This window comes from Lactuca sativa, chromosome 2 (assembly GCF_002870075.4).
Source record: "Lactuca sativa cultivar Salinas chromosome 2, Lsat_Salinas_v11, whole genome shotgun sequence".
NCBI classification, from domain to species: domain Eukaryota; kingdom Viridiplantae; phylum Streptophyta; class Magnoliopsida; order Asterales; family Asteraceae; genus Lactuca; species Lactuca sativa.
The window spans coordinates 194,526,524-194,598,612 of record NC_056624.2 but is presented as its reverse complement, the minus strand read 5'-3'; the positions used below and the strand labels follow the sequence as shown (position 1 = coordinate 194,598,612).

At 34.8% G+C, this 72,089-nt stretch overlaps 2 protein-coding genes across 2 annotated transcripts; one reads left to right on the top strand and one right to left on the bottom strand.

Moving 5' to 3' along the window:
* Positions 1-7,017: 7,017 nt before the first annotated feature.
* Positions 7,018-9,622, bottom strand: LOC111899860 (elongation factor 1-alpha). The gene is made up of 3 exons (XM_023895734.2): positions 9,465-9,622; positions 8,227-8,689; positions 7,018-8,139 (listed from the first exon to the last, which is right to left on the bottom strand). The coding sequence occupies exons 2-3, from the start codon at positions 8,686-8,688 to the stop codon at positions 7,252-7,254; spliced, it is 1,350 nt and encodes a 449-aa protein (XP_023751502.1). The 5' UTR covers position 8,689; positions 9,465-9,622; the 3' UTR covers positions 7,018-7,251.
* A 25,744-nt stretch (positions 9,623-35,366) lies between these two features.
* Positions 35,367-38,211, top strand: LOC111899861 (uncharacterized). The gene is made up of 5 exons (XM_023895735.3): positions 35,367-35,713; positions 36,090-36,145; positions 36,238-37,410; positions 37,505-37,872; positions 37,950-38,211. The coding sequence occupies exons 1-5, from the start codon at positions 35,535-35,537 to the stop codon at positions 38,088-38,090; spliced, it is 1,917 nt and encodes a 638-aa protein (XP_023751503.1). The 5' UTR covers positions 35,367-35,534; the 3' UTR covers positions 38,091-38,211.
* The last annotated feature ends 33,878 nt before the right edge of the window (positions 38,212-72,089 follow it).

The window sequence follows — 72,089 nt, the reverse complement described above, 5'->3', positions numbered from 1 at the left end:
GGCGAGTTCTATGAAGATGGTCTTAGACTCGGTGAGTTAGATGAACAACTCGGCGAGTCCTATGAAGATTGCCTGTAGCTCGCCAAGTTGTTCTTCAAACTCGGTGAGTCATATGAACTTTCACTGAATAGGAAGGGTTTAAGTGTTAAAGGTCCAACCCTTCGTATCTGCACGCAGAATTAGCTGTGTAACGTAGTCCCAAAACCCCAAATCCTCTTACGGGATGTTCTGGTGAGGATTGGAAGCGAGTGGGAGATCTACTCGTGGCACTCGGCGAGTTGCTCTCGGACTCGGCGAGTCGGGTCACGAGTCGGTTCCATAGTCTCGAGTAGTGAGTCAGGGGTGACTCAGTGAGTGGAAAGAGAGACTTGGCGAGTAGGACCGGGTTAGTTGGAGAAGGACTCGGCGAGTCCAGTCAACTAGGAGTTGACCTTGGACCAGGGATGGGCCATTCAATTGACCTAAGGGTATTTATGAGTGGCTAATCTATGTGTATGGGTTTGTAGCCGGAGGATTACCGGTGCAGCAGTCAGGCGTCTAGTAGTCGGACTTTCGGTAGCTACTCTTCGAGGTGAGTTTCCTTCTAGCAGTAACGGGTCTAAGGCACCAAGGCTGGCCCGATTAGATGATATGCTAGTGTCAGAGTGTGGGCAGAGCCCGTATCTCATGGTCGAGTTTGATTATGATATATGTCAGTATGATAGATTTGTCTATACTCGTTGTCTGTGTGATACTTGTATGTCATGGATTAGCAGCTGAGTGTGGGCGAGGCCCGTATCTCTCTGATAGTGGATTGTGGGCGAGGCCCGTATCTCTCAGATAGCGGAGTGTGCGCGAGGCCTGTATCTCCCAGCTAGCGGAGTGTAGGCGAGGCCCGTATCTTCATGAGTGTGGGCGAGGCTCGTATCTCCTAGCTGTTCATTGTATGTTTGTATGGTATGAGGTATTATGGGGGAACTCACTAAGCCTCGTGCTTACAGTTTTCAGTTTTGGTTTCAGGTACCTATTCTTCGAAGGGGAAGGATCTGGCGCGGTAGCCGCCCATCACACACATGCCTCGTATTCCACACTATGAGATCTTCCTGGGGATTTGTACTCTGACATTATTATGTTTATGAAAAATTTTTCCAGACATGTGATATCTTTTATGAAATGTTATGATCGGCGACGCTTTTATTTCTAAATGCTTTACTAAGTATATGTTTTAAAAATGAAATTTTTGGCTTGTATTTTTCGGATGTTACATTTGCAAGAGTGAATTTCATTTCTATGATTGTATCTGCTGAAGTCATGGGGTAAAAACCTAACTTTGGTTTAGAGTAGAGGATCTTACAACTATGTGTTGATTTTGTGGTTTTAGAATATGTTGATTTGATTATTTATCATGCTAGCTTGTTAAAAAAAAACCTTATATGTTAATGATAGTTATTTTTCTGTTAATTACCAAGTTAATTGAGATTGTATGAATATCTTTCTTGATTGCTTGAATCTTATATGTTAACGATCGTTATTTTTTTGTTAATTACTAAGTTAATTGTGATTGTATGAATATCTTTCTTGATTGCTTGAATCTTATAGTTTTGTGACCATCAAGATTGTAAGACTAGTGTTTTGAACAAAACCTAGGAATAATAAGAAAAATAAGTAAATTGATGTATGAGTTAAATATGACGAGCAACCATATATGAAATTAATTTAATCAACAAATTGAATTAATCACCATTATAAGTCTTGCATGATTCGAACTTAATACTAGTGAACTTATTAGTTTAATCAATTGATCACTATTTGAATTAACTTGTTTGCTAAAGGATTAGTTTAGTGAACATTAATCTAATCACATTATAAATCGGTAATTGATGACATATTAATCCATTTCAGATTCCACGAAATCAACCATAAGAGTATGTGAATCGTATATAAATGGAAGTCTCTTTTATATTAATTCTTGATTCAAATCGTCTTGTGTTCCTTAATTTGTTGTCAACTGATTCCTTGTTAAGTGTTTGATTATTTATTTAAGTTTCTAGTCTTGTAAAACTAGAGAAATACCCCCCTTTTAATCATTTTTTAAATTAGTTAACATTAGCAGTAATTTTAATTATCATTATTGTTCCATGTGTTCTATACCCTACTTACCTGCGCTAAACTGTTATTTGATTAGGTACACTGCCTATCGTGTGTTAGTTTTTGTCTAGATTAGTAGGATTAAAACTAGTATATATTTCACGTATCATAGATTCATAAAGTTAGCAACTTTATGGATTCAAATGGTCTTTTGAGTCTTATATCATTCAGATATGGGATTTGGTGGACTAATAGAGCTTACATGAGAACTTGAAGCCATATTTGCACTTTGACCTAAAATGGTGAAAGGAAATGCATGGTGCATGCAATTCTATAAAGCAAGCATTTTTATGGACCATTAGGCTCCCTTTAAGCCTCTATAGGAGTCGAAATTGAGGGATGGACTAATTAAGATCATTGGAATGTTAGTTTTGCTTCAGACCGTCCTCATGACGTGAAACATAAGGTCTCACGATGTGAGCATGAGTCGTCATCCCCGTTGAGTCGTCTGAATCAGAAGTGGGTCCCATAATCCGAACGGACACGTCTCACGACGTGACCAAGGACTGGTCACGACGTGAGACGCTGTTTTGGGCTTTGGGGCCTTAATGGGCCACTAGTTTTCTGACTTTAGGCCTTATTGTGCTTGGGCCCATTTGGAGCTTTGGATGCTACTTAGGTTTTGGGCCTTCTTGGAAGTAGGCCCATGATGGGTTTTGGGCCCAATTAGGAAGTTGGGTCATATTGGGCTTTTTGTGCTAGTGGATTGGGCCTTGGATTGTTGGCCAAGTGAGGAAAGCGTAAAATGGACTTTTACCGTGAGGGTTAGACATCGGACCAGGGTTCCAGTCATGGATTGTAGACGAATCATTAACTGGATCAGCACTCTGAGATTTTATCTGAGATATTCAACAGCTTAAGGTGAGTTTCCTTACTGTGTTTGGTGGGTCGAAGGCACCAATATCGGCCCATGGTTTATTATGATTAAAATGCTAGTTATATGTGTTACCTTGCATGTATGTTTACTGATATTTATCGAGCGGGGCCTGATGATTATATTGTATGTTATTTATCTTTGTGATTCTTGCATGTGTTTATGTGTTTGTATGTATACCGGGCGTGGTCGATGACTGGCATATCTATTCCGAGTGGGGCCCGATGACGAGTGGGACCCACTATATGTTTAATATGTATGGTATTTGGTATTTTGGGGAACTCACTAAACCTTGTGTTTACGGTTTTGAGTTTATGTTTTAGGTACTTCTGGTTCGAAGGGGAAGAGCTCAGGACGACTGCATTGCACACACCACATTGTTCCGCATTTTACATGACTCTGATGTTTTTGGATGTTATTTGATATACTATGTTTTCACTATGGTTTATAATATTGTTATGAATAATGGTTATATAATATAAAAATCGAAATTTTTGGTGACGAGATTGGGGATAGGATAGTGGGAGTGGTTTTTTGGTGGTGATGATATGGCTAGTTACGGAGAGTTTGGTCGGTGTCTCGAGTGTCCGGTAACAGTATGCGGAAGGGAGGTGCTGAGAGGGGGATACGACACCATGATTGATCGATTGTAGGGTATGGAGTGTGGGCCTATAAGGGTATATTTTGTGGTGGGATGGGTTTCATTTTCAAGAATAATTGTATAATAAATATAAAAGTAAGGATAGATATGTCTTTTCACCATTGTTTAACGGCAAAATAGACGAAAAGTTAATTTAGGGACTAGGTGGGTAACAAATTTAAGTTTTGAGGATTGTCTGTGTTAAAAAAAACTTTTTATGGACAAAACGTGAAAATAACCCTTAACCACAGTGACCATCCGTTTAATTTACTCCCTCCGCCTTAAGAAGAGAGTCCTTCCCTATGTTAAGATTATGAGCCTTTTCAACCAGAAAAACCTTTTAGGAAAATGACTCTTGAGGGTAATTAACTTTTAAGTTTATACTCATTTGGTCCATTTTTTTTGTATTCAATATACCATCGAACTTGTTATTTGTGTTCACCATAACCCTTTTGACCGGCTTTTGACCTGTGATAAACGGTCAAAGGGTTATGGTGAACACAAACAACAAGTTCGATGGTATATTGAGCACAAAAAAAAGGAAATGGACCAAATGAGAACAAATGCAACAGTTGGTTACCCTCCTGATTCATTTTCCCTTTACTCATTTATAGCAAATCACACGTCATCTCCTACTGATATTAATGATTTTATGAGATTCATTCTTGCTTCTCTTCAAAACATAACCCACGAAAGAACATTATTCATACATGTACAACTTTGTAATGCACTTGAATACTTATTAGGGGAATCTTGACTAAGCAGGCGCATTTCATGACTACATTTACATTACTAATCAAATGATTTATCGTATCATGGATTCTAGACAAGTCTACAAACGAGTGGAATCACAAGTGTTGTGAATTTTGAGTTTACTTAGCTTTAAGATCGAATTCATGGGATAAGATACAACATCAATATGTACAATATCATGTTGCTTTTGTAGACACATCACCATAATATACCTTGAGGTAAACGTTTATGCTGATAAATATACCTCTCATACACAGTCATTTCCTTTTGCAAAGAGGTGTTGACAGCTAACCACAGTAAGCATAACATAGACCATGTTTTAACAAGGTTATCCCTTTGAAACGCTCTTCATATACGTTATAGCCAAAGAAGGTTGCAGTCTTTGATAATTTTGCAACTTTAATTTCATTTAACTTTTCGGGGAAAATGACTCAGGAAGGTAACCAACTGTTGAGTTCGTTCTCATTTGGTCCCTTTCCTTTTTTTGTACTCAATATACCATCGAACTTGTTGTTTGTGTTCACCATAACCCTTTGACCGGCTATCACAGGTCAAAAGTCGGTCAAAAGGGTTATGAAGAACGCAAACAACAAGTCCTATGGTATATTGAATACAAAAAAGGGACCAAATGAGTACAAACGCAAAAGTTAATTACCCTCAAGAGTCATTTTTCCAAATCTTTTAGACTTGAAAAGATGTCTATTAAACGGGACCTTAATATAATAATAATTATTATCATTATGAGAAATTAAATATCCTTCTACATTTATTTTCACATTCCTACCCAGGTGACAAGAGTATTTATAAAAAAAATTAGGTTAACTTTACATAAAATTTGGTGTTTCTCTCGTTAATGACATGCCAACTGCTTTATTAAATAACTAAGCCCCAACTTTTGATACATAGTGGTGGTGCCCTCCCTCTTTAAGGTCGAGGGTTCAAGTCCCGTCGTTGACATAGGTGAAATAGGTGTTGTTAGCTTAGAAGTAGATTAGATTTATTGATTCAAAAAAAAATTACATACTTTGATACTACCTATAATAAATGCTATAATAGATACATAGTTGATACTACCTATTATAAATTTTGATTAACTAGTTTGATTAAAAATTTGACAAATGACAAAACAAGTATGTCATTTTCAAATATTTTGTATTAAGTAACTGCAAAGGTACACAAGATAAGTTTGTATGTTTTGCTTCAAATTAAATTTTAATATAAATAGATCAAATGAATATAAATTTTCAATCTTGTGTAGTTAAAAAAGTATCAAAAATATATCATTTGATTATAACAAAATATATATCACATAATATAAATCGATTTGTCCATTTATTTTAAGTTAATTGAATCGTTAGTGTACCTAAGATTTTCATTTATCAAACAAATTGTTAAGTAAATCATAAAAACCTTAACATAAAACCTTATATCATAAAAACCTTAACATAAAATATTGAAATTCTTCGACAACTGAACTTGACATATACAATAAAAAATAAAGTGCATGACCAAGTTTATCACATGTCTTTGTTAAGTGTACGTCGTTTGTACTTAGTATCAATGAGATGGTGATTAGTTACTTTAATATCTCACATTCAAAGTATCATCTTGGGGTTGCAACCCCACATGCATATTGTATACAATACAAGTGTTTAAATGTCAAATTAACCAATAGAGATTAATAGCTTACGGTCTTAAATAAATTACAAGTGCAAATTTCCACAGGAGAATTCATACTTAAAAACCCCAAAAAAATATCAAAAACCACTAATCAACACAAACAATGGGTTGATTGGAAATCTTAGCCTTCGATGATGAACTTATCTTGGGTGATACTGCCCTCTACTCAAGTCAAACCCACTTATGCGTGTGTACTCGAACCAATACCATTGCACATCACCCAAAATATCACCTCTCCTTTGTAATGGTGAGTAAGTCGACTTACACAGCTATTTAGAAAACATGCCCGAGAACCTAATTGACTGTCAAATCTGTTTTCCAATTTGGTTTCGACCAACCTTTCCGTCCTTGGCTAAAAAATTATGGTTTAAAGTGGATATCTCCTATATATCATATTAAAACATCACAATTATCAAATACTTAGGATGTTTTCTCAACATAAGCACTTTTGCCAACATAAATTTTGCACATACATTGTAGCAACAAATTTTGAAACCAAAAATATACAAGATATAATAGCAAAAAAAACACATTCATTATTATTTTCTTAATGACGTAATTAGCTTCATATTGCTGATATTCTTAATTTTATATTTATGTTTTATGTATTCATATAGCTTCAGAAAATGCTTCCCACTTTCCTTCTTGTTGGTTTTTTTAATGGATTTGCGAATCACTTTTAACAGCTGGATACCATCACCGTCCTTCCACTCAACAATTCTCATCTATATCCACTTTCGACTGATCCTCTTAGAGGGTGTTTTGTCTCTTGCTACAAAAAATTTGAGCTTCGTAGTTGTAGGAGAGCTGCATTGTAAATCCCTTTCCTTCCCCATATACAATCACATCTTTTTTCCTTGATGAAATTTTTGTAAGGCAACAGATTCGAAACAGAATATCAAACCGTTTCAAATGAATAAACAAGAATAAAATTTCCAGGAGATGATAAAATGTTGAAAATAGATTTAAATGTTTTTAAAAACCAACTCATGCCATAGACCACTATAGATTTAAACCACAACAAAAGTCTTCAAACCTGGGAAAGTTTCCAACATAACGAAACTTCCCAGATCCAATACCAAAAACTCTTCAACAAAATATAAGATTGTCCAAAACTAGTAATCCAAACAGACAGAAAATAAAAAGACTCGATCACCAAAACACAACACCTATCATATCACTTGACACCCTTCTTGGCTGCGGCCTTGGTCACCTTAGCTCCAGTCGGGTCCTTCTTGTCAACACTCTTGATCACACCAACAGCAACAGTCTGACGCATGTCCCTCACAGCAAACCTTCCAAGAGGTGGGTACTCTGCGAAAGTCTCCACCACCATAGGCTTGGTCGGCATCATCTTAACCATACCTGCATCACCATTCTTCAAAAACTTGGGCTCCTTCTCAAGCTCCTTTCCTGATCGTCTGTCAATCTTGGTCAACAGCTCTTGGAACTTAACAGCAATGTGAGAAGTGTGGCAATCCAACACTGGAGCATAACCATTTCCGATCTGACCAGGGTGGTTCATGATGATAACCTGGGAAGTGAAACTGGCAGCACCCTTAGCAGGATCATCCTTGGAGTTTGAGGCAACATACCCACGCTTGATATCCTTCACAGCAACATTCTTAACATTGAACCCAACATTGTCACCAGGAAGAGCTTCGGTCAAAGCTTCATGATGCATCTCAACAGACTTGACTTCAGTGGTCAACCCTGTTGGTCCGAAGGTCACAACCATACCAGGCTTGATGATACCTGTCTCAACACGTCCCACTGGCACAGTTCCAATACCACCGATCTTGTAAACATCCTGAAGTGGTAGACGGAGTGGCTTGTCTGTGGGTCTCTTTGGCTCGTTGATCTGGTCAAGAGCTTCAAGAAGGGTTGGTCCCTTGTACCAGTCAAGGTTGGTTGACCTCTCAATCATGTTGTCACCTTCGAATCCAGAGATTGGAACGAATGGGATTTTGTCTGGGTTGTATCCGACCTTCTTCAAGTATGAAGACACTTCCTTCACGATTTCCTCGTACCTACCCTTGGAGTATTTAGGGGTGGTAGCATCCATCTACAAAAATACCATCATACCAGTAAGCATCATAGATAAAAATATATTGAATAACAAAACAACCAAGAATAATTATTAATTCATTACCTTGTTACAACAGCAGATCATTTGCTTCACACCAAGAGTGAAAGCGAGAAGAGCGTGCTCACGGGTCTGCCCATCCTTGGAAATACCAGCTTCGAAACCTCCAGTGGTGGAGTCAATGATGAGAACGGCACAATCGGCCTGGGAAGTACCAGTAATCATGTTCTTGATGAAATCACGATGTCCGGGGGCATCGATGACTGTGCAGTAGTACTTGGTGGTTTCAAACTTCCAGAGGGCAATATCGATGGTAATACCACGTTCACGCTCGGCCTTAAGTTTGTCGAGCACCCATGCGTATTTGAAAGAACGTTTGTTCATCTCAGCAGCTTCCTTCTCGAACCTCTCGATCACACGCTTGTCGATTCCTCCAAGCTTGTAGATCAAGTGACCAGTGGTTGTTGACTTGCCGGAGTCGACATGTCCGATGACGACAATGCTGATATGAATCTTTTCCTTACCCATCCTGATACAACAAATCAAACTGTTAATTGAAACTCACAACGAAATTAGAAATTCAAAAGAAGCAGATAGCAGAAAGAACACACAAGGAAAACAGCAAATCGATGTGACTAAACCAAAAAACGTTTCTAACTAGTAAAGGTTAATGGGTAACTTTGTATGTGTTTCATCAGACAACAAAATCGAAGAGTTGAGACAATAAACGTTTATAAAAATGAATTGGAACAATAACAGCATATACTTACTTATGTTGACGATAAATAAAACGATTTACTCAAAAAACAGAAATAAGAAGATCGAAATACGATTTCAACTTCATCGGTTAGAAAGTAGAGTAAAATTTGATGTTTAGCTGCTTTGAACTTCACAGATCTGTTACAATTCTTTTCAAATCGAGTAGCTCAAGACCATGATAAGATAAAACATGGAAAATAAAATAATTCTACGAGGATTCATCAATAGATTACAAAATCCATCGGTAATTAAAAGATCCTAAAGGATTTATTAATAAATACAAGTAGTTTTGTTGTAAAATCAAAACCAGTTGTGTTAACTCAATCGAAAACTCAAACTTAAATACAAGATCCAAGCGAATCAATCAACAAAGAGTTTGTTTCGTATACACATAATTAAGAGCAAAAACATGTAAAGAAAAAAGGCTCATCGGACAACAAACCAGGTCTAATTGATCAGAATCAAAACAGATCTAAATAAACAAAGAAGCATACAGACGATATCTACTAGATTTAAGGGAAAGAAAACGGAAGAATCGGTCTGACCTTAATGAATTATCTGCAGACTAGCTCTCTCAATAGATGGAGGAAAATGAAGAATGGAAGGAGTGTGCTGCAAAGAGAGTTTTTATAAGTGGAGTAAAGAAGGTATGAGATTAGGGTTTTTTTAGAGCCGTTGGATGAAGTGATCTGACGGTTGTGCGGGTGAGGGTTTGGGATCAGCCGTGGATTCCATATTGTGATGCCCTAGCCAGCCTCCATCTCTTTTTGGTTTACTATTATTAGATTTAGGTATAGAGGAGTTATTTAATTACGATATTATCCTTGTCAAGTCTCATTAATAACAATTCATGCCCTCAAACCTCAGTCGTATTTTTGTGTTTTGGGCCAATAAGAGGTTCCATTCTTGCCACATTGATCCATGAAAAAAGTCTCCTGTATATATAAAAATAATAATAATTGAGACTTATGACTTATAATTATTAGATATATCGACATTGACATGTTAAAGGTTCAAACTGAACCATTAGGAATTAATTTAGGAGAAAATTCATCAAATGACCATAAGGAATAGTGTTTGTAGCAAATGACCATAAAAAACATAATTTTATTAAATGACCACAACTTCTATAAAGAGGGACTCTGCAAAGTCTTTACACTTTGAGAATGGAAAATTGCTTTGAGGAATCACACATGTGAGGAAAAAGACGGAAAAAAATGTTTTTACACAATTCCGCAAAGAGGGGCTTGCAGAAATGAGTACGCCTTTGCGGAACGCATGTACACCTTTGAGGAGGAAATCATCAAGTTTGCAAGGACGTTGGTGGAACAAAATCAAAGAAGTGAAATGGATAGGGACATTGATGAATGTATGGATAAATTGGCAAAAATAGGATGGGGAGAAGAAGATGAAAGACACAAGACCGCTCTCTTGCTATTTGTTGAAAGTGTCGATGTTAGGAAAAAAGTTTGGTTACAACTTACGCCTACTATTTGTGACTCGTGGGTGAGGAGTGCAGGAATGAAGTTTGGCTACCTTCGGTGACCTTTTAAATGTTACGTTTGATGATTTTTACTAATTATTTGTTGCATGACTTTTGGATGTTAGGTTTGATGACTTTTTGTATGACTTTTGTTATGTTACGTTTGATGGCATCTATATGTATAACTTTTGTTATTGGATCATTTTTTGTGCATGACTTTTGTTATTGGATAAAAAAAAATTGTTGTTATTTATTTTACATTTGACATGTTATATGTAATTGTTTTTTATATGTCAATTATGATTGCTAATGTTGAGCTTTAGCTTTTCTTGTACTCGTGTTTGTATTGTTCGAGGTTAAATCGGACAAGGCTAAACAAAAGATTGTAGAATAAGAGATAACAATTCGAGTGGGTATGTGTATACGCAAGATTTGATACACAAATGTCCTATACAATGTTACGATATGATGCATCTTACGCAATAAACATTTGTATTATTATGCAATTACTTTACGCAAAGAAGTTGGTTGCAAGCTAGTAGGATAATAAGCATTGAAGAGAATATGACTATTTTTTACATACTATGGGACATAATAAACATTTTTCGAGCGGTTAAAGGAATATTTCATCACTCCACACAAATCATTTATCAATATTTTACGAGGTCCTAACTGCAATGACGTGTTTTGCAATAGAAATTAGAGTACCAACAACTCCTAATCCAACAAGACATGTCTCAAAACAACCTAGACGGTTTAAAGCCATATTTTTTAGAGCAATGTGTGTATTAAATAGAACTCTTGTACATGTAGTTGTGTTCGTTGATCAACAAACACGATATAAGGGAAGAGAAAATGGTGAACGTCATCAAAATATATCAGGAATTTGATATTTTAATATGATATTCACCTTTGTATGGGTATAGCACATGATTCAAGCATTTTGAAAGAAGTTGTATTCAATCCGACTTTCAGATTTTCATTCCCTCCACCAGGTTTATGATTTTTATATAAGTTTTATTATCCATATTATTTATATAATAAATGTCATTCACATACAAATAAATATTACCTTTGTGACGCTGAATATACCAACACTCGCGGGTTAATGGCGCTCGCGGGCTCACGCACAATTTAGAAATGTTATTAAGCGTGCTTAAGGTTTATTGAAGGTGAGATTCTCAATCTTATAACAAATGGCTCCTTATCATTTTTCCGATACAAACAAACATAGTAATTGTTTGTGTCGCGGTCCATAATTTTATACGGAGATACAATATCCAAGATGAATTATTTGCAAATTTTGAAGAGAATGTTATGGTTAATCCTGGTGTGCAAGGTGAAGGAATTGAGGCGAAAACACACAAAGCATAGAATGAGGTTCAGAAGTTGTCGAATACATAGCTACTTTGCGTGAGCAAATTGCTAATCAACTGCTTTCACTTGGTTCACTTTAGAGTTGTATTTGTGCACAATATAAAGTTTGAAAAGCGCAAATTAGTATGTTATTTTCAATTTTAGTATGCTTCTATTTGGATTTTAATTGATTTATGTTTAATTAATTTGTATGAGAATTAGTATCTGGATTTTTAAATGGTTATCGTGTAATTTTGATTTTGTATGACAATTTGAATGTTTTTATAATTATTCACCAACTTCATCCATCACAGTATAGAACAAAATGGTGATATGGTATTTTTTCAGCATTCAACACAGTCAGTCAGATATACAATCAAACAACATAATTTCTTTCTCGATCATAAAATTTTCTCAGACCGCATTTTCCCATACAACAATTATCAAACGGAACCTAACCATTAAAGATAAAAAGTTGTAGAAAACATGGTTACCAAGACAGAAGGAAAGATAATCAATGGCGATTTGAAGCTTACGAAGGAAATTGGTAGTGTATAATGCACTTTAGAATTTGCTTGTTTTTTTTAAGAGAAACACTTAGTGATTATTTATGTTTAACATTTGATCTTTTGCAATTGTCTACTTTTAAAAGATTTTACTAAAAAAGCATAAGATGTTTTAAATAAGCAATCACAAACACTCCTAATTTGATATTTATAAGTCATACATGATCTAAAAAAATCTATCATTTGTTAGTACTTATGCTATTTGATCTAATGGAACTTTTCAAATTTACTTATGGCTTCATGGAGTTCTTCAAGCTTATTTTCATGGTTTAAGTTAGTTAGTAAATCATTAGAACTCAATGAATTTTGTAGATATTAATTTATTGGGTAAATATCACAAACGACACTAAGGTCCCGTTTGATAGTTGCTGACTTAGAAAAATATGTCTAGGTATGAAATCATGACTGAGTAAAAACCATGTTGTTTGATTGCATATCTGAATGAATATGTTGATTGATGGAAAATGACCATTTTACCTTACTACTTCATGTAAAAATATTTTTAGAAATTTATAAATACCAAAATCATAAGTAGATTTAATTAGAACACTATATATATATATATATATATATATATATATATATATATATATATATATATATATAGGGTTAGGTTTATTTGAGACCACCTATATTTTGTGAGACCGTGAGACGCATTTTTTTTATTTATTTATTTATTTATTTATTTATTTATTTATTTATTTATTTATTTATTAAATTTTTTTAGTTAATTCAAGTTCCGAAAATAATATTTAAAAAAAGAATTTTTAGATTTTTCCATTTATTTTGCATTTTAAAATTATTTTTAAGAATATGTACAGTGTAATATTCTATTAGAATATTTCATGTATTTTTCAAAAAAAAAAAAATAGAATTTATTTTTATTTATTTTTATTTTTTATTTTATTTTTTTTAGTTAATTAAAGTTCCGAAAATAATATTTAAAAAAAGAATTTTTAGATTTTTCCATTTATTCTGCATTTTAAAATTATTTTTTAAAATATGTCAGTGTAATATTTTATTAGAATATTTCACGTATTTTTCAAAAAAATAGAATTTATTTATTATATATTATTTATTATTTATTATTTATTTTAGTTAATTCAAGTTCCGAAAATAATATTTAAAAAAAGAATTTTTAAATTTTTCTATTTATTCTGCATTTTAAAATTATATTTTATAATATGTCAGTGTAATATTCTATCAGAATATTTCACGTATTTTTCAAAAAAAACGGATTTTTTTTTATTTTTTTTAGTTAATTCAAGTTTCGAAAATAATATTTAAAAAAAAATTTTTGGATTTTTCCATTTATTTTGCATTTTAAAATTATTTTTAGATTTGCTCTTACGGTCTTATAAAATTAGAATGGTCTCAAATGAACCTGAACATATAAATATATATATATATATATATATATATATATATATATATATATATATATATATATATATATATATATATATATATATATGACGTGAAAAAAAAAAAAAAGTTGTTAAAAGCATCTTTAAATCCATATTATTATATACAATCCAATGTAACCTTATATGATGATTAAATTAAGGGAAAATGACTATTGAGGGTAATTAACTTTTGCGTTTGTACTCATTTGGTCCCTTTTTTTTGTATTCAATATACCATCGAACTTGTTGTTGGTGTTTACCATAGCCCTTTTGATCGGCTTTTGATCTGTGATAGCCGGTCAAAGGGTTATGGTGAACACAAACAACAAGTTCGATGGTATATTGAGTACAAAAAAAAGGGACCAAATGAGAACAAACGCAACAGTTGGTTACCCTCCTTATTCATTTTCCCTTTATTTATTTACAACAAATCTCACATCATCTCCTATTGATATTAATGACTTTATGAGATTTATTCTTGCTTATCTTCAAAACATAACCTACCAAAGGACATTATTCACACATGTACAACTTTATAATGCACTTGAATATTTATTAGGGAAATCTTGACTAAGCAGACGCATTTCATGACTACATTACATTTCCAATCAAATGATTTATCGTATCATGGGTTCTATACAAGTCTACAAACGAGTGGATTCACAAGTGCTGTGATTTTTTAGTTTACTTAACTTTAAGATCGAACTCATGGGATAAGATACAACATCAATATGTATAATATTATGGTGATGTGTTTACAAAAACAGCATGATATTGTACATATTGATGATGTATCTTATCCAATGAGTTCGATCTTAAATCTAAGTAAACTCAAAAATCACAGCACTTGTGATTCCACTCGTTTGTAGACTTGTCTAGAATCCATGATACGATAAATCATTTGATTGCAAATGTAAATGTAGTCATGAAATGCGTCTGCTTAGTCAAGATTCCTCTAATAAATATTCAAGTGCATTACAAAGTTGTACATGCATGAATAATGTCCTTTCGTGAGTTATGTTTTGAAAAGAAGCAATAATGAATCTCATAGTCATTAATTTCAGTAAGAGATGACGTGTGATTTGCTGTAAATGAGTAAAAAGAAAATGAATCAGGAGGGTAACCAACTGTTGCGTTTGTTCTCATTTGGTCCCTTTTTTTGTACTCAATATACCATCGAACTTGTTGTTTGTGTTCACCATAACCCTTTGACCGGCTATCACAGGTCAAAAGCCGGTCAAAAGGGCTATGGTAAACACCAACAACAAGTTCGATGGTATATTGAATACAAAAAAAAAAAAAAAAAAACCAAATGAGTAAAAACGCAAAAGTTAATTACCCTCAAGAGTCATTTTCCTTTAAATTAAACAGCAAATTTATAAAGAAAACAACAGACATGGTATTGTTGTGAAATTGATACCTTCTCCATTGTAGAATATGTCCAACCAATTGCTCCCCTCCACCAATGTTTAGAATCCAATACTTTTATATCTAATTATTTAAACTGAGCATAGTTAGTAAACCCCTTATCAATAATAATGTAAACTAACATATTTTATAATAATGTAAACTATCATATTTTATAATATTCAAAAGATCGTATTTAAATTAATAGAAATATTTGTCAACGAGCAGTAAAATCATTGTCTCTATAATTAAACAATTCGATTTTTTACAAAAGTTAAATTAAATATCAAAATGTTGACAACGTAAACATCTTTCATAACAAAACAATTCGTTTAAATTTTAAAATATTAAAAAAAAAAAAAAAAAAAAAAAAAAAAAACCCTAAAAGTGGGAAAGCCTACACAAAAAGCAAGAAATTGAGCTATAAAGTTGGATATACGAGTAAACAATGGGAACATATATAACTATGGGTTTGTTTTCGATTAATTTAAGGGATGGTATAATAGTATATTATTATAGGCGTTTACCTAAAATCCTAAATTACAAGAAAATATAACGATTTTTTTTTTTTAAACAAGTGAAAATCCAACGGTCATTCTCAGAGTCTTCATTGCCCCCGCATGTTTCAACAACAAATATATACAATTAACCTTATAAATTATAAGGCAACATTTAATTAATTGACACCCGTTTAAATGATTAACAATCATCCATTGTGAATGAAGGACCTAATGGGTATAAGTACAATAGGATTTTTGTATCAAGTGGGGCTGTGTGTAAACAAGAGCTCTAACATGTATAAAAACATACAATATGTATCTTATATTTTATATTCCCAATTAAAATGCAATATAAATACACAATGTATCTTATATTTAATATTCCTAACTACTAATATAAAATAAATATTTACCATTTTAAAACAAATAATTGGAAATAATAACTTGGATGAGATGGTTTTAGCACTTAGATTAGATTGACTATAATTGATCGACTAGGTAATTAAACGATTATAAAATATATGACTTTGTGATTGGTGGGAAAAAAAACATGGTTTTATATAAGCTAGATATAATTGTTGTTGTTGCATGCTTCGTAATAAAAAGTATATTATCAATATTTATTTCATAAATATAATACTAGTTGTATATGTATATATGTGATTCGTAAGGCATTATCTTGATATTTATGGATATATGCGATAGGCAATCAATACATGAACAAAATCATTTAGAGAGAAATTTCATAACAGCAATGGTTCTAGATCAAGAAGAGAGCATGTGGTCTTGGATCATAAGAGAATAAACATTGTAAAATTTGTCTCGATTCCTCTTGATTAATTTAAGAATTATGAAGCGGTGAGTTGAATAAGTTATTCTGAAGTCGAAAGTGATACATTAGTTTTCAGTGCACACATATCAAATCAAATAATTTCGAGTCTAATTTTATCTATTTGTATTTATGTGGTCATGTGAGTTTATATATATATATATATATATATATATATATATATATATATATATATATATATATATATTACTAGGATTGTTATGTTGTGTGCTTTTATATGATAATGATGGAGCATTCTGATGCTATTTTACTTGCTTAGAGTTGTTATTAGTTGTAGAGGTTAACTATATATCGGGTTGAAGGTGGGATGTTTTTGTATGGTCTGAATTGTGTTATAAGAGGTCGTGTTTTGTGGAAAATGGTTGTGCGGTGTGAAGAGAGTTGTGATTTCTAATAAGGGTCGAGCTCTGTGAAAATAGTATTTGCTTTGCGATGAGGATTGTGCTTTGCGAAAATGGTTTGTGTTTTGTGAGAATGTTTTGTGCTTTATAATGAGGGTTGTAGTTTGTGAAATGAGTTTTGCTTTGTTTTGAGGGTTTTGTTCGATCCGATTAGGATAAAGAGGTAATGGGGTTGCAAAGATTACTTGGGTGGGATTGCGAGGCACATATCACACATTGTATTGTTTATGTTGCTACAAGGGTTATCAGTCAATCTTGTGTTTTATTCATTACTCTATAAATTGATATTGACGAAACCATAAATAAACTCCGTAAAAATGATTCTATATAGTTGATGTTTGTTAAGTCTTTTACATTTTGTTTTCGTTTTTTTAAGTAATGAAATGAAAGGAGATGTCTTCTTAAGTTTCATCCAAATATACTTATTTTTCATGAAATATTTCCTTCTATGTTTGGGCAACCGGAAGAAAAAGGAAGAGAAGATACAATTTCCTTCTTTCCATTATTTCCTTCATTTCCTTCATTAAAAACCTCGATAACAAACTTTTTAAGTTTCATCCAAATATACTTATTTTTCATGAAATATTTCCTTCTATTTTTGGGCAACCGGAAGAAAAAGGAAGAGAAGATACAATTTCCTTCTTTCCATTATTTCCTTCATTTCCTTCATTAAAAACCTCAATAACAAATTTTTTCTTGAAAAAAAAAACTCAAGAACATGAAATTAGTTTGTTTATGTGATGTTATATTACATCAAAAATGGTATTGAAAATTTTATTTTTTATTGTAGATACTCTCGGTAGGGCATCAAGGTGATTTGCAAGTTGCAACTTCATATCTCACATGTCAAAAATAAAATACATATGGTTTATTGTATGCTAGAAAATGTGGATTTAGTAATTTACATTTTGAAATGATTATACAATAAATACATAAATCAATCGTAGTGAAAACAAGTTATAAAATATAGTATTTTGTTGTATTTATGTTGACTAAATTGTGATAAAATTAGTGTTTTAAATATTTTGTAGATTATGACTATTTAAGAAAGTAATATAGTACAAATGATTTGAAAAAGTTATTCTCTGAAAAAAAAAAAAAGATTCTATATTTAAATAATAAAAGAGGATTTTTTTTTGTTCCAGAAAATACAACTTAGTTTTCATTTCTCTTATTCTAAAATAAGTTTATCACATTCTCACCTTTTATTTTTCATATAAAACTTTTATTGTCTTAATATATAAAAGTTTTATTAATCATCTATATTCACTCACCTTTTATTATTAGTTTTCATTCATCTCTTATCCTGAAAGAAGTTTATCACATTCATAGGGTTTGTTTTTTCATATAAAACTTTGATATACAAACGTTTTATTAATCATTTATATTCGCTCATCTTTTATTATGATTACCATTACTTTTATAACTACATACATTCACACATGACATTACTTTACTATCTTTTCTAATAAATAAGAGTTTTTTTTTTTTTTTTTTTTTTTTTTTTTTTTTTTTTTTTTTTGTCACTTGTCATATTCTCATTTAATTTGTCAAATGTCATTTTGTGGTTATTTTGAATTAAATTTATTTCCATATGTACTTTTCTGTTTTATTAAATTCCACATAATATTTTAAGGGAGTTGATTCGTACACAATAATTTTTCTCCGTACACAACAATTGGTGCTTTAAAATGTTGTACTGTACAACTATATAATGCATGAATTGTTGTGTACGACAAAAAACTGTTGTGTACGAATCATTTCCCATATTTTAATATAATAACTATAATAAATATAGCAATAAATGAATATTAATTTAATTAATAAACTTATCTTTTAATTTCAAAATTACTACAATTAAAGTTCATTAGTTTATTTTTTTTATTTAAATTACCTGTTTAAATTTAAAAGATAAAAAACATTTTCATTATAGCAATTCATTATTTTTCTTATTTTCTTATAAATTCAAAGTTCTCAAATATTTTGACCTTTATATTTAATTTTTTTCTTTTTTTAAATTAACATTGCATGAGTCTAGTAATCATATATATCCGAGTAGATAATTGACTTTACAAGAGCCTTGATAAGTACTAAAATACAAAATTTAGACTCCTAGCAACATATATTCTTATATATAAAATTAGTTAGATTAATTTATACTTTACATGATTGAATTTTTAAAGATAAACTAAGGAACACGTCAAGTTTAACACAAGATATTGTCATGACATAATTAATCAATCAATTGGAGTATGTTTGACGAAGGTATTAAAAAGTTAAATTAAATAGAAGTGGATATAGATCGAGTATAATCCATGTTCCATCAACGAAAATGAATTAATAACATGTATAATATACAAACAAAATAATGTCGAAGAAGAATAGATATACCGTAAGTAGGAAGTGTGATAATGCCCTTGAAGATCTCTTCCATGGTGCTTGGGCTCCTTGATCTTGTACTCATTTCATACGTAGTAATCGAGAAATGTTGTCAGGTCTAAATCCCAAAAAAAGGATCGATAAAGAGAAATTAGAGATGGACGGGTGATTGTAATTGTTCCACCATTAATGGATTTGGAGGTCTGATGGAAAGGGATGAGAATCATGGGATAATTTTTTAATCGATTGATGTTAGGCAAAATTGGGAAAGTGTGATCATATTTGATCGCCATCATCTGGTGATAGAAATTTGAGAAAGATGTAAGAGATGATAGTTATTTCATAAATTGGAGTTGGGGAAGATATGGCCTTGATATGGGGAGAAAGAACAGGGCAACGCTGAGGAAGATGGTATTCGGTTGGCTTGGGAAGTTGGGATACTATTTCCGTAGGAACAAAAAAAAACAATATTTTAATATGTAATTTAATAAACATAAAATAATAAAACTATTGGTTCACTTATTCATTTTAACTATTTGATATTTTACTCTTGTTTGTATAATTGTAAACAAATGAGAAAAAAATTGATAACATCGTTACGATATTATTAGTGTACTTTAATTATGATTAGAATAACAAGATTTGTCACATGTTTCTTGATCTTTATGTGAAGTTCTAATAAAATCTACACATTTTGGCAAAATAAAACATATATGTTCAACAAAACTTCAACCAGGTTAAAAAAATTTACAAACACAATTACGTATCCAAATATCAATTAAGCCTCCATGTTTGATTGTGAACCAAACTATATATATATATATATATATATATATATATATATATATATATATATATATATATATATATATATATATATATATATATATATATATATATATATATATATATATATATATATATATATATATATAAACCTGTTAAATGATAAACACCCAAAGTTTGTTTGTACTCTGAGAATAAGTAGCATTGACATTAAAATGCATAGTCATTTAAATTGTTCATTTTCAAATGATATAAATGTAATGTGTTGTAAGATGTTGCTACTAAAAAGTTTTTGATAGAATCACCGTGTACTTTCACATGTTTCATGTGATTGTTGATGAACTCAATTTGATATTGAGAGTATAATCTTTACTCATTGAACGGTGTTAGTGATTTTTGTTTCACACCATAATTTATCAATTTCTTTTATATCAATTTAATTGGTTGATCAGGGACGAGAGTGGTTTAGTAACAATCTTTTTTATACTATTTCTTAGACCAGATCGAACCAGATGGTTTTTTCAAAAACAGTTGTGATAGAACTAGTAAAAACGAAATCGTTGTAATGGTTTTCAATTTCTGATATAACACACGCATACACTCAAATCTGAAGAAGCTCTCAAGAACGCCATGAACAAACTCTGATGAACCAAACAAAGATTTGAAGAACACAACAAACAAACCCATCAGAAAAAAAAACCTAGATTTCAAGTTTATTTCAAACGAACCCACCTAATGTAACATCTCAAAAATCACAATCAATTTAAACTTTTCAAAACAACTATTTACTAATAAAAGGGTTTACAAAACCATTGTTTCCAAAAATATTATTTAAAATCAGAGTCTATCAAGATCAACAACATAAAATCAAGATGTATACGGTCACACATTCACCTTGTCACGGTCATTTGAAATACCTGGAACCATAACCAAAAACTGTAAGCCAAAACTTAGTGAGTTCCCCCAAAGTACCACCACACAATACACATATCATATACAAACAAGTATGTTAGGTTCAATCGGTCATCGGACTGGAATACCCACGGGTCCACAGCCATCGGTCTGGATTACCCCTGGCCCAATTAGTCGAACCGGAATGCCAACATACAACAAGTCCACTTAGTCATCGGACTAGAATACCAATATAATCGGGCCCACTCCGTTATCGGACTGGAATACCCTCGGGTCCACTCAATCATCAGACTGGAATACCCCCGGTCTGTTGACTCACGCACAATGTAGTAAAGTCTCAACCCACCACAATGTGTCGATATATAACATATAACAAACATATTCAACAAACAAACAATCATGCAACCATAAATCACAGATAGTCCTAAAGATCTATCGGTCTACACATACACGTAACTATCATATAACCATACTGATTTATCCCATTCTCAGCATATCATAAATCAATGTATAAAAGAATATCAATCCAATGAGCTGGACTTGGTGCCTTTGACCTGTAAGTACAGTGAGGAAAACTCACCTCATAATCTACCAAATAGTTGATCAATACTATGCTCCAAAGTACCGGCTCAACCTAAATCCTAAATGTCAAAACATTATCCATTAATAATATTTTCCCCAATGTAACGTCCCCAAAATTTAGACTAAAAATTTTGATTTATAAATTAATAAAACCATTGTCCAAAACAATATCATAAAAACCATAGTGAATTAGAGTGTATAATAAACATCCAAGTGCATCAGAGTCATGTAATATACAGAACAATGTGGTGTGTGTAATGTAGTCATCCCGAACTCTTCCCGTTCAAAACAGAAGTACCTGAAAACATAAACTGAAAATTGTAAGCACAAAGCTTAATGAGCTTCCCCAATATACCACATACTAAACATGCATACTGCCAAGCATATTTGGGTGCTCACCTACCCCTTTCGGTCTATTTCAACCGGATACTATCACGCATATCTAGGTGCTTGAAATCCCCTTCGGTCTATTTAAACCGGATAATATCAAGCATATTTGGGTGCTTGCAATCCCCTTCGGTCTATTTCAACTGAATACTATCAAGCATATCTGAGTGCTTGTAATCCCATGCGGTCTATTTCCACCGGATACCGAGTCTATTTCACCCCTACCACTACCATTACCACATAATATCATAGTCAAATAACCACATAAACATCAACAAATACTAGCATACCATATAATTATCACAAAGACAATCATCTTACTATAAACATCAACTAATGGGCCAACATTGGTGCCTTCGAACCATGGATACAGTGAAGGTAACTCACTTAGCCGACAAAATCCACAACACACAACCATCGAACGAGTGTCATACACCTCCTAACAAACCACACAAGGTAAACCATTAGTCCACATTCTAAACTAGCAATTTGACCAAAAGTCAACTCCACCAAAAGTCAACACTCAAAGTCAACGGTCAACATTTCCATCAGTTGACACTCACGTCGTGACTAGTCCTTGGTCACATCGTGAGAACGCACTCGGCCAAATTCCAGCTCAACTCGCTTCAACTCAGTCAAATTGATCCCAGATGATCCACTCAGCAAACCTCACGACGTGAACCTTCCTTGGTTATGTCGTGAGCTCGGACAGTAGAAACATTCGCATAAAAACCACTCTCACGTCGTGACACTCCCTGTGTCACGACGTAAGCCACGCCTGATGTTACATCCTAATGTCTTAAGTCCTTAATCCATTAAGTCATCCATTCTAACTTTCCAGAGGGCTTTCATACATCAAAAGCAACATAAAAAATTTTATTTTATTGACATGCATGTCAAGTGCATGTCTTGAACTTGATTAGGTCAAAATGGTGAAAATGAGATCCAAATCTCATTTATGGGACCAAAACTCAACCAACTCGTAGATCTAGCACACCAAACCTCAAATGGACCTCATGGATCCATAAAGTTGCCAACATTATGAAATCTAACCACTCAAACCACCTCCAACATGAAGAAAAGGGCATAAAAGTCTAGATCTTCGAAGAACAATTCAGAAAGGTTGGAACTTGAGGATTTACCATGGTCTAAGGTATGATCTTTAAGGTGGTGAGGGAACTTGCTTGCTAGATCTAAGCACCAATAATATATTTTTCTTCTCCAAAGCACCAAAATCTCCATAAATGGATGGAAGAGGAGAGTGCAATGGCGGAGCCTCTTGAGGGTCAGGAAGGGCCATGGCCCCCCCGGTTTTAGGCTTGCTAATATATATATATATATATATATATATATATATATATATATATATATATATATATATATATATATATATGTTCCAAACATGTAGTTTATATGTCTGATTAAGTAAGAGACTAAATAATCAATTAACAAAAAATTAGAAAATTGCTGAAAAATTAACAAAAACACTAGAAAATCGTTGATAGAATCAAAACAGCCAAACTTCGATTAGAAAAAGTAAACTAGAAAACTATATAGCTAAAATCTATAAAAAAATACCAAAATTCTAATTTAATTTACAAGTTTTTCAACTCAATGTTTGAGTTTTGGATAATAAAGTAAACCCCAAAAAATGTAGCCGTCAAAAAAGTAGTCACAAAACTTCATGGAAGAAAAATGCCACCGGTGGGCTGCTCACCTCCTCCCCGGCTCCACCGTCGTCGGATTTCTAGCATTTCCACTCTTTCTCTCTCACGCCTCTTCTCTTCGTCGGTATGCTGCTTACCTATGATCTCCATGAGCTTGTGTGACAACCCAAGTTGTCCCGTTACATTTCCCCGTTACCGTTAACGGAATATTTCACTGTATAAAAGTTCCGTTAATTAGAGGGCGTCAATTTAATAAACATTCCATTTGTTTACATATAACATGTCGTTAAGTCGTGATAAAAAGAAATTAAAACACATAACACCCATTTCCATTTATTTGGAAAATCTTAAGTTTTATTGTTACGACCACTAAATCAGGTGCGACCAAAAGCCCCGTTTAACGGCAGTATTGGGTAAAATTCCACTGAGCCCCGACTCGGAACCCTATATAAGGGTGAGTGGAGTCCATTGGAGACTTTTTACACTCTCTCTCTATACTCTCTCTCTAGACCCGTTTTCGCCCCGAATCCGCAACCAAACGCTTCCAAATTGTAAGTTCGCTTACCCTAGCCTATTTTAAACATATTGATTCATATTTATGGCCCAAAATTCGGACTTAGAAGCAATGGAAAAGGAGTTCACAGCCTAAGATCCTCCTTAGGCCGTAAACACCCTATTTAAGGCCAAAATGACCCAAACTTGTCCCCAATGACTTGGAAATAAATAGAGGAATTAGCCTAGGAGTGTTTGCACATCTAAAACAATCATTTTGAGGCTTAAAAGAGAGTTTACGGCCCAAGCACTTGCTTAGGCCGTAAACACCTCTAAACTATGTCAAAATGCCTCCAAAACACTCCCAAACCACCCTAGGGCTTAACACATAAATTAGGGGCTTATTCTCTTGGGTTTAGATCACTTAAACATTAAGAATTGGTGGATTAATAGGATTTTACGGCCCAGACATGTGTCAAGGCCGTAAACTCCCCAAATCAAGCCAAAATGTTGGTTTTTGTTCCCCAAATGACCTTAGATTATTTCTATAAAATGCTAGGAAGGATTTAAGGGCTTAAACACAAGAAATGGAGGGATTAAAAGGAGTTTATGGCCCAAGCAAGTGTCTAGGCCGTAAACTCCCCAAAACACATCTAAATGATAGTTTTAATCCCCCAAAATAGCATCACACTTCATTATAAATTGCTAGCAAGGTATTAGGGGCTTTAAACTTCACAAAACTCTAAGGATGAGAGTTTACGACCGTAAACTCCCTTAGGATTTGTTCCTAGGCCGTAAACTCCAATATAAAGCCCTTAGAAGCCTTAAAACCACTCATGCCTTTTAGGAAAAGTACTTAGAATAATTCCATGAGCAAGTAGAAGCCTTAAACCACCCTAGAACCCATCACCATGAGTTTACGACCGTAAAATCATGGTGAGTAGTCCCTGGGCCATAAACATGGTGTTAGGGGTTTACTCTTGGAGAGTAAACTCCATTCCTAAGCCATACGCACCTTTAGACGCTACCCAGGACACCCAAACGCTTAACCAAAGTGTTTTCCGCTCCTGTGAGCGTGTATATTTGTTTAATTAGTATTAAATATGCTAATTGTATGTGAACATATGTTATCATATGTTAAATAGGTCATTTTGTGTGTTCAAGTCCTTGCGTGACACCGAACGCCCAAACGGCACCTTCGTCGGACCTACTTACACCAGGTGAGTTCATACCCCTGAATGAACCTTTTAAATGTTTTTACATGTTTTATAGGGGGGGAATACAAGTTAAACATGCCAGTTATCATATCAATCACATGTGATTGATAACCCGCATGCACAAGATTTTACCACATTGTATGTTGTTTTACCGAGTAGGACACTATAAATGGTTTTCTAAAAGGTTTTTCACTTGTTCAAGTTCTTACTTTTACTGTTTTATCAAAGTTTCATTTCAAACTAGTTCATGAAAGATTTTCTATGGTTTTCAAACATATTTTACAAAAGAATACAAATTGTGATTTTCTCCGGACATAAAGGTTTTTCATCAGAGCTTCCCTCTTTCGACATATACTTCTACTTGTTTAATACTGCTGCTTCGCTTATACTTAACTTATACTCATACTCTGTAACGCTTTCACTTATACTTGAAGTCACTTATACCTGATGGACGTTCATGCTTATTCACACTCTTACTTAGTGATACGATTCTACTTCGCTTATACTTAATATCGACTCTACTTCACTTATACTCGATATGCTCTTACTTCACTTATTGTCGTCTCTACTTCATGATACGCTTATACTTGTTCGACACTCCTACTTTACTTGCGACTGCTCCTACTTCACTTATTAGACACTCCTTCTTCACAAGAATCAATTCTACTTGATACACACTCAGTCGTGGTTAGATGTATGTCTGTGCTTGTATAGATGCATATAGATAATGAATGAAGGACTTAGGAAGGCTCGTCCGCCCTATTTCCTTTTCTTCGTTGAGATGTGGTCTGGTGGGATCAGATATCCATCCGAAGGTCGTTTAATTCATTACTTATATATTATGTATACAAACATAGACATACGGGCTTACTTCAGTCAATTCAGTTAAGAGTCTCTACCTCTAGTTCACCACTTACATTAGAAACCCACTAGTTGGAAGTCTCTACCCACTATTTGGGATGCATCTTCAGGACACGGCCTTTTCCGTCGTCTAGTTGGTTACCAGAGTCTCCTGTAGGGAGAGCGGACATTGTGTGTATAGATCTATACGGGATTGACAACCCCACACCCCGACTGCTAGCTACAGTCCCGGCCTACCAAGCCAATGGGTGACAAATGTCACATCTTATAGACGCTTGTAGGGCGTCTGGAACTCTAGTCGGTATGGTTACGAGTATCCCGGGTTACCTTATAATTCATGGCTTTAAGGTAACGGTACTTCGCCAGCAATTTACACTGTATGCTGGTAACTCATTCTCAGAGTCACACTGTTTTGACCTTACAAGACGTATCTTTCATTTGATATTGTCTAGGGTTTGTCTCCTCTGTTTTGACCTTACAAGACGTATCTTTCATTTGATGTTGTCTGGGGTCTGTATTCACTGTATTCACTGTGTTCACTGTTTTAGACCTTGCTAGACATATCTTTCATTTAATATCGTCTGCGGTCTGTATTCACTGTGTTAGACCTTACTAGTTGTACCTTTCATTTGGTACCTTCTGGGGTCTGTGTCTCCACTTGTTAGACTGAACCAGGCGTGTCGTTCGTTTGATACTTTCCTGGAGTCTATGGTTTCTGGCCTTAGTCAGCAGTCCTCACTGCTGAGGCATATGATATTCCCTGATGTCGTTTGCTTTCCTCAATAATCAAATCCAGTACTTTGATAATGATAGCAACTTAGGGAAAACTACTTTTTACCACATAACACTGACCAGTCTTGGTAGAAGGTTGCTTTTATTAAAGAAAATATAGGATTTTCTGGAAAGAACTCTAATGCACTGTAAACACTTAAACTATTACTTCATAACGTTATTTGACTAAATGACACTAAATGCTTATGAACTCACCAGCATTTGTAAAAATGCTGATACTCGCTTTTCAAATAACTTGTATTCTCAGGTCAGCATTAGACAGGTACATCCCCGGAGCTGTTGATGAAGATGGCTTAGTGCCTCGCTGTGCTTATATATATGTGTCTGTATTACTTGTATTACTTTGGTGTATTGTAATGTAACCATGTAAAAATTATTACTATTAATGCAATGTTTTGTTGTACTTTGATTACTATATGCATGTGTTGTGATACTTGACATGACGTCATCCACCCCAGAACGTTTCCGCCGTTCCGGTTTTGGGGTGTGACAGCTTGGCCGGCTGCGGCTATCGCTCTCGTCGACTAAGCCGTAAGTTTCCTCTCTTCTCTCTCTCTGTCTCTCTCTCTTTCTCTCTCTCTCTCTCACTCTCTCTCTCTCTCTCTATATATATATATATATATATATATATATATATATATATATATATATTTCTCTCACTATCTGATATCTTGAAGAAAAAGGGTAAAACTTAAACTAAAGGGCCACCGTTACGCTCCATCAGTTGAAGACGAAAGCGCTGCTAGCCGGCGGTTAACGTTGCTTCGGTCCACGATGGCCTCCATTCATCCTCCTCATCATTCTCATGGTGCTATTTCTCAATCGCGACCTCCGTATGGCTCAAGTATGTCGCTCCGGTCATCGTTTTCCACCCCGAGGTGTTGTGTTCGTAGGTTTGGGCCTCTGTCGAGTAAAAGCCATGGAGAACCACCATGACAGCCAGCCATGGTGGTTGTCATCGCAAATACCACCACCTACCGCTAGGTCTTCTACTTTTTTCCGTCGCTGCCTTGGCTCTTCACCATCAGCCATCGTGGGAGGTGGCTATGAGTTGTGTGGGTGTATGATTTTGCTTTTATGTGGGTGTTGTGTACGTTTTGTCTAGCCGGAAAGTCGGGAATAGCCACTGCCACCGCGTGCCACCGCCGGCCACCACAAGGGTGGTTGCGCGTGTATGTTTATTTAGTATAGTGTGTGTGTGTGTATGTTTATTTCATGAGTTCATTGTAATTGTAAAAACTGGAATAATGAACGGAAAAATTAAACCACCGCCGTTAGGTGGTGGTTGCCGCCTCGTGCCGCCACTGGCCGCCGTGTCGGGTGGCAGTGTGCTTGCCTCGTTAAGTATGATTCGTTTGGGGTGCTTGAAACCCTAATGGGCCCAATAAGGCCCAAAGTGACCTGAAAGCCCAACCAATGGACTAATGGGCTAGTATTAGGTTGGAAAACCCTAAGGGCGTAAAACCTTAATTGTGGGAATTGTTTGGGACACATACGAGAATTATTTAATAAATTTAAATATTAAATAATAATAATTGGCAGAAATTAATCTAAGCAATATTGGACTTAATGGATTAAGTCCTTAGTGGATTAAGTCGTTAATGGGTTGAGTAGGAAACTTAACCCTAATCGACATTTTCTGTGAAACCCTGACTTCACTTGGGTTTATTGTTGGGCCTTGATGATTGGATTATTAATGGGCCATCCAAGAATAACCATATGGACTAAAATAATTTAATGGGCCTAGGGTAAGGCCCATGTAAGGGGTTGGGCCCAATTTAGAAAATTAGGCCATAGTTTGGGCCTTAATGATTATATGGTGTTGGGCCGTAGAATAAGACCATGTATAGGCGTGGGCCCAATTTGGAAAATTGGGCCATATGTTGGGCTTTGAGCCATAATTGGACTTTTGGGCCTTTGGATTGGGCCTCGGACTTCAGCAGTGTTAGGTGAGTTACCTTCCAGTAGCGGTGGGTCTACGGCCGCAATGCCGGCCCACCAGTAGGAGTTATATGTTAGATAATTGTCTTTGTGGTATTCATCTAGGTTTGCTACTACTTGATATGTTTATGTGCTAGTATGTTATGATGTTATGTGATAGTGGTAGTAGGGGTGAAATAGTCCTCGATTACCGGTCGATAGGACCGAAGGGGTAGTTTAGTACCCAACCATGCTAGCCAGATTATGATATATGTGATATGATATTATGTGGTAGTAGTAGGGGGTGAAATAGCCCCCATTTATCGGTCGACAGGACCGAAGGGGTAGGCCAACACCCAGATATGCTAGGCAGTATGTGATTTATGTTTATATGTTGGGGTTTTATGTGGTAGTGGTAGGGGTGAAATAGTCCCTAGTATCCGGTCGAGAGAACCGAATGGGAGACTAGCACCCATATATGCTAGTCAGTATCCGGTCGAGAGGACCGAAGGGGAGGCTAGCACCCATATATGCTAGTTAGTATTCGGTCGAGAGGACCGAAGGGGAGGCTAGCACCCATGTATGCTAGGCAATATCCGGTTGAGAGGACCGAAGGGGCAGGTCGGGAACCCAGATATGCCTGACAGTATATGTATGTTATGTGAATGTATGGTATGTGGTACGATGGGGGAACTCACTAAGCTTCGTGCTTACGGTTTTCGGTTTTGGTTTCAGGTACTTCATTTTCAAAGGAAAGGAGTCGGCTTGATCACAGCGCATCACACTATGTTTTCCGCACAAGAGATCTTTGGGATTATACTCTGATATGATTTTATGACGACATGTCTTGATTATTGACGTACTGGTTTTGACATGATATGCTATTATGGATGTTTTCTTATACTGTTGGTTTTATAATAACTTAATTAAAACAAAATTTTTGGGATGTTACCAAGATGGAGTGATTAAGTTGTGAAATTTATACCTCCTGGAGGTTGCTAACAAGAAGGTAATCTCAGATCCAAGATGCTTTTAAGCTCCAAGCTCTTGTCACAATGTTCTTCTTCTTCTTCAAGAACACCTCTAAAACACTCCAATGGGATCAAAATACACTTTTCACACTTAGGGTTGGTTTAGGGTCGTTTATCACAAAGGGAGGCTGATGAAGTAATGAGAAGTGAGGCTATAATGGTGTTTATATATGGACCAAACCCTAAAAATTAGGGTTTGCACTTTCTTCACGTACGCCTCGCGTACAAGTTATACGCCCAATGTACTAGCGTAGCGTGCTTTAGTACGCATAGCGTACACAACGTATGCTCGGCGTACAAAGCCTAGTCAAAATTACTATATTGCCACTTTGGACCAATCTAGCAACCGTCCTCAAACCTAAGGGTCATAACACAATATTATTCAAACATATGGTTGAAATTGAAATTACTTGACATCAGGATGTTACAACTGAAAGTCAAATTCTTTCCAAACATGCTCACAAATCTCACAAACTCAGACCTATGGGTAAGTTATTTTTTCAGAAATTGATTAAACAAAACCCACCTAAAACCCAAGATTCCGAGTTCACTTTCAGAGGTTGAAATAGATTTAGTGGTTTTTAATTTCGAGCACAGAAGAAGATGAATACATACACACACGATGAACACATATAAACATACCTTCGATCTGTTTGAACACGAACTTGAGGGTTTCCATAACGGGGTTTGAACCTAGATCTTGAAATTTCGTTTTAGAGATTTTTGTTTCTTCACCACAGAACAATAGCATATCAAAAACTGAACTCATTGAATGCCATACTTCTCATGCAAATTTAAAATCTTAAAACCTTTGTTGAAAAATCCATGTTTGCCTAGAGAAGACAACCGAAAATTCGCTGGAGGTGCAAAGAACACTAGAAACCGGCCAAACCCTCAACAACCGGTCATAAGGACGGAGTGTATACAATATAACAAATTTAATGGAAAAATATGAACGAGAAAAAATTAATGACCAAATATGTATAAAACAATAAATAAATTACCCTTTTAAACATGGTTTTTTGTCATAGAAACCCATCTAACTTTTACTTCTGGTTTTAAAAGACCAATATTGTTTTTTTGGTCTTTATGGACCCTCAAACACGAAAATTACCTGTCTCTTATACCCTTATTGATTTCGTAATTTATTTAGCTGGTTAAAAAGTTGATGTGGTCGTTGACTTAGGTGGTCAATTAGTAATTTTGCCAAATGTGTAATTCCACAGTGGAAAAAACTTGTAAATAATCTTAATTCATTTTCCATAGTCGTTTTATAAGAAGAGGAATGAAGATTTGAACTAGGGTTTTTAACCATCGTATCCACTACTGAGATTACACTGCTACCATCGTATCCACTACTGAGATTACACTGCTACTGTCGAAGGTATTTTACTCTTTGAATATTGTTTCACTGTTGCATGGCTGAGAACGATAACGTACTTGTATATCTGAGAGTTCATCTACACTAGAATGGTGTATTTGTTCGACATCCTTCTGGGTATGTTGGTGGGAATAAGTTCCTCTTCGCTGATGTTGATTGGGCAGGTATGGATGTAAGGGAATTTTTTGATTTTATCGATAGAGCTATCGGGGAAGAGTTTCAAAACGTCTACTACTGCTTACCTAACATCCCTTTATCTAGACGGATTCGTCCCATTGTAGATGATTTGGATTTTGTCCGGTTTATAGATAGCGGGTATGAATACGAGGAAATTTTAGTTTATGTTGATCATAATGGGAATGGGTTGGAGGAATGGTGGGATGATGACATGAATCTGGTTGTTAGTGAAGATAATGAAAGTGGCCTTGAAGATGATGGTGTACCTAGAAAAGAAGAAAACACTGCCCTTGATGAAACTCATCCCAATGTAGGTCTTGAAGATGAAGTAATTGACATTGACAAAGTACCTTTGAACAAGACGTCTGGGGATAAGTTTCTTAGTAAGTTATGTCCTCCAGAAGGTGATACTGGTGACAATGAAGTTGAAGAAGAAGATGTTGAGATCCTTTCCATTTTCAACCCTGATATGCAATTGAAGAGGCAAGTACTTGTTCTTGGGATGAAATTTGAAAGTCCAAAGCAGCTGAAAAATATGTTATGTAACTATGCTGTGGCAAATGGATACCAACTATGCTTCAAGAAGAATGATAGTAAAAGGTTGTTGGTGGTGTGTTGCAAAGGAGCTTGCCCATTCAGGTTATGGGCTACATGGATGAGGCAGGAGGTGTCATTTCAAATCAAGTCATCGAAGATTGAGCATAATTGTGCTAGAAACTACAAACTAGGATCAATTGTCACATACTCTTGGATAGGAGAGCATTATACAAATGAAATTTTGCATAGACAGAAGTTAACAATTAGACAATTGAGATTGGAGGTCATCAGGAAGTTTGGAATACAAGCTAGTTTAAGTCAATGCAGAAGAGCAGAGGCACATGCCATGAATCTTATCGAGGGGACTCTTTTTGAGCATTATGCAAAATTGTGGTCTTATGGGGAGGAAATTAGAAGAAGCAATCCAGGTTCAACAGTCAAAATGGATGTCCAATTCATGCCTGATGCTTTGATTTACTTCAGTGAGTTCTACGTATGTTTTGCTAATGTGAAATCTGGTTGGTTAGAAGGTTGTAGAAAGGTGTTAGGTATGGATGGATGTTTCTTTAAGGGTGTATGCAATGGGTAATTATTGTGTGCTGTGGGTAGAGATGCTAACAACCACATATTTCCAGTTGCATGGGCAATAGTGTGTGTTGAGAATAAGGATAACTAGATGTGGTTTATGGAGCTGCTCAGATATGATCTTGAACTAGGTATGGGCACTGGATTTACCTTAATGTCTGACCAACACAAGGTTCTTATGGAGGCAGTTAAGGATGTGTTTCCTTGTGTTGAGCATCGACAATGTGCAAGGCACATTGTTGCAAATTTTAAGAAGATGTTTGCAGGGGCTATTTTTGAGAACCTTTTTTTGGAAGGCTTGTAATGCAACAACACCACAATCTTTCAATGAATTCATGCAAAAAATTTAAAGGTTAAGTCCGGAAGCCCATAAGTACTCGATGGAGAAGGAACCAAAGACCTGGTGAAGAGCATTTTATGAGGCAGGAGGGCATGTGCTGCAGTGGAAAATGGTATTTCTAAGAGCTTTAATGCAGTAATTGTTGAGGCCAGAAGGAAACCAATAATCACTATGTTGGAGGAGTTGAGGTTATATATCATGGAGAGGATGTTTAGCTTAAAACATAGGAAATGGACAAAGGATGTAACACCTGCAATAAGGCAGTTACTAAATGGTTTAAAGATTGAAGCTAGGTACTGGAAAGTGCTCCCAAGTGGACTAAACAAGTTTGAGACAAGAAATAAAGGTCAAGATTATGATGTGGATCTTGACAACAGGACATGCTCTTGTAGGTTATGGCAACTAAATGGATATGGGTGTGCCCATTCAGTTGCTACAATCTTATTTCTGAATAGGGATGTGGACACATATATGGATCCTATTTTCTACAAAGCAAACTACAATATAACATACTTGAACAATATCTTGCCTATGAATGGTAGTAACATGTGGCCAGAGACATCATTCACCCCACCCTTACCTCCCCAAAGAAGAAGGATGCCTGGAAGACCTGCAACAAAAAGGAAGAGAGATGTGACGGAGAAAATAGGGAAGCATAAGGTATCAAAAAAGGGTAAACCCATTATGTGTAGTGCTTGTCATATGCCTGGCCACACCAAGGTTACTTGCCCCACAACAAATAATCCAGTTAAGCTCAGGGTGAAAAGACCAAAGATAACCAAGACTACACAGGTATATTGAAATGATGTTGTCATTTTAGCAAAACAAATTTGTAAATCTCAAATATTGACATCTTACCTTATACAGGAATCTGTAGTTGAAGGGTCCACAAATGTACACTCCTCCCAAAATGTTGTCATTTTAATCCGGATGTGGATCCCATGTGTGGTCCTCATTTTACCCAATGTCTTTTACCTGTATTGGTCCACAAACTCAATCACTTTCACTTGTTTGTTGTACCCATGTGATATGTATTATATTCAATTGTTTTGGTCCACAATAACCAATGCCTTTTATCAGTATTCAATTGCACTTAACAAGACCAATCAATGGAACAAAATTATAGTAAAATAAAGATGCATGTTTCCATTAGATACAAAAGTACATGGGGCATACAAAAGTTGATTAAATTACAGGGGCATTTACCATACAAGGGCATTTACATCTATACATATACTAATCTGTATCCTACCCACCAAAAACCATAGAAGATCTTCATATCCCAAACCCCAAGTTTACAAAAAAGGAGAGCATTTATACCACCAAAAACCATTAACTACACCCAATCGCTTAGCCCCAACCATATCTATCCCACCACCTTTGCTTTCTGCATCATCAACACAACAACAAGAAGCACAAGAAATATCATAGCAATCTTGAACTTCAACCTCATGAACTTCAACTCACCCCTCAGTTGTTTCTTTTCTTCAACAACCATGACTAGCTCACCATCAACAATTTTTTTAGCAGCAATGGCTTCAACATTCAGGTTCTCCAGCAAAGCTACCATTCTCTTTAGTCTTGCAGCGTAACTAGTGTCTTTCATTAGTTTCAACTCATACTTGAGATTGTTGAAAGCATTCTTGTAGTGTGGTGTCGGCTCATCATCGATCCACTTGAAGTATTTACACTTCTCAGCTGCCATCTCCACCTACAAACAAACATACCAACGAAATATTCAGTCACACACACCAGATGCTTGTTCCACTATCCACTTAATCGAGAACAGTAAACCCTAAACTCAAAATTATCCCCATTGTTTGCTAAACCCTAATTCCACAATCTTGACAACAGATTTAAAGAAGATGATGCTTACCAAAGAGTCAACGCAGTTGCGAAATCTACGAGCTGGATTCTTATCTGACATCGACATCATTTCTACGCTTAACTTTGGATGACGACAAACGCACAGGTCGTTGTCAGGATTCCTAGCAGCGATAACAATGTGGTTATCAGATGATGATCTAGATGAGTATGCCATCGAAGGAGAAGCTAATCGATTCTTAAGGATTCGTGACCTGAAAAGTAAATGTTATAAACTGAAAATGATCTTGAATATCTTGTCTTCATCTAGGGCACTCTAAATAGCGTATTAATGAAGCCGATCTGTCACTTGCCAACTGTGTATCTACGTGGACAACATTGTCCACCTATGCAGTAACTTAATGGATAACCAGCAATTGTGTGTAAATTTTAGGGTAAAAGGTATAAGAGACAAGTAATTTTCGAGTTTGAGGATCCATAAAAACCAAAAAAAACAATATTGATATTTTTAAAACATAAAATAAAAATTAGATAAGTCACTATAACAAAAACCCTTAAATATTATCTCTTGTATCAAAAATCTTACCATCAGGAAGAAAAAAAAGTACCGTTGTTTTCTTGGGGTTTGCGGAGATGTTGCTAGTTGATACTTGCTTAACCCAAATTTAAAACGTTTGCATCGCAGCACCCTATTTGAACCTCGAAGCTTTCATCAATGGCGGAATAGTAGAAACCCTATCGCACCAAATCGCAAATTAACAGGAAGTCTTCTACCTATGGAGGGAGGAGGAAGAAAAGACACATCTAATCCCGTTACAAAGTTCGCGGTGTATCAGAACCCAGCTCTCTCCGCCGCCCTAACCAAAAACAGTCTCCGCCCCTCCAAGTCTACTTTCCTCTTCATTCTCACTCTCGCATCCGCTTCTGCTTTCTCTCTGGTCTCCTTCGTCCTCAGGTACCATACATATCCCCAGTTCTATCTCCATCGCTCTCTCCACTATTTCAATAAGTTCCATGTCTCTTTCCTGCTTGCATTCGATATAACAAATATTGCGTTTATAGTCTGTTTCTGGCATTTCGTATACTTGTATTTGAATGAATCATTTATTTGTCGGTATATGTGTTTTTTGTATATGCTTGTTTCTATAGAGAATTGTTAGTACATCTAAATTGATGCGTAGATTGTAATTTTAAAAGTTGGATTCAGGTGAACATTGTTTAAACAAATGGTTGTTTTGTTTCTATCTATTGTAAAAAATGATCTGAATACTGAAACACTTACATCTTTGCTATGAGCGACTAACAAAATTATTTACTCTGTTCTATTCAAGGGAAAACGACATCGTCGACAGTTCCAAGCTCAGATATCTCACACAAGATGTTGCTCGTGAGTAATATCATTCATTTCGATTTCATGTTGTTAAATTCTTCCTAACTTTCCAAGTGTTATCCCCTTAAATCTCTTCTGTTTGTGCACAGATATCTTTCTAAAAGTAATGCAAGCTATCATGACTCTGGTTTTGATTGGATCCTTATTTGCCCTTCTCAAAGCCATCTCCTTATGGAAAACAAAACCTGCTACACCTTCATCTCCATCTAATCCCACCAAAGAGCAGCTAAATCTGACTAGCCAGCAACTAAAACTGATGGGAATCAAGCCACAGTTTGAGCAGACTGAATCAAAATCATCAAAAGATCCACCCAAATCTAAACCTAACACATCACCTTTCAACACACTTGTCCCCCTTCACCAAACTCGTATAAACAATGACAAATCAACCACTAGTAGTGCAAACAAGATGCATTCCTTCAGCACTCCATCTAAACCACCAGTTTCACCATCAGTCTATCTCATCCCCTCACAATCACCAAACATGAAGACGCCACCTGGCATTGAACAACACGTTTCCACTCCATGGTCAAGCAAACGATCATCTTCCACCAGAGAAATATCAACAGAACAACAACTTGAATCATTCTTAGCAGATTTTGATGAAAAATTCTCCATGTCAGCTGGTAAAATGACCACCCCACCCCCCACAACAACTGGATTCAATATATCTAGCCCTAATTCCAATAGCACAACAAGAAGCACACCTTTAAGACCTGTACGCATGTCCCCTGGTTCTCAAAAGTTCAGTACCCCACCAAAGAAAGGTGAAGGTGACCTCCCTCCACCCATGTCCATGGAAGAGTCAATTGACGCTTTTGCCCGCCTAGGCATCTACCCACAGATTGAAGAGTGGCGTGACCATTTAAGACAATGGTTCTCTTCAGTTCTCTTAAATCCCCTTCTTGCAAAAATCGAAACCAGTCACATAAAAGTCATGGAGGCTGCTGCTAAAATCGGTATTACAATCACAGTTAGCAAAATTGGAAGTGATTCATCAACAGGAGCTACTGCAACTGTTTCAAATGAAAGAAACAACGAATGGCAGCCTGCATATACCCTTGATGAGGAAGGGCTTATTGGTCAATTACGCACTACTCTTCTACAACAAATACAGAACACTTCAATCCCTGTTATACAAGATTGTATAGATGCCATATCAGAACACCAAAAGCTTCTTGCTTTGATGAAAGGGGAATGGGCAAAGGGGTTGTTACCTCAGACCAGTATACGGGCGGATTATACTGTACAAAGAATCCGAGGTATTTGAGTATTTCTTTTTTTCTTGAATCTTGATAGCTTTTTATAATCGAAATAATATTAAAAATAGATTCTTTATGTGTTGATATTTTGCAGAGCTTGGTGTAGGAACGTGTGTTAAGAACTATGAGTATATAACAAATGGAGAGAAGTTTAATAAGAAAAAATGGAGTGAAGTTCCTAGTGACTCTCATTTACTGTTGTATCTATTTTGTGCTTTTTTGGAACACCCGAAATGGATGCTTCACGTGGACCCCACATCACATGTGGGATCACAATCTAGTAGAAACCCTTTATTTATAGGGGTACTTCCGTCAAAAGAACGGTTTCCTGAGAAGTATTTGGGGGTGATTTGTGGGGTACCCTCTGTGCTCCATCCTGGAGGTTGTGTATTGGCTTTTGACAAAAAAAGCCCTCCAATTTTCGCATTGTATTGGGATAAAAAGCCACAGCTCTCTTTTGAGGTATGTGAAATAAAAGTAATGGGATTTGAATTTTGGAATGATTGTAAGAAGCTGAGTTTGTTGAGTTTGAATTGCAGGGAAGAACAGCACTTTGGGACTCTGTTTTGGTTCTATGCCATAAGATTAAGAGTGATTATGGTGGAATTGTTAGAGGAATGCATCTGGGTTCTTCAGCTTTGGGGTTTCTTCAGATTCTTGATGATGAAAATAGTGAGTGAGATTATTGATGAGGAAAAAGGTTAGTTAGATGACTGGAGTTTGGTTCATTTTGTGTATAACATTTCTATCAAATGTTTGGAATATGGGGATTTTGATGATTTTAAAGAGTATTTGATGGAATTTTTTTGTTAGAAAAAGGCATTCATCAACATTTTAAGTGGCTATTTGTGTTGGGAAGATGGTAATTAACATTTTGAACATTTATATGTATTGGGCCTGGGCCTCTTAAAAATCCTTGTTATATAGAGTCCGGTTATGGTTAAGAAAAGTACGACTGATTATTAGGCTATGGGTCGGGTTATTAACCCGAGGAAGTCTTTTTTTCATTGGGAAATTGAGTAATCTAACCATAGTGTATTTGAAGAAAATAAAAAAAAATTTGTTTTTGGCAAAAATAGTCACTTAGTCAAGGACTAAGGAATGAGCATTCTGGACTAAAAAAATATTTTTTTTGAAAAAAAATACATTTTGGAATTTCGGACCCGCAGTTTCAAAAACAAGTTCGAAACTAATAAATAATTCTGGAGTTTTGAAAAAAAAAATTACTTTTTACTTAAATATAATAAAAAGATAAACAAACATAGTAAATGTAAACTATATAATATATATGATATTAGAGTATTAAACCAATCATTTCAAATATAATAAAAAGATAAACAAACATGGTAAATGTAAACTATATAATATATATGATATTAGAGTATTAAACCAATCATTTGATAGAAAAATGTTGACATTAAACATTTCACACATAAACACACAGATTTTTTTGGAAAAAAACAAAAAAGAATTTTGAAATTTGAAGATCAAATCTAGAATTATATGATTTATAAAATTCATTTATAATGGTCAGTTTATTTAATATCCTAGTTTTATTAGAGACGGTTAATGCATAAATCGCACAAACCGCCCACACCGCACTAAACCGCACCGCATAATGCGGTTTAGATTTTTGCGATGCGGTTTGCGGTTCGTAATCTTGTCAAACCGCACTATGCGGTTTGGTTTGCAGTTTATAGTTACCAAATCGCGGTTCAAACTGCACCATGTCGTATTAGCATATATATATATATATATATATATATATATATATATATATATATATATATATATATATATATATATATATATCAAAGTTTCCAATCACCAAATACTTCATACTGTCCAATAACTTTATTTTATATCACAATGGTTAAATATGATAATTAATGACTTAAAAGACTAGGATATCAAATTTCATAAGTCATAACAACTTAGCAGAACATTATGTGGTTTTTTTGTTTGCAATATCTATGCATTTTAAATGGTATGCAATATAATTAATAAATTTTGGCAGTGTTTAAATGTAACTAATAACAACCAAAGTTATAAATTGAAACAACTTATCAAAACGCATAAACCGCCCGCATGAAACCATACCGCATAATGCGGTTTAGAGCTTTTGTGGTGCGGTTTGCGGTTTCAACTCTAAACCGTACCAAACCGCACCGCGAACACCCCTATAGTTTATTAGCAAAATTGGTTTAGGGCAAATTTACATCATTCAATTTTTATCTTAAGTGTTTTTTTTTTTTTTTTTTTTTTTTTTTTTTTTTTTTTTTTTATAAATAAGAAAAATCTTTGATAATTTGATTTTGTTTTACTTTGGCCATTATTTACTTATTAAAATCAATTACCACATTATCGAAATTCTAATTTGCGCTCTCCATCATCCAAGAAAGAAGAAATCAACTCTCTCAAAGAAGTTATCATACACTCCTTTTTCTTGGGTTTTTAGTTTGTTGCAAGAAATCCATAGATTTGTCCTTGTTCTTGAACATTAAAATTTCAAAATACAAGGAGTGAGAATGCAAACATGTAACAAGTAACGCCGTTAAATCTTTTTATATGATAAAACCAATTATTTTGAAGACTACATTTATAGATTTAGGGGATATAATATTCATATGCATGACCCGTTGTATTCTAATAAGAAGCTCCACCGTATCCGGCCCGACGAAACTAAATGTATCAAATGCGAATGAGATGAACAATATTGATTTTTTATGCACGATTTCTCATCTTTGTGGAATATGGTTTTATATATATGCTTTGGTTGTATGCTTTATATATGGTTTTATATGTTTGTGTTGGGTGCATGCTTTTATATTTCTAAAGTATCGATTGCAGTTTGAAAATATTAACTTTATGAGTTTGGTTATGTATCAAATAATTTATTATATAATACATATGTAGTTTTAAATTGTGTCTACAAAAGAATAAAATTGGCAAATTTAAAATTAATAAATTAATGGAGTTAAAAGATTTGAAAATAATATTGTATATTCAATTCTATGTGAACTAAAAAAAAAGACAAACAATTTTAGTTGGGTTGACTCAGTCGGAACTGAGTTGCCCTTTCGGAAATACATATTTCGTATGGATTGATTAAGAAGCATGATATTGTATTAAAGATATTATCCACCAAAATTATATTTTAAGTTCTTTCTGGTCTCCTTATTTTATTATTTATAATTTATCAAGCGGATATTTTTTAAACGGCATCAAGCGGATGCGGGATGTAGGAATTCGCTTTTTCCAAGATGTTTAATTCGATGACAAAAGCAAATGTATATTGCAGATCCTATTTTATTGTGATAATTTTTGTTTTGATTAATTTTATACTCAATTTATCAATGGTCTTTATTTATATAAAAAATTATATTTAAGAGTATTTTTATTTTTCACACAAGCCCTTTAAAATCAACTAACCACCCTTTAAAATCAGCTAACCAACCCTGTTTATTTTAACATATTGAGATTTACTTTGTCTATAAATATAGTATCTTTTAATAAAATTTTAATAAAAAATAGAGTTATTCATTGACGCAGTGTGTATGGACAAACATGAAGATAATACTTAAAATTCTTTGATTTCGCAAAATGCCAAAGCAAAGATTGATAGACTTGAGGAAACTTCAATTTTAATTATTCTAAAAAACTATCCTTCAAAAAAACAGCACACAAGCACTTAAATTGTAAAACATTAAAATATTTCGAAAATGTCGAGTACCTAAAATAACCAAAAAAATCTCGAAAAAACTAATAAATTGTAAGATGGAAGAATTCGTCTAATATTTGATGGGCTCAGGCAAAGTCTTGAGTTCTTATCAGAATGTCATTTTCTTTCTGAAAAACTTTACTCTTGCATCTCAATCTAACATTGTTCGAATTCTTTAAATGTTCTAATATCTACATATAATTTAACTTATTTGTGTTGCATCATTAAGACATCTTAATGATTATATTTGGAACACACATATCCCTTAAAAAAAACCTCTAATCACCATGGACTAATATCAATAAAGTCCCATGTTTTTTGCACTAAATTTGAAAAAGCCCTTAATTTAATTTTTCATTTACTGTGACCACGATATTTTCATGGAATTATGGCAAAATGGTACAATACCGGTTTCACCGGTTTCGGCAGGTTGCATAGCTTAGTCGAACGTTGGAGGTAGTTGTTAGCTAGGTTTTGGGTCGATTCGTCTCTCCAACATCAAACCAAAAAGATGGTAAGCTCCTCCAACATGCACACACAAGGGTACAGAGATTGGGCCTTAAGGAATCATTGGTCTGAAGATTTGAGATGCGAATGTGATGAACCTGTGACATTCTCGATCTCCAAAACAGTCGATAATCCATGGAGGAAATTTAGGGGGTGTCCAAACTATCAGGTAATATTAACTTTCCTACTTTTTGTGGTGTTGTTGAACCAGTATGAAGAAGTGGTTGCTGTACAGGACTCCAAAAAAATGCTAATTTTTTTTATGGCTTGATCCACCCCTGCCAAACACTTACTACAAGGAAACTATGTGGAGGTTCCATATGGATTTGGAGGAGGCTAAGAACAATAAAGCATTTGGAATGGAGATTTGAAGCTTTCAGAGGAGGCCAAGAACAACAAAGCAGTTCAAGTGGATATTTTAAACTTGTTGAAGGTGGAGCTAGTTATGATGGTCATACTTTTGGTGGTGGTGATTGTGATGGGGTTTATGGCTCACAATGTTGTGGTTAAAGCATTATGAAGTTGTGGGCATTATTTAGGTTCAAGTAGAATGGTAGTAGTAGTAGTTTAGGTGGAAGGGTATTTTAGTCAAGTTAGGCAGTAAGTAGATGCATATGTTATGTATGGTAATATTTTGGTTTTGTAAGAGATGACAATAACAACAACTTATTATGTCTTAATGATAACAATGTATTAAGTCCTTTAACACATATATATGTATAAAAATAACCAAATCATGGAAGGTGACAACAATTACAATTAAGTCCTTTAACACATATATATGTATTAACCTACTTACCAAGCTAACCAAAACGTGGAAGGTAACAAAAAATATAGTGATCAAGGCATATATATTGATAACTTAACAGTCATATCATGTCGTTTACAAAGCTTCCCATACATCAATGTCAGTTAACAACCCAACAAGGGGAATGTACTTTACGAAGCTTCCCATAAACCACTACCATACCGTGTAACCTAATTAGAACCAAACTTCCAATTCTACCAAACATTATGGACATGAATTGGAAGCTTGTTACCAAAAGACAAGTGTACCAAAATTAGAAGTTTACAAAAAGGGCAACCTATTTACTAATGCCCATTCTTAATCTAAAACACAAGGGGTTTTGGAAGAACCACCACCATCAACATCTTCAATCATTTTCCTGAGCTTCAGGTTCCTAATTCTTTCAGAGGGTTTTCTCTTTTTCTCCCAATGGAAATTATAAGAACCATGACCCAAGGGTATCACTCTTGCTCCAACCTCTCTCTCTTCCACTCCTTTTTCCTCAACCACTCTGCCTTCAACTTCTTCTTCCTCAACCTCTCTGCCTTGAACTTCTTCTTCTTCAACCTCTCTTTCTTCAATATCTTGTTCTTCAACCTCTCTCTCTCTCTCTCTCTCTCTCTCTCTTCAACTTCTTATTCCTCAGCCTTTTTGCCTTCAATCTTTTTTTCCTCAACCTCTCTCTCTCTCTCTCTCTTCAACTTCTTCTTCCTCAGCCTTTTTGCTTTCAATCTTTTTTTTCCTCAACCTCTCTCTCTCTCTCTCTCATTCTCTTTCTCTCTATCTCTCTTCAACTTCTTCTTCCTCAGCCTCTCTTTCTTTAATCTCTTTTTCCTCAACTTCTCCATAAACCTACAATATGGCAGGTTAGTTAGTAAAGCTACAATATGGAAGCCAAAAATAGTGTAACAACACATACCTCTTTCATAGCAGCCACTGCATCAACATGTGTATATCTAGACAACAACAACTCCTTTAAAGTATGTCTTTCATTCACCTTCACCTCATTGCCATTCTCTTGTTCCTGAATATCCTCTTTTTCTTGAATCATAGATTGTTTACCATTAGGTGTATGGGTAAAAAGATCATCAAAATCCTCATCACAGGTTAGAGACACATCCTCCTTTGCTTGACCATGCCATTGTGAGTAGAGGCTTCTTCTTTATTTCTTTGAGCATGCCATTGAAGCATTCTTCCACCCCATTCTCTACTGCTTCATAAGCATATCCATGAGAAAAGAATGCTCTGCACCAAGTTTCAGGTTTCCTTGCCATAAGATAATTGTATCCTATTTCTGTAATCTTCTGTATCTTATCCATTGTAGCAAGAAAGTCCCCTTCCACTGTGCTCATAGCAGCCTCCCAAAACAAATTCTTTAGCTCTAATCTTGTGTGTTTCTTCCTAAAGTTTGCAAAGATGTGTCTAGCACATTGTCTATGCTCAACATGGGGGAGTAGGTCTGCCACATCCTGTAGAAGTCCCTATAATTAACAAACAAACATAGCACATGTAAATATTAATGAGTGTAACATATATATATATATATATATATATATATATGGTATACTAGTGTATGTTGTGGTACCTTGTCTTGGTCTTAGATAACAACTAGTCCATTGCCAGAACCAAGATCCAAATCAACAACCAAATTCTCAATGAACCAGGTCCACTTGTCCTTATTCTCAACATTCACAACTGCCCATGCTATTGGGTAGACATGGTTGTCTGCATCCCTCCCAATAGCAGTTAAAATATCCCATTAACCTTCCCCTTTAAGAAACTACCATATAGTCCTATTACCCTTCTATATTCTCTGTTCCATCCATTTCTGAAAGCCTTGAAGCCAACATAAAACTTTTTGAAATAGTTACACCCCGAATTACTTTCTAACCCCACCAAGCAACTTGTACCCGGATTACTCAACCTAATTGCAGCTGCATAGTCCCAAACCCTGGCATAGTGGTCTTCTAACTTCCCTTCTATCATCCTCATTGCAGTTGCCTTGCTCTTTGGCATTGCCCAACAGATACACTCACTGAAAACCTTTGTAGCACATATGCTTGCATCTCTAGCAATGTCATCTTGGGCTTCATGATTACATCTTTCAGGTAGTGTTTGGCTAACCAATTGCTAGTAACTAGGGAACTAAAATGATAATTCCTAGCACACAAATGAATTTCATTACAAAACTTAATCTAGAATGTCCTTTCATTGTACTTCCATCCATCTGCAACCCTAAATGGACATTGCATTTTTTTTATTATCACTGCTTCCACTACCACACTTAGCTATACCGTCACTCTATCACTTTTTTCAAAATAAAGTTGGTACCTTCCATGGACTGCATAATTAGTTAAAGCAAACCTGAGTTGATCAGGGGATTCATTACAATATCCTAATCGGGGCCTCGTTTCTTTCCAGTTAACATTGGGATCATGCACCCTATACTCCACACCAACATCTTCATCGTCCTCATCTAAGTGGGCATGCTCATTTTGTCGGACACCAGGAATGTCTCCATCATCTACCATTCCATCAATACTCCTCCTTAATATGTTTTTGTCACACAATAAGTTAAGAAAATGATCATCACATAGTTTTGAGGGGGCTTTGAAAGTTTCTTCAAAAAAAATCCAAGAAGCTAAAGTCAAATGCATCATCATCGCATTCAGATTCTGGAAGGTATGTCTTCTCATGGAGCTTAGGCCCTTTACGCTTCTTAGTTCCAGAAGTATAAGCCATTTGTTTCATAAAAAAAATAATAACTTGTTAATCCAAACTTGGAACTCCATACTCTATTGACGAAGATAACCACCCTCATAATCATCAATTTCTTGTTTCCATACACGTACCTTTCTACTCCACTTTACTTAGCCAACGATTTCAGAGCTTCAAATTGCGAAATTGGGGACTGTGAAACCCTTCTCGAATGCATGAAAACCTTTAGTAGTGATGCTTCGTGAAATGTGATGGATAGGGAATAACTTAGTGGTGAACGGATGGTACATGTTACCTGCTGGTGACCAGGTATAATCTTTCAAACGATAATTCCATGAAAATATCGTGGTCACAGTAAATGAAAAATTAAATACAGGGCTTTTCTCAATTTAGTGCCAAAACATGGGACATTATTGATATTAGTCCAATCACCATTTATCAAGAAATAACCATTTTTTATAATTCAAATTCGTGAAGCGATCTCGACATGATCATTTTAATGAATAACTTCAATGCAAAAGTTACAAAAGTTGCAAAAATCCTTCACATACAACAACTGGATTGGTTGCATTGGCGAAACATGATCGAGAATTGAACATTTTGATATTGAAATTATATGAGGTAATAAGTAGGAGCGTATAATTTGGGATGATAAACAGAAATCGATGAATCGAAAGGAAACATATTTTTCTAGTTGGTGTGGTGGAAAAGGAAAAATATTTTCTAGTTGAACTAGAAGCACAAGATTTTCTTCGATCGATTTTGGAATGAGATTGTTGGAATCAATTTTGTTGTAAAATGAATGAAAGAAATAAAAAAAAGAGAATAGTGTGAGATTGAAGGTAAAAATTAGTTTTGTATTTATAGAGTGGTAAATAGTTAAAAAAATATATATTTAAAAATTTGACATTTAAGAAAAATAAAAAACAAAAGATTTATAGTCGTTGGAGAAGGAAAGAGAGGAGAGAAATGTAGTATATCTTAATCGTGCGGTTCTTCATTGTGACTATACCTCACCGGCGGTATAGTGTCCCTATGTGCAGCGAAATGGTCAAATCCCCCACGCACCATATGGTAAAGTTATTATTATTATTATTATTGTTGTTGTTGTTGTTGTTTTCTCACATAGGTTAAGAATAATCAAGTTGGAAAAACGGGTAATAAGTAGTTGTAAGAATGTCAAATTATATAATTGTCCTTACCTCCACGTAACTTTCCCATCAAGGTACTTTGTTTTATATGGCAAGCAAACCAAGATTGAATACCAACTTGAGTTGAACTAAAAAAATGGGGATATTTAATGGAGATCTAGTGTACAACTACGAGGAGGCGGTTGAGCATATTATCATTCACTGTCCATATGCAAAAACGGTATGGGAATGGATTCTTAGATGGTGTGATATATCCACACCCCAGTTTTCCTCGTTATAATAAATTACTAATTTTGCGGCTACTTGGAACAATTGCCAGAAAATGAGAAATACCTTCATCAACATATGTTATGGAACGTTATGGTGGATATGGAAAGCCAAGTGTGATAAAATGTTTAAGAGTCTTCGTGTCTCTCCAACAAAAATGACGGACAACATTAAGTACCAAGTTTTTACATGGATAAAATATAAAAGGAAAATGTGTAAGTATAAGTGTGTTGAATGGACTGTTTTCCCTTTTATTTGATTGTAGAAACTATTAACACATAGCACCCATCATATACACATATTTACATATGTTTTATTTATTAGTCAATTGTAAATATAGATAATTTTAGTTTTCCTTATTTGTTTTAACAGATTCTAATCTATCGGATCTTCCCCCGTATATGTACTGGTATTTCCTTCAATGAAATCACAACTTGAGTACCCTAAAAACCTCATTAAATGAAGAGTTTTTGCTATAAAAGACCATAATTTTACACAAATAAACCGGTTATGCCCAAAGTTAAATTTTTGGTGCATTAATGCCTTAACTACCGGAAAATATGTTCAGTTTTGCCCCCTAACCGTCTTTTACCTTCTAAGGCCAGTTACCCCTTTGTTGACTGGGAAACGATGTTGACTTGGAGCTGACGTGGCAAGCCCACGTCAGCATTGCTTATTTCAGAAAAAATTAACGCACAAAAAGGGCTTGCAGGGATTCAAACCCACGCCTCCTCCCACAACAAATGCAACGCTCTTAACCACTAGGCTGAGATGAATTTTGATTATTATTGCCTAACATAAAGTATTTAATGTGTAACACACTGCAACAATTTAATAATATGCATTATTATTATTATTATTATTATTATTATTATTATCATTATTATATTTTTTGTGATTTTTAATTTTTTTTATGATTTTAAAAATATATTTTTAAACGTATAAAAAATGTATTTATATATTTTAAATCATATTTTTATTTTTAGAAATATGTATTATTGTTATTATTATTATTATTATTATTATTATTATTATTATTATTATTTTTAATTTATGAATTTATATATATATTTTATACGTATATATATATGTATTTATGTGCATTAAAAATATTTTTATATGTATAAATAACACTTTATATGTTTATATATGTTTTTATACATATCAATAGATTTTATATGAATGAGAAAAGTTTATATACGTATAAATAACATTTTATATAAATCTTTAAAAATAAGTGTATATATACATATAAAAATATATGTACAAAAAAATATAATTAATTGCATAAAAATATGTTTAACACATGTATATGTGTTTATTTTATACAAAACATATTTTTATTCATACAAATATATAAAAAAAACTTAATAAATATGTAGAAAAATGTATTTATACATTTTTATATGCATAACAAATATTTTTATATGTCTAGATAATGTTTTATACATTTTTATGTATGTTTTTATACAAAATAAATAATATTATGATATGTATTTTTAATTAAAATATATAAAGTTTGTATTTATATATAATAATAATAATTATAAAAACGCATTTATACACGCATAATTATATATGTATTTATATATATATATATATATATATATATATATATATATATATATATATATATATAAATGTGTATAAATATGTAAAAATAAGCATACGAATTAATATTTACACACACTTTTAAAATGAATAAATACGTATAATTATGTTTATTACTATGCTTTTTATACCTATAAAAACGTATGTATAAATAATAATAATAATAATAATAATAATAATAATAATAATAACAATAACAACGTATATAACGTTTTTATAATAGTATTAATAATAATAATTACGTATATAACATTTTTATTATAATAATAATAATAATAATAATAATAATAATTATAATTATAATAATTATAATAATAATAACAACAACAACAAGAAAAACCGGCATTTTACATAATAAGTAAAATGATTCCAAAAGGTTTTTCAAACATTTCTCATAGCCCAATGGTACTGAGCTTGATTTTGTGGGAAGGAGACCTCGTTTCGAAACCTGGTTCCTCCCATTTTCGCCCGTTTGTTTTTCCATTTAAAGTCAACTACGCTGATGTGTCTACCACATCACATCCTACTCAACACTTCCTTCAATCAGCTTGGGGGTGACCGGCCATTGAAGGTGAAATCCAGCTGGGGGCCAAAAATGAACAAATATACCAGTATTTGAGGCATTTATGCACAAAAAAACTGACTCGGGACATAACCGTATACTTTATGTAAAATTGAGGGTTTTTATGACAATAACTCTTAAATGAATAAACCCCACAACAAGTTTATATATTAATAAATAATATTAATAACTTATCATGAAAATATTAATAGAACTATAAATGACATCATGTGCCTATTAAGTATTAACTCCATAACTAGGACATGGAGACTCAAATGAATTGGTGTGGGGTTACGATTCAACAAATACCAGCTGCCTTCAGTCTATTTTAGATATAGAAGTTTGAATATTTAGCTAAGATATATGGTCATTATTATGAGAATATGACAAACGTGTTAAGTTTGTAACAAAGTCTAAGTTAATCTTTAATTCCAAAAAATCTAAGGTTTGAACAAAAAATTTAAGCTCATATACTCATATGATGAATAATGATGTAACGATGTTCGCATCAATTACATGACTTTCTTCCAATTTAAACAAACTGATCAATGTAAATCATCAATGATAATTATGATAATTGTCATTCTCTCCATTCAATTGTTATTTCCAAATAGTATATTTAGGGGTTGTTTTTATTTTCTTCAACAAGAGAGTATGGTTTTTTATACGTGACCTTTAAACTACCGGTCCGATTCTTTTTACCAGTTTTAGACATATAGTGATACCCGATACATGGACTAGTTTAATATGTACCGGTTATAGTTTTGGTTTTGGACCGAGTTTACAGGTTTGAAGCTTATCCCTACATTTTAGTAACTATTTGTGTTAGGAAAATGGTAATTTACATTGTAAATGATTATTTGTAGTGGGAGTAAAGGTGCTTAATGGTTTGGGGCTTTGCTTGGTGTGTATCTTGTTAAAAAGTCTATTTATACAGAATTCGATTATAGATGATAAAACCTCCGATTAGTTATATCATTTTCCAACGGCTCCAAAAGGCAAAAAAATGTCTTGCTGTAGGTGTGTGTTTGAACTTTGAATTGAAAAGGTCTTGGTCAACATTTCTATTCTAACCTTTACATGTAGCTTTTGAGTTTTTATCGACTTTGCGGCAACTATATTATTATTATTTATAAACGAATGAGTTGAATCGTATAGTCAAGTGTTTACAAACCGGTATTTATTTTAAAATAACATGTTTATTTTAATAATATCTTTTACTAATATATAAAAGATTAATTATTTATGTAACTAGAAAAAGTTTTGTTCTTTCGCAAATACGAATTCCATATGAGTTATTTATTAAGAAGCGCGATGATGTTATTACTCACAAAAGGGATAATGACTTAGGATGGTAATAACGTTTTCTGTGTATCCATTTTAGGTCCCTAACATATTTTTTGTGCGTATTACACCATTAAGGTTATTATAACCGTTTACAAATAGTCCTTTTAACATGAAGAAACCGGTAAAAGAGATTATTTTTAAATAGTTATAACATCCTTAATAGTGTAATACACACAAAAAATACGTTAGGGACCTAATATGGACAAACGGGAAACATTATTACCCTCTTAAGTCATTATTCCCGTATGAAACTATAAATCCCTATAGTAAATTTTTACTTTTTAAATAAGAAACTTGTAGGTCTTGGGGTTTGTAGTTTGGATGCTTTTAACCTCGGCCTTCTTTATAAATGGAAGTGACAATTTCTTAATGACAAAGGAGTTCTTTGGGTTAAAATTGTCAAATATTGTCATGGGGAAGGTGATGGTTCTTCGAACGATTCGAGAATAGGACTGGAGGGGGTGTTTGGCAAAAGATTGTAGGATCCATTAATCATCTCCATGAGAATGATTGTATTCCTTCTAATTCCATGTATATAATGGTGGGGGATGAGACTCAAACGAGGTTCTAGAAGGATGTTTGGTGCTTGGATATTTCTCTTAGGGAGTGGTTCGGGAGGCTCTTTGTTTTGACCTTTAATCAAGATGCTGGAGTAAGTGAATAAAGGGATTCGGGGGGATGTAATTTTCATTGGCGTCGGGGGATTAGAAGAGGGGCTGAATCGACCCAATTTGATTATCTTGTGGAGATATTAAATCCTATTCACATAGGGGAAATGTTGGATAAGTGGTCTTGGGAGTTTGAATCGTCGGGTATCTTTACTGTTAAATCAGCACGGAATTGGGTTAATGATATGACGCTTCCTATGGGTAATATGCCTACTAGGTGGAATCGTTTTGTCCCCATTAAAATTAACATTTTTTATGGTGTGTGCTTTTGGATCACATTCCGGTAATAGCTAAACTGGTGTAAAGGGGGGGGGGGGGGGGGTGATAGATTCCTTATTGTGTCCTCTGTGTCATAATTCTTAAGAAAGTGTGAAACATTTGTTGATGTAGTTTTCAGTTGTTGATCATGTTTAGAGTCGAGATGGGCATTGACTTCATTTGAACCTTCTTGTGTTTTCATCTATCTTACAAAATCCAATCCGGCCTTAATTTGTTCCTCTCTAGCTCCTTGCTAGAGGTTAACTGGATGATGTGGTTACAAAATCTAATCCAATCCAATCTAAATCTTTCTACTTTTTATGCTTTTTAATTTCAACAACTTTATATGAAATACACATATAAAAATAAATACTAAAAATCTTAAAAATATATATTCAAAATAATAAATACTAAAAATCTTAGGAGGATAATAATGTTTCCTGTTTGTTCATTTTAGATCCCTACATATTTTTTGTGCGTATTACACCATTAATGTTATTCTAACCGTTTACAAATAATCATTTTAACAAGAAGAAACAGATAAAAATGATTATTTTTAAATGGTTATAACAACCTTAATATGTAATACACACAAAAAATACGTTAGACCTAATATAGACAAACAGAAAACCTTATTATCCTCCTAAATCATTATCCCTAAGAAAATTAACAAACAACATTTCAACCGTTTTGGCAATATTGAGTTTATTCCGCTCTCATTATTTTATTATGTCATATTGTCAAGGAGATGATACTTGGCCTTTGCATTTTCCAATAAATCAATGCGTGTAACTTATCCTAATTAATTGTATAATATACCACTACACAATAAAATATCATCTTTAATATTTATTTTGTTTAGATATATAATATTTTTTAATAAAAATATGATAAAAAAATAGCAATTTCCCATCCTTGGTTTATTGCAAGTTGTTTTCAATAACTACACTGACGATCCCATTATTGGTCTTAATTTTGAAGCTAACTTGTCGAACTTATATATATATATAGAGAGAGTTAGGTTCAAATGATTTCACTATCTATTGTGTGTCTGTATGATTGATTCTAGATCAATCATTTTAGTTATTTTAAGAAAGTAATTAATGCATATTAAATACTGAAGATGTAGGTAATACCTATTATATCTTCAACATGTAATTTACATTAATTACTTTCTTAAAATAACTAAAATGATTTATCCAGAACCAGTCATATATGTACACAATAGATAGTGAAAACAAAATAACCTAACCCTATATATATATATATATATATATATATATATATATATATATATATATATATATATATATATATATATATATATATATATATATATATATATATATATATATATATATATATATTGGTTCATATGAGACAATAGTATTTTGTGAGACAATTCTTGACCACTCATGTTGAATAATGTAAGGCTAGGATTAAATCAGATTACACCACAAGGAAGCACAAGGAGGCGGTGACATTTTGTAAGGAAATTTAGGGTTTATGGTGGGGATCTGGATACCAACTTGGATCGTGATATCACTTTTCGAACTGATATTTCTACCCTATGCCTGAATTACAAGAAATTCAGCCTAGGATAATCCAAGTGGACACTTACGTTTCTAGGGACAGAAATCGTAAGCCAATATGCTAGAGGATTTTGTGAAAGTATGATGAAAAACAAGAGCTTAAGATCGTAACCCCCTTTTGATGAGGAAGCGTCGTTTATACATTAAACGAGATTAGAGTTTCATTCGGGTTGGGCTGTCATTAGTTGCTTTGGAAGCGAGTCATGATCATCCAGATTTAATGAGGATTCAGGGTTACCAAAACTAACGAGTTTCGTTAGTTTTACCATAATCACCCTTGGACCCCAGTGGGGCGCTGCCCCTTTGGAAACCCCAGGGGCGCTGCCCCGGACCCCTGACTAGTCGTCGAACCGACTTCTAATTCGATTTTATACAAGCGTGCACTCCGCACAACCTCGTACATATATTAGAGTACAAATTATGAAGCCCCTTAGCTCACATGTTAGTTTCAATTACTTAAAATGACATGGTGACACTAAAATCACCAACAATCCTCCCCATTTTAGTGTAACCCTTGAATAAACATAACCTTATCAAACAAACCAAACTAGTACATAATGAAAATAGTGAAACGATTGACTTTCCACTTAGTATCATACATTTGCAAATACTCAAGAATCAGGGTTTTCTAAGAATTGAACCCATCAACCCATTTGAATACCAGAAAGAAAAATACATACTAGTTTGTTGAATTTCTAGCATAATACTACTTGGAACTATTATAAAGTCGTGTGTCCTAATCCTCTCATGATCGTATCAAGGTCAAGTCCACAACCTCTTGAAATGCAGCTACACTTCACAATCACATAGGTAACTCCTTTCCACATATCTGCACATACATTTATCAAAGGAATTATTAAGAAGTTAAACTTCAACTTGGCTAACTTGCAAAACCGAACACATACCTGGGATGAATACTTCATGTGTTCCAATTTATAAGTATGAGCTTTCCATATTGAATTCAACTCCTAACATTATATTAGGAGGGAATTGGGTGTCTCATCATTATAGAATTAAATGGACTTTAATTCCATCCCGATTTCAGACTTGTGCACTAAGTCTCTTGTCAGACCTTTAGTCAAGTGATCTGCCAAATATTGTTGTTGAGATTTCACAAACTCAACCGAAATCACACCATTCATGATTAATTCTCTAATCATACTATGTTTAACACCTAGGTGTCTAGACTTGCCATTATAAACCTGACTATATGCCTTAGCCAAAGCGGCAACACGATCACAAAGGATAGAAATAGGTGCTATCGGTTTAGACCACAAAGGAATCTCATAGACTAAATTCCTTAGCCACTCTGCTTCTTTACCAGCAGCTGCTAACGCAACAAACTCAGATTCTAATGTCGAGTTTGTAATGCAAGATTGCTTCTCGGAAGCCCAGGAAATGGCACCTCCCCCAAGCAAGAATACCCAAACAGAAGTTGAGGAATGGTCCTCCATGTTAGTTATCCAACTTGCATCTGAATGACCTTCTAAAACCATAGGACTCCCCAAGTAACTCAAACCATAATTCATGGTTCTCTTGAGATACTTAAACCCTCTATTCACTGCTTGCCAATGTTGAGCACTAGGATTGCTAGTGTACCTGCTCAACTTACCCACAACAAAAGAAATATCAGGTCTGGTACGTGTCATGACATACATCAAGCTACCAATAGCCTTAGAGTATTCCAATTGTGAAATGGGAACGCCATTATTTGGCATTAATTTCACACTTGGGTCCATAGGAGTACTCACAAGAGAACAATCGGTAAAATTAAACCGCTTGAGAATTTTCTTAATATAATGAATTTGAGTCATTACCAATCCTTTTTTCATCCTCTTAATTCTTATTCCAAGAATTACATCAGCCTCTCCTAAATCTTTCATGGAAAACTTGGATGATAACAATTTCTTTGTTTCATCCACTTGATTTTGGTCAGTACCAAAAATCAACATGTCATATACATATAAGCAAATAATCACTCCAGCTCTAGTAGCATCATCAAATCTACTATAAACACATTTGTCACATTGGTTTGTCTTGAAACCAAAAGACAAAATCACCTCATCAAATTTTTGATGCCATTGTTTAGGCGCTTGTTTTAGCCCATACAAAGATTTGACAGGTTTACAAACCATATGCTCTTTACCGGACATAATGAAACCTTCCGGTAGTTTCATGTAAACTTCCTCGTCAAGATCACCATTTAAAAAAGGCTGTTTTCACATCCATTTGGTGAATAACCAGATTTTGGATACTTGCCAAGGCAAACAACAATCTAATAGTAGAAATATGTGCAACTGGAGCATACGTATCAAAATAGTTAATACCAGGTTTTTGTCTAAAACCTTGAATGACCAACTGGGCTTTGAATTTGTCAATAGTCCCATTAACATTCATTTCTTTTTGAAAATCCATTTGCAACCAAGAGGTTTAGAACCCATAGGCAAATCAAACAACACCCATGTGTAGCTCTCAAGAATTGATGACATTTCATCATCAATTGTTTCCTTCCAAAAGGCACTATCATGAGACTCGATGGCCTCTTGATAAGTCTTAGGATCATCTTTAATACTATAGAAATAAGAGTATTCAAAATTAATTTCATCCCTTGAACCTTCACCAAGTACAGTTGGAAGTCGGATCCGAAATTTTTTGCAATTTGGCCTCTTTTGCTTCTACGAAGATCTTGTGGTTCTTGCATGATACCACCATCTTGAATTTCTAAATTTTGCTCTTTCTTAGCACCAAAAGTCAGATCCTTGGACCTTTAAATTGATGAAAACCTCCTCTCATCAAAAATTGCATCCCGCGATTCGATAACAGTGTTAATTGAAACCGAATCATTAGGTTCTATTACATAAAACCTATTTGTCTTGGAATGTTCAGCATATCCAATGAATACGCAATCAATTCCACATTCTCCCAAATTTTTCTTTTTGGGCTTGGGAAGTTTTACAACTGCCCGACATCCCCAAACCCGAAAATAACTCAAATTTAGCTTTTTCTTGAACCAAAGTTCATATGGGACTGCTTTGTTCCTTTTACTTGGAACCCTATTTAATAAATAGCAGGCCGTTAACATGGCCTCTCCCTAGAATCTTTCACTCAATCCCGAGTATGATAACATCGAGTTTACCAATTCCTTTAAAACTCGATTTTTGCGTTCAGCAATACCATTATGTTGGGGTGTGTAAGGTGTCGTGGTCTCATAGATGATACCCACTGATTGGAAGTATATGGGATCCATATATTCACCTCCCCTATCAGTCTTGAGACATTTAACTGGAATGCCTAATTGCAATTCCATCTCGGTTTTGTATATTTTGAATTTATCTAAGGCTTCATCCTTAGAGTGCAACAAATACACATATCAAAACCGAGTGCAGTCATCAATAAAAGTGACCACATACTTTTTATTTCCCAAAGAAGGAGTGGAGTGAAAATCACATAAGTCACTGTGTACAAGTTCCAAAACAACTGAATTTCTAGTGACACTAGGAAAGGGCTGTTTTGTCACTTTTGTAAGCATGCATGTTTTACATTTATTAGATGTCATATCAAAGGCTGGAATTAATCCATCTTTTGACATCTCATGCATCCTTCTAAAGTTGACATGACCTAATCTTACATGCCAAAGCATAGATTTATCAACATTAGAAGCAGAAGATACAAATGCAAAATTTTGAACAGGTAATAATTTGTCAACAATATTTAAACGAAACATTCTGTTATTTAAATATCCAAAACCAACAAACATTCCACCTTTAGACAAAACAAACTTATCCGACTCAATAACTTGTTTAAAACCATCAAAATTCAAGCAACTAGAGCTAACAAGATTCTTGCGAATCCTTGGAACAAACAAAACATCAAATAACCTAATTGTCTTTCCAGAAGTAAACTCAAGACACACGACACCTAAACCACAAATAGGAATAAAGAGACGTCTCCCATTTTCAGCACCGATCCATCTTCAAGCGGAGTTAATGTTTCAAACATATGTTTATCCTTGCATACATGGTTTGTTGCTCCGGAGGCGATCCACCAAGCAACATCATCGTCCTGCACATAGAATGATTCATGGATAAATGAAACATAATAAACATAATTCTGATTAGATTTATCAAAGTTAGTCAAAAATTGACCTCCATTAACTTGAGCCGAAGACCCATTCACTTTCCCATTGGCTCCAGTGTTTCCAACACCATTGTTGCCCAAATTCGCACGACAATCACGCTTGCAATGCCCAACTTGATTGCAACTCCAACAAACCAGATCCTTTTTTTTTTGGAGTTGCTTGGGACATGTTCCTGCTTACGTTTGCCATGTCCTTTGTGGTACTGGTTCCTTGGTTTGTTTTCAACCATATGAATCGAGGGTTGTCCAGGTTCAACTTTTCCTTTGGGTTTTTCAGATTTGTCACTTTCCTTCGCACGAAGAGATTCTTCAATACGAATGTGACTAGCAAGTTGAACAAATGACAGTTCCTCCTTTTGATGTTTCAAGTTATGTTTGAAGTCTTTCCCAGACAGAGGCAATTTGTCAATGATAGTGGACACAACAATGCATTCATCCATATTCATACAGTGCAGTTTAAAACTGACCGTATATGCCAAGGAGTTCATTGTATTGTTTTGCGACAAAACTTGAATCTTCCATCTTATAAGTATTAAGGTCACTGACCATAAACTTCTTGCTAGAAGCATCCCCAATAATGTATTTCAGTTCAAGGGTGTCCCACAACTCCTTGGCGTACAAGGCTTCACTATGGATATCAAATAAAGCATCAGACATACCGTTCAGAATGTGACCTTTGCAGATGTAGTCATCATTATCCCACTTCTGTCTCCTTTTTGTCTCTTCAACCGTCTCTGCAACACCTTCCACAGGCTCTGCTTGGAGTAGTCAGCACGTATGCTGCTTTCAGAGTGGTCAACATGAAGTGCATCTTTTTCTTCCAACACCTGAAGTTAACACCTTCAAACTTCTCCAACTTGGCAAACTTAGTGGTCATCTCGCGGATTGAGTCACCCATCTCCAGAAACAGAAAATATCAGTTCGATTGTAAGGAAATTTAGGGTTTATGGTGAAGATCTGGATACCAACTTGGATCGTGATATCACTTTATGAACTGATATTTCTACCCTATGATTGGGTTACAATAAATTCAACCTAGGATATTCCAAATGGACACTTACGTTTCTTGGCACATAAATTGTAAGCCAATATGCTAGAGGATTCTGTGAAAGTATGATGAAAAACGAGAGCTTAAGATCGTAACCCCCTTCTGATGAGGAAGAGTCATTTATATATTAAACAAGATTAGGGTTTCATTAGGGTTGGGCCGTCATTAGTTGCTTTAGAAGCAAGTCGTGATCATCCGAATTTAATGAGTATTTAGGGTTACCAAAACTAATGAGTTTCGTTAGTTTTACCATAATCATCCTAGCTTGGACCTCAGCAGGATCCCAACCAGGGGTTCTACCCCTTGGACCGCGCTAGGGGCGTTGTCCCTTTGGAAACCCCGGACCTAGGGGCGCTGCCCCCGGAACCCCGACTAGTCGTCGAACCGGCTTCTAATTCGATCTTATATATGCATGCACTCCGCGCAACCCCGTACGTATTATTAGAGTACAAATTATGAAGCCCTTTAGCTCACATGTTAGTTCTAGTTACTTAAAATTACATGGTGACACTAAAATCACCAACACATTTTTGCAATTAAATGAAACTTCAAGATTAGAATAAGGGAGCGGAGGGGCAATAAGGAGATTTTACTTTCAATTTCATTCAGGTCGCAAAAACACTTTATGAATCCTCTTCAATCTTCTTCATTCTGATCGACAAAACCCTAAGTAACCTCGATACGAACACCAAAATTCGTCTTATTTTATCTCGATCATCAACATCTTCTGCTTCGTTCTTATTCGGATTTTCAACATTGTTATTTTGATTCTAAAATCAAATTAAGTTCCCGAGCATCAACATTCCTGAATCAAACAAATTCGAAGCTTGGTTTTACAACAAATGGGTTATTCAGAATCAGATTCAAATTTTGCATCTAGAGTTAATCCTTGTGATGTATAATACTATAATTTCTTCTTGTTATATATTTGTGAGTGATTTTGAGTTAAAATATTCTAATTTCTTCTCGATAAATCCCTAAAAATTGATTATGATTCACTATCATTTTGATTTTAACGTTCTTATTCATATTCTGATATTGAATCGTGATTACATTTTGCTTTCATCGATTCAAAGTTCGTTTATGATTAAACTTTGTTTCCAATCTCTCAAGAAAAACACGAAGAAATTGATTCTGATTCTTATTCTAAAAATGTGACATCCCCAATTTCTCGGCCAGAAAAGACCGATTTGTTTATGCTTTGTTTTATAAATCAGAGTGATCGTTTAAAGAAAACGGTTACGGAATTTGTTCCCAAAATAAAATATGATAACCATTTTATCAAAACATTTCTCGAAAAGAATGTATTTTCATTAAATAATAAAACCTCGAGATGTCATGTTCGTTACAGACCAAAAGCATAAACAATATAAAATAGACCTTACAATAGTTATTCAACTACTGATCTATAATCCAAAATCTCTCGTCAAGTCCGCCGACTTATACTCTTGTGTCATTACCTGTAATGAAAAGAAAACTGAGTGGGTCAGGCTTGGGAGCCTGGTGAGCATATAGGGTTTTCAACCCACAATAATACATTTATTATATTCAATTATCAAACAATCAACCCAAATACCCATCCCCATTATCTTTTTAAGGTTTTACCCTAAGAATCCACTATCCTTCATTCATTCATTCCTAAGGATTTACCTAAGGAATTGGCACGAAGTCCATTGCTGCCAAAGTTTATAGATCAGGTACTAAATTCATAGTTATCAGACGCTAACTCCATAGTCGTCGGGGTTTACTCAAGCGGCGCTAACTCCATAGTCACCAAGGTTCACTTAACAGGCACGAAGTCACATCGTCACCAAGGTTTACTCAATAGGTGCTAACTCCATAGTCATCAAGGTTCACTTAACAAGGGCTAACGCCATAGTCGCCAAGGTTTACTCAACAAGCGCTAACTCCATAGTCGCCAAGGTTCATCAAATAGGCACGAAGTCACATCGTCGCCAAGGTTTATACAATAGGCGCTAACTCCATAGTCACCAAGGTTTATCTAATAATAGGCGCTAACTCCATAGTCACCAACTATCCCATCTACCCATGTTCTACCCAACAATTTTGTAGATATAAATACTTACACAGTTTAAATCATTTAACACCTGTATAAAACTCCAAATTCCATGCCCATCTCAAATAGACAAATAACATATAAACATATAGCACGTATTTCATAGCAAATACTTCATATTTATGTGTTAGAAGAAAGTAACTACACACTCGCGCATATAAACAACAATATACTTAATACACTCAAACCATACTTGTATTATTATCGTGTTTATGAAAGGTAGTATACACTCACTTGATCAGAAGATTATCGGACAGCACTACAACTTGCAGAAGTAGTAATCCACAGCAGATCTGGAAGATCTCCACAAAAATCGAACTTCTCGCGGGCAGAGCTTCGGCTCGGGAACCGCACTTCTCGGGATCTTCGGGATCTCGGGACTTGCCTCGGGGCTAGAGAATAATATCGGGGCTTCGGGGTATTTCTGGCACGCAAAACGATGCAAAACGGGAGAGAGAGAAGAGAAGAAATTGGCAACCTTAAACGGCTGACCCTTCAAATCTATTTATAGGGCAAATTTGGCCATTGCCACGTCGTGGCAACCTTGTTCCACGTCGTGGGCTTGGTCGTCACTGCATGCGTCATCCCAAGTTGCATCTGGGGGCCTCCCGGAGGTGTCAGGACACTTGCCACGTCGTGGCAACCTTGTTCCACGTCGTGGGCTCTGACAGTTTTGGGGTTTCGCGCCTCGAACTTCAGAAATTCATAACTTTCGCATACGAACTTCGTTTTCGACGTTCTTTATATCGACGCGAATGTGAGATTATGATCTACAACTCTCGTTTAGACTCCATTGACTAATTTTGACTTTATTTTTAATATATTATAAGTATATTAGTTATATATTATCTTTAGTAGGTCAGGACAGGAAAACTCCGTTCGAAATTCATAACTCCTTCATCTGAACTCCGTTTTCGTCTGTCTTTTTATCGTTGGACTACTATCGAATAAATCTTCATCTCTTGTTTATATCACTAAGGATAAATATCTATCTACCTTAATTTCACTATTTACATCGCGCTGGGTCGCGCTGGGTCATGCCGGTTCTGTCGCGAAACTTCGACAAGTCATAACTTCTTCGTTATAACTCGGATTTTGGCGTTCTTTATATGCACGGAAACCTTGTGACATATACTAAAACTTGGTTAAGATTAATCCTTTTAAATAATCTTCCATCAAAAAGTCATTTTTGATGCTTATCGTCTCTAAATTGACTAGCCCTGATCTACGGGCGTTACAAAAAACTACAATTTCATTCAACCAAATCAAAGCTCAGGTACACCAATTTGAAGTTTTTTTTTCTAATCGAGCATCGATAGTGGCTCGTTCTGCTAAAATTGATTCTAATTCTAGCTTTGGTTTGTGTGATGATTCGTCAGAAGTAGTTGATTCTCAATCAAAGGCTTCAGATCTAAGTTTTCATACAAAAAGCTTCCCCTGATGACTTAAAAGATCCAGAACATGAGGAAATTACATCTATGGGAGGTATTTTTGGTTTCAATAATTGATAAATTAGGTTTTATCTCCTTGTAATGTCTTAATAATATTTGATTTGCTTATTTGATGAATTACAGATTTGATTTTAGAAGTAGATTTTTTGATTAATGACATGACGTGGTACTAAATTTGTATAATATAGGTTGATATGTTAGTATTCCAAATATTCTTATATGTTTCTGATTTGTATATGATTTTGATTTATATTAATCAATGGATTATCAGTTTAATTTTTTGATTTGATATTTAATTGAATCTCTTGTATGTCGTAAAGCTTTAAAATGTTACTAATATTTGATGTTTGTAGTAGATTTAAGTTAGTTTGTTTCATATTCATCACAAGAAAACACTAAAATGATCACAAAAATGGCTCATTCTACACAATGAGATTCTGATTATATACATGATGAGCCTCCACTTTGCAAAACATGAACTTTTATAATTCCACTAAAGTCTATATATTCTGGAATGTTTTTATGTGATATTCTAATTCTTATATGAAGTATAATGTATGTTTTAGTTAAATACTATGTATATTTTGGATTGATATTTATTTGATATATTCTTGATTGTTAGTATGCTATATTTTAACTACTCTAATTATTATAATGTATGTTCTAGTAAAATATTCTATATATTCTGAAATATTATTACATGGTGTCTTGTTAGTCTATGAATTGAAATGTGTGTTTTAATATAAGATTATATATGTTATATTTGCTATTATGTGTTGTTGTAAAAATTTAAAACCCTAGAAAATAGAATCACCAAGCTCAACTTTCATCTATTTTTGAATCGACACGTTTTTCGTGATTATAATTTGTTTCAGATTTCATCACGATAAACACTAAACCGGTCATAGAAATGCTTCATTCTATAGATTCATATTCGGATTATACACCTGATCGTTCTCCAATTCACAAAACATGTATTGATTTTTTCTATATTTCAACTATAACTTGATAATAAAATTATTCTAATTTACGTACTAGTTATTCTGATTTATAAATCAACAACAATTCAAGCATTTGTATTCTACATGCTCTTGAGTTATCCTTGATTTCGATTCTGATTATTCAACGATTATGATTTATGAAGCATTTTTTATGAAAATTTGTACTCTAGCTACATTTAACAATCAATTTATAACATCATATAATTTTTTTTTAGATTTTCTAAGATGTTACTAGTGTTTGGACTATAATTTAATCTGATATGTTATTGCTATTTTGCTTATTAGTTGAATATTCTAGAAAAATGTTTAATAAATTGATGTTTCATAAGTTGATATTTTAGGTATTCTGATATGATTTCATATGCCAGTTCATAACTTTATTTTATTATATGATATAGTGTTTTATAACATTGAAGTCTAATTGTTTATGATTTCTTTAGAGTTTATGATATAAGTTTAGCTATTAATTTTAGAATTTTCTAAAATGTTATAGGTGTCTGAATTATAACATAATCTTAGATGTTATTGCTACTTTGCTAATTATTTGGATATTGAGGAAAAGTTTAATAATCTGATGTTTCATAAGTTGATATTCGTGTTATTCTAATATGATGTCATATGTTACTTCATAACTTTATTTCATTATATGATATAATGTTGCATATAAGCTTAGAATCAAACAGATTACAGTAAGTGGCAAGAACTTGGTATTGTCACACTTACGATAAGGATTTGGAATTGTGAAATGAGTATCATTGGAAATGTTTACAATTGATCTGTTTCACAAAGTAAGGACCATAGGTAAAACATAGTGTGCATGCTTGGAGCATGGGATGACTATTGTTTTAATTCAAGTATTAAGTTGATCAATCGAAATATTATACAATGAATAATGTGTAATCAATATGATGATTAAGTAAAAGGTGTTTTATTTATATTCAAAAGTTTTGAGACCATATTGGATTCGATTATTATTGTGTTTCACTTTGCATGCTTTGACTTCCCGAATAACTAGGTTATTCAAACTATCCACGGTTGATCATACTTTGGAAGTAGGTATTGAAGTTAGACTGTCATGACTGGGTCTATAGATTGTCAAAAGACGTTTGGACATAACACAAGTTTGTTGTAGTGTTCATGAGTACTTCTGGAATACGATTCGAGTATTGGATTAAACTCACGCTCATCTGAATCACTTCATGGATTTAATCATGAGTGATTGTGAGACGATAATATCTTATATTCTTGAAACTAAGACATGTGTGTTGTAGTTTGCAAGTCGGTTGCACATTGACATATGTAAACGCACCAGTAACTTGGTGTTATAAAACATATTGTTGTGTGTGATTTGATGAGTAAGTAAAAGTGATCATTTGAGTCGAAGTTTATCTATTCCTTTTACCCAAAGCGGGATAAAAGCAATATTTTTAGGCCCTTCGATGATTTAGTGATGACAACCCTACATGCTTGGCCAAGCCTGGACTGTTTTGATTTGTTTAATTAGTCGGTCATCATAAATCGGAAATTGGGAAACAACACATGAACAGAGAGAATAATTATAATCCATGTCTCGTTTCATACGATATCTAGAATGGAAGAATATATGATCCCTTATCTAATGGACACGTCATTTGACTAGGTCAGAGTTCGACAACGGCTTTTGAGAGCTACGATTGCTAGTCGGACTTTTGGAGTCGTACTTGGAATAATAGTTATTTGACTTATCCAAGTGGGAGACTATTAGATTTAGTGTCTAAGACCATAACTATAATTGGTATGTACTCGACCCGATAGTAGCATGATCCATTTGGGTTGCCTTCACTAGAATAATCTGAGAGGATGGACATTTGAGAAAGAGGGTATTTATGATTTATTAATATATTACAAGTATAATATATTAATATGAAATCATATTATTTATATATATATATATATATATATATATATATATATATATATATATATATATATTGTTTAGGCTAAGTTTATGTAAGTATCCATAAGAGTTAGCCCACATGAGATATGAAGCATAACCCAAGTGTATGGATTAGGGTTTACCCATGACTCTTGGAATCCTACAATATATATATATATATATATATATATATATATATATATATATATATATATATGTTACTCCTTAGCTAAAATCGACACCTAAGATTCTAGGAAGAGAGAAATCGATTTTGGAGTGTCTAAACCTCTCTCTTAGAGTCCTCCTTTGTTCATGGTGTTTGTGAACCATTTGAGGCATCACACTTGAGGTGTTAAGCTCTTGAAAGGCCAAAACTACAAACTACATCAAGAGGTATTCATCTAACCTGGTTTTTTTTGTTGTATATCCTCTATTATATGCTAGTTAGGATGTATGCTTTGGAAAATTAAAAATGCATGTATAATTTGAGAAAACATAAATCCGAAGCATCTAGGGTTGCATGTGCACCATAGGAGTGTTATAGTGCTTAAAACCCAATAATATCCTATTAGAGGCATAGTATAGGTTGAAGTTGAACATTTAGGTAATCGTTTCAAGAAATAATATAAAGCTTGGTTCTATTATCTGATGTGTTCAATGACTATGTGAAATTATTGTATGGTGACTTGGAAAACTGTGAGACAATACATGGGATGAGTATAAGTAGGTATGAATGGTAGTAGAGGCCTATACTACCGGAAGCACAATACTCACACCTGGATCAGGGAAAGTCACAAGGTTACCAAGACGCTAATAATTGATTCCATTTTATTCATGTATGTTGTTACCATCGTTTCAGTAATGACTAAGAAGATGATTGTTAATCTGAACCTAGTGGTCATATCAAATCGAGTCTAACTAAGATGAGTATGTTACTTGGTTCAGAGAACCAAAGTCGATACTTAAGCCAGACGATTGAAGTGAAAGATAGTCAAAGCGATCAATAGAAGTAACGCGATCACTGTTAAAGTAAAAAAGCTTGTAGCTAGAAGTGCTACAGCCTAGAATGTGATTATATCACATTAGAGAATGAGGAAAGGTATATTCCACTCTGGAACTTGACTCTAAAAGACCTGAGTCTAAGCGTTGCGTCATATGATGAGAGGTCATTAGAACATGACCCATCAGTCTGTTATGATAGTCGAAGTAAAGAACTTATCTTAATTTAGGAAGAAGTAAGAGTCTCCAATAATGATCAATTTTGTAATTTGAAGGTTACAATTGAAAGTCCAACATAAGATAAAGAGCGGGTGCAAGATCGAGCACCTCCTACGATCAAGAAGTCCAAGAGTTAGATACTCATTCGAAGGGACATATGAGTTATGGTTATTACCTAAGATGAAAAGATAACGTATGGAGTCATTATACAAGCACTGTTTTGTTGATGATTCCGAGACGTAATCATCCTAAGGGGAGGTAATTGTAACGCCTGTAGATTCGAGCTAGTTAATTTAGAGACAATAAGCGTCAAAAATGACATTTTGATAGAGGATTATTTTGAATAAGTAATCTTAACCAAGTTATAGTATATGTCACAAGGGTTCTTCTGTACATATAAAGAACGCTGAAATTCGAGTTATAACGAAGAAGTTATGACCCGTCGAAATTTTACGGCCAAACCGGCACGTAAAAAGTGAATTTTTGATAAATTACTTTTTAGCCATAGTGATCTAAACAAAAGGCGTAGTGTATGTTAAACCGAAAGCATACAAAAAAAGAAGAACGTCCAAATCTGACTTCGTTTAAGGAAGTTATGGTTTTTCTAAGTGTAACGCCATGTTCTAAAATATTCATTTATGGAATTTCAAAGGCCAAGGCCAGGGGCGTTTCAGTCCTTTATTAAATTTGGAGGTATTATTCGAAAAGTTTTCGGGCCAGGGTGGGTTGTTAGAAACGTAGGGTTTCTCGTCACCTTTTTGTGGATATAAAGTTTGTCGAAAACGGATCAAGAATAAAGAAGTTACAACACTTTGAAGATGTAGACAATGATGGCCCCTTAATGGAAAAGTTGGCAAGGCAGCCCCCTTTGCATGCATGTAGTGCACACACGTTTAGTTGGGTACGCATAGCGTAAGGCTGGTGTACGTCCAACGTAGAAGAGCAAGTGATCATGGGTCCGGGTAGACGTACGCCCAACGTATGAGAAGTACGCCCAACGTACTCTCAGAGTCTCAAAACCCTAATTTTCAGGGTAAGTCGCTATATAAAGAACATGATACCCTGGTTTTCAACCTCCCTCTCATTCTCACTCAGCCACCACGAAACCCTAAACTCTCTAGAGTGTTCTTGGAGATTGTAAGGCCATTTTGTGTGCATTTTGGTGATTTTGGAGTGGAGTGACCATCTTGAGGTCTCGTTGATCAAGGAAGAACCTTTGGATCCAAGTTCTTTAGCTCAGTTACAAGCTCCTGAAGGTATAAAGATTCTAACTTTCCTCTTAGAAGCTTAGATCTAGATCTAGGGAGCTTTTGGGATCTTTTTAGGTCCAAAGGTTGGACCTTTAAGATGTAACTTCGCCTTCAAGCTTGGGATTGCCATCCTTAGAGCTAAAAGTTCCCCATAAGCAGTAAAGTCTCGATTTTTATGGTCCCAATGAGCTCATGCATGAGATCTAGCCTTGGTTTTAGAAATGTATGGTTACCTTTTTTGAGTTTGAGTATATTTGGTGGATTGCAAGTCACTAAGTTAGTGACTTTATGGACTAAGACATCAGTAAGGACCTGGATCTGAGTTAGTAGCCTTTGGAGTGGGGTATTAAGCACTTAATGGAAAAGTGTCTTAACAGGATGGTTACGCCGAGCATAAGTGAAGGTACGCCCCGCGTACTCACTAGCAGGCCGGTACGCTTAGCGTACAATGGAGTACGCCCAACGTACTCAGCAGAGTTGGGCTTTGTACATATTGGGCCTCGATGTAGGCTGTGTTGTGGATTTTGGGCCTGTGAGCTATAGTGGGCCATCAAAAGTCAATTAGATTATGGGTCAGGGACATTTTTGGGCTTAAGTAGGGCCCTTATGAGGAGTTAGGCCCAATTTAGAGAATCGGGCCATTAGTGGGCCATTGATGGACTTAGAAGAATTAAAGGGTTTGGGCCTTGGTTATGACCCACACCATAGCAGGGGGTAAAATAGTCATTTTACCCATGGAAGGATCCTTATTCTGATTTAGTGTTTTAATTGGTCATGATAGCCAAGGAGCAGTCGAAACAACATTCAGGGATTTCTTACTCAGGCTTTCAGCAGTGGGTTCTTCGAGGTGAGTTTCCTTCCAGTAGGAACGGGTCTACGGCCACAATGACGACCCGTCTAGTTATCAGTAGTTTCCGGACCTCGGTCCGATGCAGTAGTTCAGTGTACTTGATGTCTTTGTGATTCAAGCATGTTTTTGTGTTATGTGTTCCGAACTTCGGTTCGATACAGTATGCAGTATATGTGATCATGCTAGTTGATATATTTATGATATGTTATGTTCAGTTAGTCCGGGCTTCGGCCCGATGCAATTAGCCGGACTTCGGTCCGGTGCAGGGGCAAGGCCCTAATTAGTCCGGGCTTCGGCCCGATGCAGTTAGCCGGACTTCGGTCCGATGTAGGGGGCAAGGCCCCAGTTAGTCCGGGCTTCGGCCCGATGCAGTTCCCGGACATCGGTCCGATGCAGGGGGCAAGGCCCCAGTTAGTCCGTGCTTCGTCCCGATGCAGTTAGCCGGACTTCGGTCCGATACAGTGGGTAAGGCCCAATATGTGCTTATTATGTTATTGTATGGTATGTGGTAGTTTGGGGGAGCTCACTAAGCTTCGTGCTTACAGTTTCAGTTTTGGTTTCAGGCACTTCCGTAAGTAAAGGGAAGAGCTCGGGATGATGACATCGCACACACCACAACTTCAGTTTTGTCCTGGGAGTTGATTTAGCTTTTCATAGATATGATTTGATACAGTTTTCTCGTGATACTTTGTTATGGTTTTGAGATATTGATGTATGGGTTTTACTTTATGGTATTGATATAATGATTTTAGTAATGATTAAACAAAATTTTTGGGTCGTATTTTGGGTCGTTACACTAAGATTTAACATAGCATTGCACAACCCGAAAATCGAATTTTAGATCGATCGATTTTTAGCCTACACAACCTAAATGAGAATTGAAGATCTCATTAATAGGAACTCAACGATATAAAGACAGTCGAAAACGGACGCCAGATAAAAAAGTAATGAATTTTTAACGGATTTTAACTGTCTACGTCTTTTTAAAATATAACTTTAAAAATAAATTCAAAATTAGCCGGTAGAGTCTAAACGAATGTTGTATATCCCGTCGATACCTACGTGTGGATATAAAGAACGTCGAAAACGGAGCTCGTATGCAAAAACAACAAACTTTAGAATATAATTAGTTTTTGGAGTAACTAGCGAGCGACATGTGACGCGATCTGAGCCATTGCTTCCTCACCACGGCTTGGCACCAAATGATGACACCTGGCCACGAACGCCCAACGTTCTGCAATGGAACGCCCTGCGTTCGAATCGGACTCAGGCAATAAATAGAGGCACAAATCACCCCCAAAACTCACACCTTTCCCATTCTTTCTCTCTCAAACACCCCTCTTAACTCCTCCCATTCCCTAGCACTTCCCGAGTGCTAGAGGCAAGTCCCGGAGTGCCAGAAGGCTCCGAGAAGAAGAGATTTCGGTTCGGAAGTTGCCCTCGTAGAGCCCGGTTCCTAGCCAAACCCTCGTATAAGTAAGTTATGTTTACCCTACTTTAGGTATAGCTTATGTTTAAGTTCAATATCGTTATTATAAACTTATAAACTATATATATATATATATATATATATATATATATATATATATATATATATATATATATATTAAAATATAATATACAAAGTGTTATTATAGTATCTTTTAATTACTCGCGGTACGAGGAATCTGGTTTGAAGGGCCGCATAGGGTTGTTGGATTTCAGAAGTGCTATAATGCCAAGATGATCCTGCACTCAGGTGTCTCATGTCTGATCATTGTCTGTACATAGTGGTTGAAAAGTATTGTTTAACACTTATAAAACAATATCGCTCATAAATAGTCGCTATAAATATTAGACTAAAATCTAGCGGTAATGATACTGGGTTTCGTCGAAGGAAAATAGAATTGTTAGAAGCGAAGCGATGCCCGAGTTTGGATTCATCACTTTAACAAGTGAGTGCATAGTTAATTTGAACTTACACATAGATATGAAGTATTTAAACTACGTGCTATGTGTACATATTATCTGTGTTCTTGATATCTATACTGGATGGACAAAATATACATGCTTTATTTGAATTAAACTTTATATGTATTTTATACTTATAATTATGATGGATAAAGATGGGTAGATTAAAGATGAGATGAGATGAGAGATGAAAGATAAGATGAATGATGAATGATGAGAGATGAAAGATGATGAGATGTGAAAGATGATGAGAAATGATGCCCCAAGTGATGACCCAAGCGATGACTCAGTCATCTAGCAGAGTATAAATGACAACCACAAACTATTCTAGATAGTCCAATGGAACACTAGCAGAGTCGCAACCTGTATGTGTTGTGAACGATATGTTCATCAGATGTACTCTAAAACCCATTGACATGTATTGTGGGTGGACTCCCAAAAATAATAGTGTTAATAAAAGAGATAAACCCTGACAGCTATGGACTTAGTGCCTAACAAATAACATCGACAACTATGGACTTAGTGCTGTTATATAATCCCTGACAAGGATGGACTTCATGCCTATTCCTTAGGACAATCCTTAGAAATAAATATTGAGGAATATATGATTCTTAGGGAAGATACTTAAGAATAAAGAAGATAATGGGGATGAGTAATCGGGTTAATTGTTTGATGATGAAACATAATAAATTTATTATTATGGGTTGAAAACCTTATGTACTCACCATATTTCTCAACCTGACCCACTCAATTTATTTGTATCTGTAACGCCTGTGTTTCCGGGCTTGCCATATTTAGCAATATAATAGTCTAGGTTAACCTTTGTAACCCGTTTTGAAATAATAAGATTGTATTATTTGAGTATTATGTGTTTTGTGCTTAATTGCTTAATTATGTGGTCTGATTAATTAAGAATAAAAATAAGCGTCAAAATTTAAGAGTGAAATAAACTTAATATCTTTGGTTAATGTTGTAGTAGTCGAAATGAGGTTTCCGAATATATATAGAACGCCCAAATCTGACTTCGTATGAGGAAGTTATGATTTATCGAAGTTCCGGCTTAGCGGTATACAGCCTGAAATACTCGAATTGAGATCGAGCGGTTGTTAGCCGAAGCAATCTAAATGAGAATCGAAGATCTCATTGTTGGTATCGAAGCGATAAAAAGTTAGGCGAGAACGGACATCAAACGAAGAAGTTATGAATTTATAACGAAAGTTTCTGTCGCGGCCTATTAAAAATAATTAATAAAAATAAAGTCAAAATTAGCCGACGGAGTCTAAACGAAAGTCGTAGAGCATGGTCTCACCTTCGCGTGGATATAAAGAACGTCGAAAACGGAGTTCGTATGAAGAAGTTATGAATTTCCGAAGTTTATTAATCATTTTGTATTTATTTTTAAATCAAAATCGGAGGCATTATCCGAAGCCGAGTCACCCGTCTGATCCAAGGTACGCCCCGCGTACGTGAGTACGCTATCGCGTACTCCGCATAGTGTCGACACTTCGGATGACGCATGCAATGACGATTTCGGACGCGTACGCGCTGCGTACGCCTGTACGCCCCGCGTACTCCGAGGCTCCAGCCTCTATATAAAGGATCCGAAGGCAGCCGGCTATCTTGTTCATTTCTTCTCTTCTCTCTCCCGTTTTTCACCGTTTTGCGTGCCAGAAATACCCCGAAGCCCCGGTATCATACTCTAGCCCCGAGGCAAGTCCCGAGATCCCGAAGATCCCGAGAAGCGCGGTTCCCGAGTCGAAGCTCTGCCCGCGAGAAGTTCGATTTTCGAGGAGATCTTCCAGATCTGCTGAGGAATACTACTTCTATAAGCCGTAGTGCTGTCGGATCGTCTTCTGATCAAGTGAGTGTGTAGTTATTTCTTCTAATACAATAATACGAAGTATTTTATATAAAAATACGTGCTATGTGTATATATTTGGTTGTGTTATGTGTGAATGAGTATTCACTCTCTTCTATCTTATAGATCTGCTTATTTCTTTATGAGATATGTGTTATGTGTGTGTGTGCCTCATCTGTTATGTGATATATGTGTTGATTAAAGCATGCTATACAGGTTTTCTTTAAACTATGTATACAAATGTATATTTTTATCTACTAATATGTTGGGTAGAACATGGGTAGATAGTTGGTGTGTAATAAACAGATGAGAGGCCTCGTTGTTGTTGTTGTTGTTGATCTAGTTATTCAGCGGAGTATGGATAACGACCACGGACTCTTTCTAGACAGTCCAGTGGAACGCTAGCAGGTTCATAACCTGTAGGTGTTGTGAACGATGTGTTCACCGGTGTACTCTATCCCCCTCATGGTTGCCTTTAGGATATCTATTGTTGAGGAAACCCCTTCGCAGTGATGTCCGTCCCGATGAAAATCCTAGATTAGGTCCCTTGAGATAGCTGTTTTAGGGACGTAAAGTGAGGATAACGGGAACGGGTAATCGGGATAGTGTTTGGTTGGTGAAATTAAATATAACTTATTTATTGTGGGTTGAAAACCCTATATGCTCACCAGGCTCCCAAGCCTGACCCACTCAGTTTTATTTGTATTACAGGAAGTGGCACAAGGGCGTAAGATG

Bases quoted from the DNA above. Each gene is read 5' to 3' on its own strand.
- LOC111899860 (XM_023895734.2), bottom strand. From the start codon at position 8,688: ATGGGTAAGGAAAAGATTCATATCAGCATTGTCGTCATCGGACATGTC. The intron at 8,140-8,226 runs GTAATGAATTAA...GTATTTTTGTAG, and splicing joins TGATCTGCTGTTGTAACAAG to ATGGATGCTACCACCCCTAA.
- LOC111899861 (XM_023895735.3), top strand. From the start codon at position 35,535: ATGGAGGGAGGAGGAAGAAAAGACACATCTAATCCCGTTACAAAGTTC. The intron at 37,411-37,504 runs GTATTTGAGTAT...GATATTTTGCAG, and splicing joins TACTGTACAAAGAATCCGAG to AGCTTGGTGTAGGAACGTGT. The intron at 37,873-37,949 runs GTATGTGAAATA...TTTGAATTGCAG, and splicing joins AGCCACAGCTCTCTTTTGAG to GGAAGAACAGCACTTTGGGA.